This window comes from Pipra filicauda, unplaced genomic scaffold (assembly GCF_003945595.2).
Source record: "Pipra filicauda isolate LSUMZ 115617 unplaced genomic scaffold, ASM394559v2 scaffold199_size1391877_pilon, whole genome shotgun sequence".
In the NCBI taxonomy this organism is placed as follows: Eukaryota; Metazoa; Chordata; class Aves; order Passeriformes; family Pipridae; genus Pipra; species Pipra filicauda.
The window spans coordinates 1,324,588-1,391,675 of record NW_024104308.1 but is presented as its reverse complement, the minus strand read 5'-3'; the positions used below and the strand labels follow the sequence as shown (position 1 = coordinate 1,391,675).

General features: G+C 38.6%; 1 protein-coding gene across 1 annotated transcript; it reads left to right on the top strand.

Annotated features, from left to right (window-relative positions):
* Positions 1–14,540: 14,540 nt before the first annotated feature.
* COL4A4 (collagen type IV alpha 4 chain) lies at positions 14,541–52,948 on the top strand. Its single transcript, XM_039380563.1, has 36 exons — positions 14,541–14,638; positions 17,360–17,428; positions 17,654–17,689; positions 18,410–18,472; positions 18,952–18,987; positions 19,161–19,202; positions 20,145–20,225; positions 21,634–21,687; positions 22,899–22,958; positions 23,590–23,634; positions 24,693–24,746; positions 28,556–28,625; positions 30,040–30,144; positions 30,741–30,905; positions 31,459–31,551; positions 31,879–32,042; positions 33,999–34,071; positions 35,290–35,396; positions 35,760–35,943; positions 36,510–36,578; positions 37,467–37,571; positions 38,124–38,342; positions 39,254–39,415; positions 40,054–40,224; positions 41,407–41,550; positions 41,900–42,007; positions 42,292–42,470; positions 43,587–43,650; positions 44,152–44,226; positions 44,689–44,796; positions 45,090–45,197; positions 48,393–48,464; positions 49,254–49,382; positions 51,193–51,300; positions 51,794–51,949; positions 52,572–52,948. The coding sequence occupies exons 1-36, from the start codon at positions 14,618–14,620 to the stop codon at positions 52,820–52,822; spliced, it is 3,750 nt and encodes a 1,249-aa protein (XP_039236497.1). The 5' UTR covers positions 14,541–14,617; the 3' UTR covers positions 52,823–52,948.
* The last annotated feature ends 14,140 nt before the right edge of the window (positions 52,949–67,088 follow it).

The window sequence follows — 67,088 nt, the reverse complement described above, 5'->3', positions numbered from 1 at the left end:
TTTTTTTTTTTTTTTTAATTGCAGAAATTGTTTCAACTCTATAATCCATCACTAGCAATGGTTGGCAGGGAGCTGGGCTTCCCCAGCAGCTGCTCTGGAATCATATTTTGAGTGAGGCTTTGCTCTCTACCTTCTCTTGTTGTCTCTCTCCCAGCAAAAGAAAACAGTAGCAGCAAACTCATTTTGGGGCAGATGCAGATCACCTCCATCTCTGCTCAGTCTTCATCTCATGGTGTCCATGGAGAAATCTGTCTGGAATGGCTCCTCTCTGTCACCCTGTAATTATGGGGTTAGAAAGAGAGGTTACAAGAGGGAGTTACAAGGACTTTTACACAGCCTTATTCATGCCTGCCTGTCCTCAATCTCACAAAGATATGTACCATGTGCTGACCATCCCTTGATGGTGTGTACCCTTTATAAAAATACTATATAATCACCCCAAACAGTACTTAACCATGTGTACACACTTCTCACTTTCTAGAGGCTGAATTTTTGTGAAGGTTCGATGCTGCAAGTTTAGTTTTAATTTTGTTTTCTTCTTCTTTTAAATCAGGTGGCTGCTGATTGTTTTTGCAGCACAAGAAATCGCTGGGGTAAGTGACACTGATGTTTACTTTAGACAGGTGAGAGGTAGGATGGTGCAGTTCAAAGAAGTAACACTATATACACCAAAATGACTGTAGTTCTCTGGGAAAACTGTAATTTTCCTTTCAGTATTTCTGCAGTTCTAACTTTCCTTTCTGTGCCTGTTGCTCAGCTTAACTATTTTGTCATTTTCTCCTCTGGATTCTCCTAGATTCTAATTCTGGAATCTTTAGATGCTTTTGGAAAGCTGCATGTATAAAATCCTCTCTTGTGCACTGTCTGTCTCCTTCCTCATAAAGTCTCTTTGATGGCTCTGCATTATGGCACACGTCTCTCTAGCTTTCAAGCTCTGCTCTGTATGTTAGCCTAGATCTTAAACTGGCTTCCCTGGTAATTCCCATCTCTCTGAAGCCAAAATTTCACATACAATATATTTATTTTTCCTCTCTGTACTGGCCTTCATATTAACCTCATGTTTGTAATGCTATCACTGAAATTTCTTTCAAGTCCATTATATTTAACTCTTTCAAATATTTTAAAGTGCCTTTTTTAAAAATTTTTTTTAATTCTCAAAGTCATCCCTTTTTAGTTGAACTGTTGAAAGTGGAAATATTTTTTAAAAATAGATGTGTTCAATTAGAACAAAGGGTAACAGCTTACATGGGAAACTTGCATTCCATTGACATTCCAGGAGAGGCAAGTTTTTAATAACTAGGTGAGAGACTAGTGTGGAGTAGATTAGTAATTTCATGGGAAATCCAGTGTGTGAAAGAGAAGTAGTCTGTGAGAGAGACCATCATACCCTCTTGTTCTGAGGTTTGGGAGTTCCAGATATTCTAAAAATGTTTTAGATAGAAAGAACAGAATTTTTGCTCCTTATCTAATATTTGTCAGTGTTTTCTCCTTGAAATGTTGAAGTATGAACTTATAGTGTTCTGTCGGGTATTAAAACAAGTAACAAAACAATGTTGAGCTTGATAATAATGAAAATCCACACTGAGCAAATATTTTTGTTATCACTATTTATTTGTTTACCTACATTATTCTTAAGTCTTTTAACCCTTGTTATCCTTTTTGAAAAGTCTTTGATAATTTACACAGTTTTGCTGAAAAAATAATGTTATTTAGTGAACATTCCAACCACCTATGTGAGCTTATGAGTGCATATGGTGTCTGTAATTGGTATATGTTTGTTACTACATTTTGGGGAATAGAAAAGAATTATGAAATGGTGTTCACTTACCACACAATAAATCTATTGAATTTACATTTTATTGTGGTTTAGTTTATCCTTGAATATGCTTGCTTTCCTCGTTGCAATCTGATGAAACAAAGTAAGCACATCTTTGCTATTAAGAGGACAGTGACAGACACTTTTAATAAAAGAAATAAGTAATTTAATAGTTGGGGATCCATAGTTACACCATGCACATACTTCTTGTTTCATTTAATAGACAATAATTAAATACAAGGCTTTATTGCTGAGAGAGTTTCTTGCTCCTTCAGCTTGTTTTGCCTTTTGTAATTTCTTTATAGTTAAACAAACTCCTGACATAATGTGATGGGTTACAAATTTCACATTATTACAACTTAAATTCTGACTCTCTTAAAATTTCTTTCTAGGTGCAACCTGTCGCCTAAATTGTATTTGGTTGTAATATTTAGCTTTATGTAATATAACTAATAGTTAATTTCTTTCAGCTTCTACAGCAACAGTAATAAGCTTTTATTTATTGCTTCTACCTTGCCAGCATGCTTATGCTGATGAGAGGTCCAAGAAAGTTAGGAGGATTTTAAATATAATATTGATGTGTGCATTCTGTAAAGGAAGCATTAGATAAGTCTCATATGTGTCAAGCTGAAGATCTACACAATATTCAGATGTTTGCTGCTATGCTGTTTCTACATCAGAAGGAAATTGCCCTGTGAGTACACAAGGATAGCCAAATTTTTTGTCTTGAAAATCATCTAATTAGCTAATATGTCCAGCTGACAATATTTGATGAAACAATTGTTTTCTGTTGTGTACTGATAAATCCATAAACTTTTAATTTTTAGGGAGGATATGCATATATTGACCCATGTGGGGGACAGGATTGTTCAGTTTGTCGGTGCTTTCCAGAAAAAGGATCAAGGGTAAGTGATGATTAGAGCTAGTGATAGTTACTGTTTTAAATACCATTCATTTTGTGCACATTGCTGTTCTTGAAAATCAATAGTTGACATAAATCAATATTCAGACATAGACACATCTGACTATAGCAAACTAGCATAATTCTCTGAATGGTATGAAGTACAGCTATCATCAAAGAAAGTTAAGATTGTTGTAAAGAAGTTTGTTTGTAATAATCATGATATCTTTTTATTCAGTTAAGGACTCTTTGAGATCAATCTAGTACTTAGACAGATGTAATTCCTAATATATGTTGTATAGAAAACTCTGCTTGTTTTCTACTAAGAGGTTGGTTAAAAGAGAATGTCTATGCCATTCACTAGTTTTATGAGAACTTAATTATTTCTTATTTGGGCTAGGTGACTCTGGAAAAGCTTGCAGACTTTTTATTTTACTCACTTAATATACTAAGTATAAAAAAAATCCAAACTGTCTTTGTCTTCTAAAGAATTATAAAACAATGAATGAAGCCAAGGCATTTCCATATTATACACTAAACTTAGTAACTGTGCATGCTTCTGATAGTTAATTGAAATGTGGTCCAGTGATGACTAGTTAATCTTGGCTGTTCTTTCTCAAAATACACATCTACATAGTGATAGCAAACAATTTAAACATTTTATGAGGAAAAAACTTATATATATACATGTCCTGATCAGTGAAAAATTGTCAGTGATGGAAATTGTTTTCTATCAAAGTACTAATGTTCAAGTTTAGGTTTAGAAAGCTTGAACATGGTGGATCAGTTTTAGAAGAGCTGCACACCCCATTTGTTTGTTGGCAACCTGTGTGGCCAGAAAAGCAAGACACACCTTTTCCTTCCTGTGCTTCTGCTGTTGGCTGCACACTTTGCTGTGTCATGATCACTGCCCTGGTGTCCTTGGATCCTATCCTAATCCTCCAGGATTATGTCTATATGAAAGTCCCCCATAGGGTAGGGTTTTAATAATAGAGGCCTACGGTGGGTATATCTCTGTAACATTGTGTTAACAAAAGGGCATCCCAGGAAAAGTGTTTTGACTACTGCCATTGCAGTGTCTCTCAGCACTGCTGTATAGACTATTCTGGATACCAAAAACCTGATCTGAAGTGCCATTAAAAAACAACTGACTTTGAAATTAGATGCAATTCCTTGATTCTGGTTCTCTCTCCGGAGCCTGGAAGTTCTGAATTACATGCCCATAATGAATCAATAATAAATACTCCCTGCAGTTGTTGTGGCTCTTTCCTAAGCTGTCCTCCCCATCACAGGTAAACTGGACTATGATTCATGCATTTGCAGTTAGTTTTCTAAATAATTCCAAGGATCTGGACCTCAGTGCCAAATAGCATTGTAATAAACATTTCAAAATAAACTCAATGTCATTATACAAATATAAGTCTGAGAATTGTACCCTTTTCTGAAACAGCTCTGAAATAATGTTGTACATGTACGCTGCTGGGTAATGGATAAAGCCTCTGCAATGTAACAAGAATTTATATTGTATGCAATAATTTCTATTAATGCATATGCAAGAAATAGAAGTATTTTTCAGACCCTACATGAAATATGGCTTAACTAAATACCACTTCAGATAGATTGTTGCACATATGCTAATCTATGGTGATGAACAATTTTCTATAGGATTACATAAGTTTTTTTTCAGCATACAATTCTTTTGATTTCTAAACTTTGCTGTGTTCTGCCTTTACACTCTGACACAGTAATTTTGCTTTCCTAGCTTTTGTGGAGACTACCCATTACAAAATAAAAGATTTTTTTTTTATCTTATTGTTAGCTTCCTAGAATGCAAAACATCTGCTTTATCTACTTTTCTGTCTGAATCCTGCTCCCAGGCTGGATCCTCCGAGTTTTGCACCTTCCTCAATCCTGCCTTCAAAGTGTAAGAAATAAATGATCACTGAAGACCTCTGACATTGTACAGCATATAAACCTAAAATTTTGGAACTTTTGGAATTAAGACTTTGCCTTCTAGTTGCCTATTTGAAAATATTTTAAATTTCAACACCAAAAGCCTCCTTCATTATAAGTGGACAAGATAATTGAGATTTTAGCTAGAGAAAGGATGACCATGGGAGTAAGAAAATGAAACTGCCATGGCCATACTTCAATGTATTGAAATTGGGCAAGTTGGAAGAAAAGTAGAAGCAAGTAACTGAACTTCCATTTAATATTTATATAAACCCAGTATAATTATGCATCGTTTGCTCTGTTGGTTTTGACGAGAGCTTGTGTACCTGTCATTTTTTTATTCTCTCAACTGAGATAACTCTGTGCTATAAACAGGTTTGCACTCCTACTCATTAGCAAGAAATCACTATCTGAAAACATTCTATTCACTACTGCTAGTAGCATATCATTACAGTTGTCCACATCACAATGAAATTTTGGTTTCTGTTTAACTGGGATTACAGTCTTGTTGGAGTTACTTTTACATTATACTATTTACCTTTTGATCTCATGTCACAACTCAAAAGGACTCTTTCTTCCATAGGACACCATTAAAATGTATTACTAAATTGCTTTGTGCATACTGTGTGCTATTATATCTATTCATTAAAGAACTGTAGAACAGATACATGAGAGCAAAACATCATTAGTGAAAGTATATCCACCAGTAAATGTTCTACATGATTTTGAGTGCCAGCCTGGGACAACTGGGATTCCTGCCTCTTTTTTTCCAGTCAAGATGTATGGTCTTCCAGTAGGCAGCAGCAGTCAATGTTTTTAATTGGAGGCAAACAGCAACTTCGTTGTTTTAGATTCTTTTTCTCGTCTTTCTTTTTGGTATACCATGAAGTTGTGATTTAATTTTTTGTTAAAGGTACAGTGAAACCTTTCCACTATTCTCTCCTCTTGGGAAGCTGTTTCCTAGATAACTCCTGCTGTGTTGTATCACAGGCTTCCAAAAATGCTGGCTGCTCTAACAGAATTTAGATAGTTAAAAAAATGTTTGCAGTTAGCGCTGACCAATTGTAAACGTGTCCTGTGCCGACCCCGGAGTTTGATCCCATTCAATTCCTTTGGCTTTGTTTATAGCGTTAAGTAGATTTAGAAAGTAAGCATCTATTCATGACCCAACCTGATCTGCCTTCTATGAGATCATGTGAAATGCCTGGATCAAAGTGAATAATAAATATAACTCAGCAGGACCAATGTTCGTTCTTTTGCAGATGAAGCGTGAGGGTTATTTTTGTCCTAGTGTAGGGGAGAACGTAGCAAACAAATCTAAGAGGGAGGTCTCACACTTTCTGGCCTTTCAGATATAAGGAGTAAGCACCCACAAGAGATGCTGAGTCAGTTGGCTGTCACAGGTAAGTTAGAAAGTCAGCTGCTTTCAGTCACTGCAGTCAGTGGGGTAAGAATGGGGAAATGCACCTGTGCAGTGGGTCAGTCCTCTGGCATCACTTCTCTGGGAACATCTCCCCACCAGATCTTGGGAGTGTCAAAGTTCCCTGGTAGGTCCTGTGGGCTCTCTGATTATTTAAAATGCACTAACTGGGAAACTGTGCAAATTCTGTCTGTTTTGGGGAGTAAGAGGCATTTATTAAATCACACTTTTTTTGCTTATCAGTATGCAGTGTCAGTCTGTAATTCACGTGGAATATCCAGTACTTGTATTTGAATTTTCAAGTTGTACACTCAGGAAATAATGATGTAAAATCCATCTATTTGATCTCAAATGCGTGCTCTTAATTGAATCCACTATCAGAGATGTATAGACACTAGCATATAAGGAAATCCAGGTTTCTCCCACTATTTGCCTCATACTTGATCTTTTTTTCCCCAGTATGTTACCTATGGTAAGTTTTAAAATAGAAGATTCCTGAGACCAGTTATACATTTCTGTAGTATTTCTATTGCATTTCACTTACATTGACTGAGAACCATAGAAAACAAACCAAGAGAAATGAGACCCCTAAATCTGTACCTGAAGCAGAGCACACAGTTTTGTTACTAGACAGAGCAGTAGGCAGTTCTCTGGTTCCAGAAGTCAGGATTTGATTTGAACTGGTAGGCAATGGAGCCCACTTACCAGAATGTGGAATAGGAACACAGTCACTCCAGTCCCCTCACTGTAAGATTCCTTTGAGGTTGTTCTGTGTCCAGCTACAGCATCTGTAAATTAGCATTTTTCATATTAGACATTTTTCCAAGTTTCTCAAAAGTTTTGATCTTGTTATATTATCTCTCCTTTTATTCTTGAGCATCTTTCTTTCCTTAATACTTTTGGTTCCCCTGTCCCACCATACTAAGAATAGTGTTTTTCTCAATTGCTGCAGATTGCCAAGATTTTCCACATCAGGCAAGATAAAACTCTACAAAATCATTCCTTTTTTTACAGACTGGAATCAATCAAAATTTGCCAATCGGTGTCTTGTTTCAATAAAATTGTTCAGAGCAAAACTCCATTTTATTTTATTAGCTAATCTGATGTTAATTATTCGTGGTCTACAGTGCTCTATTTGTAGCTCTCTGCTTTCAACTATGAACAGAGTTTCAGTGCCAAATTATCATTTGTTCAGAGTTTATTTAACACAATAGTGACACCCACTGGCTTATTGGATAGTTTTTCTTTTCATAGTCTCACAGTATTAAAACACAAAACAAAGTACACTGTGAAGAATGTTTTCAGCACTTCACAGTGATTTGTTGTGCTTTTGTGAAGTATCACTGTGAATACTATGCTGCATCATCAGTTATTATGTTCCTGTAGCATATTAGACCATGGAAAGGTATGATAAAAAGTCACCAAAATTTCCAGTAGTTTGCAGCATAGTTCACATGCTTTTACAAGAAAGATGGAGAGAGACAATTTACAAGAGCATGTAGTGACAGGACAAGGGGGAATGGCTTCAAATTGAAAGAGGGTAGGTTTAGATTAGATATTGGGAAGAAATTCTTTACTGTGAGGGGTGGTGAATGCCCCACCCTTGAAAATGTTCAAGGCCAGGCCAGATGGGGCTTTGAGAAACCTGTGCTAGTGAAAGGTGTCCCTCCCGTAGGGGGGTTGGATCAAGATCTTTATGGTCCCTTCCAACCCAAACCATTCTATGATTCTATGGAAAGTCAAGCTCTAAGAGTTACTATTCCATTTAATTGGCTCAAAATCTGACTATGAAAAATAAATGATCTATTTTGCTCTATTAAGGACAAGAGAGTGGATTTAATGTCAAGTTGTGTGATTTCTCAGGTTTATCTCATCTTTATCAGGTTCATATTTAGAAGAGGGTTTTTTTTAATGGAGCCTTGACTTACAACAAGAATGGGTTTGGTCCCAGTCCTACGCAGTTACAGTGAGGAGTGAAATCTTCCCAGAATAGATGCCCCTCCAAGCCCTGGAAGCTGTGGCTTTGCCTTGTTGTAGATACACTCTTTGGAAAGGGGAGAGGACATGGGTGGAGCTTAGAGGAGCAGCAGATGCCCCCCCCTCACTAAGCAAACCACAAAAGAAAACATCTGTCTGCAAACACCGTTGTGAGCTCTCCTCTCTTGCCCACAGCCTGCTTTACTTTGCTCCCTTTCTCTGTCCTGCTACTGCTGGAATGAGAAAGACTGGCTACAAGCCAGAGTCCCATGCACAATGAAAAGGGGGGTTGTATTATTTGTCTACAATCTGACTGTGTGGAGTTGATGGGCATTTTCATTTTTGTCCTTATGAACAGAGGTAAGTGCATTTCCCATATCACTGGTACGTCTCCATAGCCTGTAACATAGGGTACCATCCTAACTGAAGGAGAAAACAGGGCTTCTTTTGACTGTATTGATAATGAGAAGCAAGAGACAATTCACTCTAAATAGCATGAACCATTTTTTTTTAATTTCCAATTAAGACTCCTTTAAAACATTGTGCTTTCAGACAGTTAAGTGTCAGGGCACTTTAAAAATCAGGTGCTCTTCAGTCTTAGGCATCCAAAAAAAGTAATTCCAGATAACCTTGGCCACTGCCTTTTCCAAACAGCATTAAATGTTTCATTGCATGATTCTGAAGTATTTGCAGTCTTAGTTTTAGGAAGCATACTTAATTAAAAAAAAATATAGCCTTGTTTTGCCAAAAGTCAATTTCTTACTGCAGGTCAAGCCCAGGATATGCTAAAATAACAGACCGTAGTCTTGGCATGGGTAGTTCCTGACCTAGACAATTAACAAGGCATTGAAATCCTAAAGGAATTTATTGGCATCAGATGGCAGAGCAGGCATAATATTCTGTTCATTTTAACTGAGCTAATTTGTCATTTCCACATGAGCATGACTACCTTCATCCTCTTTATTTGTACAGCTGTCCTGAGACTGTAATGCTGTGTAGTCACATTGGATGGGCACAAATAATAGATGTGATAATAGATGTTATGACATGGTATCAGTTTGGTCTTAACAAAGCTCCCAGTCATTATTAGTCTTTGAGCTGAAAGAAAGAGAGACAATCCACCAGCTTCACATGGCATGCTAAAGTTGTATCAGCTGCCAAACCTATTGTGAATTCGGGATTCAGTGCCTCTGTTTTATGACTTCACTGCCTTCTACTGAAGACATAATGGAGTCAATTAAATTCACAGGGCAGCAACAAACGAAGACATTTTATCAATCTAAAGGACTACATGTCCTGGAAGTGGTTGTTGGTTAATTATGATAGATAATTACCATAGAATGCATATAGTGTCTCAGTTTTTATCTGAGTGCAATGAAAATCATTTTTCTTTAACTACCCGAAGGATAAAACATGATTTAAAAATTTTCAACACTTGATTGCAGAGCATGTACACTATACATTGAAAATATTGAAGTTGCTGCCAAAAACTGTTGTTAATAAAATGCAATAAGACAAAGGTATTAGAACATTACTGATAAACATCTTATGCTTTTTTTCCTGCTGTTGAGTGTTGCATTGTGCATGGTAGTAGCTACTTCAGAGTACTAAAAAAACTGTACCACTTCAGGTAGAGTTAGGGCTTCAAACAGTTGTATTTTATTATATTATTAGGGTCATTCATTTCACTTATACTGAAAATTATTCTTTACTTAAAATGGTTGTCAAGTCTTTTTTTTAATCAAATATTTAAAGGGCGTAATAGCTGCTTTAAAAGTACTTCAATGAGTAAATTCAGTTTTCTGACAGAGGATGTGCAAGGCACTGCCAGTAGACAGGCTGCAACTGTTCATGCAAGCAAATGCTCAAATTAAACACCCAGAATCCTGACTGTCCATTCACTGTTAACAAGGATGCAGAATCACGAGCTTTTAATACGAGTAGCCCCTAATTTGCATAATATTTGACACTCCTCAAATTATGGTATCAAGAAAACTGTAACTGTTAGTGAAGACAACATGCCAAGTCTGCCCTGGAGTTTTTGCCAGTGACTTCACTGGAAGCAGGATCAAGGTTGACATGAGATGATACAGTAAAGATAAATGGAACCTGAGTTGTATGAGGATACTTTTTTCAGGAAGTCCTTCTTTCTAAGTGTAGGACTTCTTTTTCCAGCCTCTGGACTAAGTTCCTATTCATAGCTTAAGGGCCAGTGGTCACCTAGTCTTGCTTCCACTATGGTATAAACCTATAGTATGTTCCTGTGCAAACATGTAGTAAATTACCTCCTCTCTTTCTTTGCTGATTTGATTGAGTGATGGATGCCATACATCTCTTCATTTCCAAGTGTCAAATCACACTGATTTTAAAAGACAAATAGAAAATAAATAAAAAGAAAAAGAAGTGTAGGTCCCTGCTTGCAATTCACAAGGTAAGATTTTGTTCAGACAGATTCAGTCTGCTGAAATGTTTACACTGAAAAACGAGCATTCAGTTCTTTTGCTTCCTGAAGTTACATATCTGCTTAAAATCATCTTTCATTTCTGTCATTTTTTTTTGGTTCAATCCATTTATAGAAATAAACATATGGTCTGTTATTTCTGTGGATACTGAAATATCTTTTACTGCCCTCAAGTGGTCCTAAAACCTTATAGTTTTCTCAAGAATGCATGGATCCCATTTTATTCTCATTTTTAATAATATGATATCACTGATTGATGAATTCTGAAATTGAAGCACTTCAGTTTGAAAACAGAACAAGTTATAGGTAAACAAAGATAATGATACAGAATGAAAAAGATGAGTAAGAGAAATAAAGACCTATAAATATTTAGATTTTGTAGGGTGGAAATGTAGACAACTCACATGTAAAGTCTGATTAGAAAGCTTGCTTTATTCAGCACTTTGAATCTATGATTGTGTAGCTTTTTAGTAGCACAGAACAAAACCTGCAACAAATCTGAAACAACTCCACACCAATGCTATAGACCAAAAAATTCAGTTGGCACGGGAAGTAAAGAATAAATAAAGAACATATATATTACCTTGGAAAAGTTAATATACCAACTTATTCCAATTACCTTGGAATTCCATGGAGATAGTCTGTATGGTAATATAGGTACAGATACACAATTTAGAGCCATTTATAGATAAATGGAATTCTGCAACCTCCAAAACCATTTTATCACAATCTATTAAAACTGATACTTTCTATAAATATGTTGGGTAATAACTTATTATTTTTTCCTACAGGAAACTTGAGAACTTTTAAATAAGGCATTAAGATCTGAGAGTGATGATGGAAGACATGAGCTAGGAAAACTTATTGTCATAACTTAAAGAAAGAGAGAACTCCCTTGATTTGCTCTAATTGGGTATAAAGTCCCTTTGTGTAAAATTTCTCATTTCTCTGGTGGGAAAATACAACACCCAGTGGAGTCTTAGGCTTGCAAAAGGTGATACTTACATTGGTAGAGCCAGGAAGACTTGCAGTTTATCCCAGGCATCTCAGCCAGGTGGTCTTGGAGACCTGATGAAGGTGAAAAGAAATGATCACCTTGAATAAGTTGTTAAATTTGAAGGTCATGTTCCTGGGGCATGTAATGCATGGCACAGTTCTGCAGGCTGTACAGCAACCTGTTCTGAATCATAAGTGTTTATACATTGTAAGCCTTGTTTTAGCCATAGTCATCTCTGAATTGCTGCCTGCTGCGAGGTTTACAGCATATTCATTCACTTCTTTGGGCTCTTTTCAGGGTCAACCTGGTGAGCTGGGAGCTCAAGGGCCAATTGGGTCCTTGGGATCCACAGGACCAGCTGGTCTGCCAGGGGAAAAAGGACAGAGAGGTGAGAATGGGCAGCCTGGGCCAGCTGGAGAAAAAGGTGATAAGGTAGGAAACACCACAGACTGCTCTTTAAGGTGTAATGTTGACCAGTGATAGAGAATTCTCACTGAAATTAATTACAGCATTCTTGAAAAAATATTTCAGGAGTTTTTTGCTGTGGATTGCAAAATTAGAATTGTCAGAAGACATAAAATAAGATTAAACAGACTCAGTCTCTGATTGTTACTTACCATGTCATTCTCCTTAATGTCAAATAGGTTTGTGGAAGAATTGTGGAGCTGGAGGGAGCTTTTGGTGCTTTTTAAAGTGCTGCACTAAACAGAATTTTATTACCACTTAAGGGTATAAATTGTAGTCCAGATTCATATCTTTCACAGTTGTACAATCCCTGCGCTCTTGGTACTTTATATGTGTTTTAATGGCCTAATTCCACTGATCTCAGAGGATGACTGAAGTCACTAATGTCAGTAACTGACACACCTGAAAAGGTAGGTGCTATAAATAAAAATCGTGCTGCTGGTAATATCAGAACAGGAGCAGGATTGTGAAATTATGTATAGATTTAGTTTATAAGTTACAGGCAACTTCCCCTTCTCTGTGATTTTATAATCTTAGGAGAATGAATGAGTATGAGTGTTAGACATTTGTCCTGTACTGCACCATCTGTCACATGTTTAGCTATTGGCACTAGTCCTCTGCTAAGCCCATATAAGTTTTTTGGAGATCTTTATTTCTGACAGTTACAGCTTTTGATTCATATTTCAAACATGAATGTTTTTTGTTTCTTGCTATATAGTATCACATATTCTTGGTTTTCCTTATTTTCAAGATTTAATGACCTCAGCAACTCTGTTTTTTCATATCATCTGTTTTTAGGGCCCAACTGGAGTCCCAGGATTTCCTGGTTTAGATGGTGTTCCTGTACGTATTAAATAAATATTTCTTTATAAAAATTGCAGTTCCTGTAAAGTCATAGCAAGTCCTCTAATAGAACAATACACTCAATAAATTGTTTGGCTTTATATCTATTGATGTCATGTCACCTGCAAAATTACATGTTTTGCAAAAACGCAAAATAACCAGGTTAACTTCAACTGTGTTTACTATTGATAACAAATTCCACAAAACCCCAATGAGATAAGTATATAATTTTCATGCAGGAGTGGGGCAATGAAGGCAGAGGCTGCCCATGCCCATTTAGCATGTGCCAGTGCTAGGATTAAAAGCAACGAGTTTATTTTCTCAGGCTCTATAGCAGGCTGTAGTCTCCTTGATGCATTCTTAACATCTCTGGAAATACCTCAAATGTACTCAATATCTCAAGTGATGTATCTCAAATGATGTTTCTGTTTTCTATTCAAAGGTTCTGATTTTTCCATGTAGTCCTTTTGCAGGAAAAAACAGCCACCGAGCCCATTAATTTTAGCCTGAATAGAGACTGAATAAGCAAAGTGGCTCCTAAATATATCTTTATAAGCATGTGATTATATATTTTGCAGAATGTCTTCCTCAGTGTGAAAATGGGTGTGGTAAAAGAGATAACATCTTACATACAGCATTTTTCAAAATACTGTATCTATTAGAACTGAATTCCTATGTCCTTACTAGTTTCATATGAATCAAAGTTAAAATGTTGAATTTTGAAAGTGAAAACAGAACCAAAAACTGAGTGGGTGTTGTAGCATCTGCTTGTCAGCTGTCCATACTTGACAGTGGGGCTGTTGCCAGAATGTCTGTATAATGTGGAGGCACCAAAAAAAAAAAAAAAAAAAAGTGTTCCCAAAAAATGCATATACTTTTTATGAAAAATGTCAATTAAAAAACGGTGTCCACAAATTGGGATGAAGAACCTTAAAGACGGGAAGAAGTTAAAATTGACAAAAACATATCAGGCAAATGACCAGGATACTTTCCTGATGATTTTTCAGAACCCCCCCAAGAAATAATTTTGGGGTCAAAATTAGTATTTGTCCCTTACAAAAATGTTTAATTCTATGGAAATAATTTTTTTCTCCAGTGGCAGGATCATTCCAAGAAAATCTCACTGTTTGTATTGCCCAGTGCCTAATTTGCAGTAGAACTAATCCTTATCTGGACCCTGGTTAGCTCTTGCCAGGTTAGAAAAGTCACAATCTCTGATATTACTCTGTGCCTGAGCTGAGCTGTGTCCTGTTTTTCATTGTTTTATCCTATCAGTTAAAAATGTAAGGCTGTCTGAGATGACTTTTGGGGGCTTTTTCAGCTTTTCTTTACAGGCACAAAAAAGGTTATAGTTAGTTAGAGTGTGCATTCTCTGAGAAGACAGCACATTACTTTTTGACTCAAGTGAGAGTTCAGTCTGGTCCTCATAACCAGTGCTGTCCCTGCTATATTTGCTATGCATCAAAAAAACCCAAACAAACAAAAAACTTATATCATTTGTTCTACAGAAAAAAAAATCTGTTCAGAATATAAAACATTTCTAATGCAAAGAGTATGAAACTGGGAGCACTGTGACGTGTCCTTTGATTCTGATCTGAGGTATTTGTTTCTGAACTGTTCTGTTAACTTAAGAAACAATTCCCCATTGATCATGATGCATTTCTAATAAATATTAAACTGTCTTTCAGGGATTACCAGGAAGGGAAGGACCCAGAGGCAAGCATGGTTTAGATGGCTGCAATGGCTCAAGGGGAGATCCAGGATTTCCAGGCGAAAACGGTTACATGGGACCAAGAGGTCCTTATGTACGTGAGAGGCTTTCCTGCCGTCCATGAACACTGTCCATGTGCATTCCCCTCCCAGAGAACAGCTCTCAAAGTGAAAGGAGTTTCAGACTGTGGCACTAGCTTTGCACTGCACAGGGATTCCCAGGCATTCTTACTCAGCTTAATGGGAGTGAAAGACAATGCCTTAACAAATTAACTTTAAGCTTGAATGTGAAATAAGTTCCTATATCCTTGAAGTGTATATGGCTGCCTTGAGAGCTAAATTCTGCCTTGTTTCCCCAGTGTGTGACCACACCAGTGCCAATACTGGGCACTGAAGTACAGCTGAGGAGGAGTAGGTTGAAACCATCATACCATTCATCAGGACTTGAAATTTCTCAAAAACCTTAATAGTAGGGACATACATGGGATGAATTAGCAGAAGGTGGAAGCTTCAGCAAGTCTAAGTCCTGTTACATTCTAAGATTTTGTGCCACTTTTTACACATATCTATCTATGACTGCTCTGTGCACACCTAGTCTTGCCTGGGTGTTTATCTGTATATGTAGATCATTTCACAGTAAAAATCTTTAAAATGAGCTCTTTAATATTTGCTTACTTCTGCTGGTAAACTGGAAAGCATTATAAAATTGTTTAGGTAGCTCTGTTAGCAGTGCTATACTAATGATGATAAAAGAAATTCATGTCAGTAAGCAACATAAATTACTGAAGCTCCAAAGAAATTTTGCTGAGCTGGTTTAGTCCCCAGTCTTTGACTTTTCATGGAAACAAGTTTTAGTTCTGAAGGAATAATAGCTAATTAGTTGGTCTAAGAGCTTCCCTGAAATTTTCCAAGTAAAACAATTAAACTAACTGCAATTTACATGAAAAATCCAATGTGTTTTGTAGGAGCTAAATAAGATGCTGAAGTCAGACATTAAAAAAAATGTGCAGAGGGTGCCAGAGTGAAAAGATGTTATCCAAAAATATAGCAATTATAATAAAATACCATTTCAGTCTTGGACTTGTAATAAATGCTATAAAATACACAACATTATGAAAAACTTAATGATAACCTCATTTGTTATACCTCTGAAAGTAACTCATTAATCTTCCAAATGATAAAAAGGATTTCTGCTCAAACTCTAATTTTACCTGTATTTTCTTACTTATTATGGCCTTCAAAAGAGAGTTTTATTTTCTGTAATTAGCCAAATGACATAAAGGAAAAATGAGACATGGGACAAATTACAGTGTAAATCCTGCCAATTTCAGGAGCATGCTCTTTGACAGACCTAGAAAAATATTTGCAAAATACTTTTGCAAAAACTGAGAGACACAATAGGCATGTAGCCTTGGATATGCATACTAAAATTCCAGTGAAAATTAATTTAGCTACTCAGAAAGACAAGACATAGTAACCACATTTTCTTGTGTACAAGAATGCTATTCCAACCTCTCTGTGCACATTGCCTATTTTAAATCAATTTGTTGCACCAAGTACCAACCTGTCTGTACATGACAGCTAAGATTTTTAGGTTATTCTTATTTATAACATTGTCCTGTATAATTTAATTCAACACCATGTACATATTCATCAGCTTTACTTCTGTTAACTTGTTGGAAAAGAAAGTAGTTCCTATTTGTAAGCCCTTACTTAATTCACGTAGAAGATAAACTGAATCTAACAAAGATGTTTTACTACTCCAGAGAGCACATATAAAATAACCAAAGATAAATACAATTTTTTATTTGTGTAATGTGTTCCCTAGCAGCTGTTGTTTACCTGTAATCTGTATCCAGTCTAGTACAGCTATATCCAGCTGTAACTCTTCTTTTTATTGTACCATTCTAGGGATAAGTACCTTCCCTGTTTCATTCCAGCTGCGGGATTTGAGTAGCCAGTGTATAATATCAGAAAACCTGTACAGTCTTAAAGGCATTAACAGTATCCCATTTTATTGAAATCAATAGTTAAGTGGTTAGCTTAGTTAAATTATATCCACTGCATTTGGATTTCAAATGAGAAAACTCCAGAAACAATGTCTTTATAAATCTGTTCTTCAGATATGCACATATCATGGTCTTAACAGTAAATTGAGCACTACAGTTAAATTTTGCTGAAGAAATCACCTGTTCTTGCTAAGTCTGAGGTTTTGAAGGTGCCAAACTTAGCAAAGTTTTATAAAGGACCCCACAGCAAGTACCATGGGAATTTAGTTTAAAAAAACCCAGGACCTTTAGGCATCAGATTTTTTTAATAGACTGAAATGTGTTTCCTAATAGATGGAAATATTGAATATTATGCATCTAATACAGTCCATAGTTTTATTTTTCTAATTGTATGCAGAATCACTCTAAATTCTTCTAAATCACAACATGAACTTTGGAAGAAGGCAGACTACTGACACTTACAGTCACTGCCTCACTGAAAGAAAAGGTAGGCATAGGGATAGGCTTGATAAAGGCAAGATTTGTGAGTGTAGCATAATCAAGAGCCAAGAGCAAAGAAGCACCTAACAGGGCAGGAGTCCAGAAGCTGTGGGGAGCTGGTTTGCTCAAGTGTACAGAAGGTAATTTTACTTTTAAGGGTCTTGATAGATAAAAGAACTGCAAAATGATCATACATGATCCTAGTGGATCACCTTGTGATGTAGGGGCAGCAGAAAATCACAGCCTGAGAACTTATAATTCAGTCTCCATGGAAATGTAGAGTATCAGTAAGTGGATCATGTTTTAAGAGACTTTTTTTCTTTAAAGGGAAATCCAGGGCAAAAAGGAGAAAAAGGAAATTCAGTGTATGTTGCACATTTTGGAAAAGGACCTCCAGTAAGTATCTGATTTAAAGAAAAATCATAACTTGCAGGGAAACATATATGGTAAATGTAATTGTTCCATTACTCCTCACTATTTAATAAAGCTTGATGCAAAAAATAAGATTAAAACCACATATACAACTGAAACAGATAGCTTGTGATCTTAATATCTATAAAGATAGAAAACACCCACAACAAAGCTTGGGCTGACTCATTTGCTAAATGATTGTCATTACAGGGAGAGAGAGGTGATCCTGGCCCCCCTGGCATGCCTGTAAGTACAGTCAGTAGGTTCTGTACCTACTTTTTGGCTTGAAGATCTTTAAAATTTTCCTCTTTGGTATAGTAACAAACACTGGGGTTTCTCCCTGCCTGCCTTAAATAGCAGAATTCCAGAATAAAGTCTAAGAAGCACAAAGTCCCTCTACTCTGCCCCACAGCCAGTTCCTGCTGACTGAACAGGATGAGAAATAGGCTGTACCCATCTGCATTAGCTGTGTATGGAGCAGCTGATGCCCTGGTACTCACAGTTTGCAGAATATTTTCTTCATGATGCTCAAGATGAGTAGAGATGTGACACCTTCTTCTACACTATTCTGGCCATAAAAAACACAAAAAGAAGAGAGAGCTTAATTTTGTTGCAGAATCACGCTCTTAATGGCTTTGGGTTTCTCTTATGCTCTTCACAAGGGTATTCACTGATGAACTGTATCAGCTCACCACATTGTAGTACAATTGCTGACAAAGTACGCTTTCAAATCATTAATAACATATAACTGTCCAGTATCTTTCCAGTGTTACCCAGAAACTGGTGCTGAGCTGTTCTAGTCACAATGAGGTTTCAGGCGTGGTAAAAGCTTCTGGCCATGGGTGGAATCCACAGGCCAGCAGACTTGAGTCCATGTGATGTAGGCATTTTGGAGGGGCTGGTTTTGTGGAAAAAGGGTCAAGTTCTTGGTATTTTCACAAACAGACCTTTCACCATCTTTTCCAGGGACCTAGAGGGTCAAGAGGTACAACGGGCCCAGCTGGATACCCAGGCCATCCAGGCTTGCCTGTAAGATCAACACAGTTAAACAGCCTTATATTTTTTGGATATGCATGAATTCTGCAATTTTAGAACCTGCCTTAATGTGAATCAAGGCCTAGAAATAATTTTTGAGACAGGTGATAAAAAAAAAAATGGATTTTTTCTTTACCTTATGAGTTCAGAAGTTGAGGAATTGGAGCATATGTTGCTCCTTCCCATGTCTGCATGAACACATTTCATCCTGACAGTCCGTGGCCATGGTGGAATGCTGCTAGTGCTTTCTGCTTATTCCCTTTCCCCAAGACCACCTATGGGAGACAGGAAAGGGGGAAAACAGAGTTCAGCCATCCCGAAAGCAGTGACCAAGTGAAGTAAATAGCACTTTGGGATAGGTACATCCCAAGGGAAAATTCTGCTGCTAGGTCCTACCGGCAAGAGCAGGTAATTTTCAAAGCAAAGCTGTCTCTAAATCAGATATACTAACTTGTCTTCACTCTCTTTTAAAGGGTATTCCAGGTTACCCTGGTTTGCCAGGTCAACAGGTAGGCAATTACTTCTTCTGAAGTTTTTATGAAATAATGGAGTAATTTATACAATTATTTGAAGTGTTCCTTATGTTTATTGTTACCAAGATTTTCATGAGAGTTACTTGATTAAATTCTAATATCAGCATTTTCTGATCACGTGCAAACTGTGTACATTCTTTGTCAATTAGGGAAATCCAGGTATTGGAGTGGATGGACAAAAGGGGGAGCCGGTAAGAAACTAAATAATATTAAATATATTATTGCTGTAGAATTAGAAGTGTAATAGAGTCTTGTTGGCTTCCCTGGAACTCATTCATTTGTGGCTTTTGCTCCCGCTACTCATGTTAGAATGGAAGGAGGAGCAATACAAGTTATTGAATCAATTGATTCTGTGCAGAAGTGATTCCTTCAGTGAGCTGCATGCAGGAATCAAGCATATTCTGGAGATTTTGAAAAGCAACAATCAATATGTTAGTTAGCATTTGCATAGCAGTTACCTGCTGTACAGGCATTGCCTAAATAATCACACCAGTACCCTCCAGTGAGTGTGCCTGTACCAGAACTCACTGAATCTCATCTCTTGCTGTGTCCAGCAACAGATACAAAGGAAAGAGTGTAAGAAAAGGACAAACACATAATAATAGTTCCTCTACCAGTCTCCACCTATATTAGTATACTCAGGATTTATTGACCCAATGGGGAATATTTGATTTTTCTTCTATGAATTTGTCCAATCAGTTCTTAGAATTTGTGCAAGTGTCTAACATGCACAACTTTCCATGGCAAATCAATAATTTCATTTTACACTCACAAGGCCTTGTGCTCAAAGGCTTTGGTCTAGAATATGAAACTGTATATACACAAGAGATTTGACAGTCCTCTAACTATCTGCACAGCAGATTTGGAGCAGAAGCCATGAGTTCTCATTTATTTCCTTGGCCATAACATTATTTTTAATGAATGAGGAGAATAGGAAATTAGATTGTCAACCTTATCTTGGGAAGATGGTAAAGAGGTTTACAGATCTCAGTGCAAACCTTTATTTCTCTGCAGTTAATTAGTACATTTCCAAGGAGTACAGAAATATGTAGTGCTGTAGCACAACAGGAGAACTAGTTGAGTCTCACTGAAACAGTTCATGGCCCAGAATGTCTCTCCTTTGGCTTCCACAGGGCGACATTGGACTTCCTGGGCCACCTGGGTTACCACTGTTAGTTGGACCTCCTGGAGCTCAGCTGTTCAAAGGAGAAAAGGTGTTAATTTGTCATCGTATTTAACAGTGCTCAACTTGGCAAGTACAATCCTGCAATGTAATTTTTGCAAGGATGGGATAAGACAAATCTATGTTTCTGTAAGAAACCATCAGCTTCAGCAGAAATCCTGAAGGCTGTTCAGCACCCTTCCCACAAACTTTCAGGAGAGGAGACCCGAAGTGTACTTTAGCTCATGTGCTTGAGGGAAGACTGTCTTGATGCAGAAAGGAGATACTGCCTTTGCTTTAGTTTTCTTCACTTTTTGTCATTAGAAAATCATATTTCAGGCATTTCAGGTAAAGTTCATTACTGTGCTATTAAATCTCTCTTGTGGCTCTTCTCTAACACTTTTAATTTTGCACATCTTTGCTAAACTATACTCCAATGTACAGTTTTGATCTATCAACCCTAACCCTTTTAGGGCGCTCTTTTAATATAAAAAATATGTGGGATTTTGTTGTCAATTTTTATTGCAAGTTCCTGTTATTTACCACAGAATCATAGATTGGTTTGGGTTGGAAGATACTCTAGAGATCATCTAGTTCCAAACCCACCTGCCATGGGCAGTAATACCTTCCACTAGACCACATTGCTCAAAACCTCATCCAACCTGGCCTAGAACACCAAGGATGGTGCCCACAACTTTCCTGGGCAACTTGTACTTCTTCAATATCACACCTACTATAGCCACAGTTGTGTGGCTTAAAACATTAGAATATTCGTAACCCCTGTTGTTTAAAAAAACCCCATCTGCTTTACAGAGCCCTGTACTGGAGCCACTACGTCCTCAAGTCTGATTTGCCCAAATACACAAAGAAAAAGGTGAAGTTGGTATTGCCAGTTCCTGCAGCCTCAGCTCAGGGAACTGGTAGGCTTCACATATTGGATCTTAGGCTTTGATTATGCAAATGGCTGCTCTGTACAGGTGTGTGAGGAAGAGGGAAAGGACCAAAAGAACCTACATAAACTCCCCACGTTGCTGGGAAGTGTGACATATGCTGCTGTGCAACACATTACATGGCCATGACCATGAAACCAGCCCTGCATCCCAGTCAGATTGGGGCTGTGCACAAAAGTGTAGATTTATATTTGTGAATACCTATATCCAACCAGGAAGAGCAGCAAACAATAAAGAACTACTGTCATGCATGACTGTAGGAGCAAAGCCCTGATTTGCAGGTTCTTGCAAGAGAAAACATACGTCTATCTCACCCCACAGTCATTATGCTGGTTTGACAGTGTTAACAGAAATAAAGATCAGTACATAAATGTTTTTCTTGTGCCTAGGGCACCTAGAGAAACAGACCCAATGCTTAACAAAATACTGTTTTTCAGACCAAGACTTAAAAGAAAATTAACCAGCACATAGGCATATTAATATACACAAAAACTCTCCTTTTATACGTAGGGCCAAAAAGGATTACCTGGGGTAACAGGATACAGAGGGCCACGTGGACCCAAAGTAAGTAATGGGAGGTTTTTTTCCCCGTGGTACTGGCAAAGTCCTTCTCTGGTTATTATGTTAATCTTTTAAAGCACAGCATTTTTGCTGTGAAATTTAATCACCACCTAAATCGATGTGAGAGCAAAAAATCTGTTGGAAAATCTTTCTGAGCCTGTTTTATACCTACCTATTGAATGTTGCCTGGTAGCAAAAGGTCAGCCTTGTTTCCAGTTGGGCTGTTGACACATAGTGGATTGGAACTGTGAAAAAAATAAAAGCACAGATTATTTTTCCTCAAGAAGAGACACAGACATGATCTAAATGTGTTCTTAATGGAGCATGATGTATGTTTACCTCAGTATGTTATGGAAACAATTGAACTTCACATTATGGATATCCTCAAGGGTAGAAAAGGCAGAGCCACCTGTTTGGAGAGAGTTGCTCTTTACTGTCTATTGTACATTTTCTTTTCTTTCTGTCAGCATGAGTAATTTAAACATTGATGGGCCAGTTCCTGGATGCAGAACAGAAGCAGCCACAAAAAATTCTAGAGTCTTCATTGCTGATAGATTTGGAGGAGGAAAATCCACAGGCAGGAAACTACCATATCTCAGAAAAATGGAGGATAAATGGGGACAAAAGAATGAGTGTACTTTATGTTAAAATCTTGTTTAGCTTTGTAAGCAGAAGAAATGAGAAGCCTGAACATCACATATCTGAGTTGTAAGTCTGGCACTCGTTTTTGGAAGTTCATTTTCGTCATAAAAAGACCACTGTTAATTAGCACTGGAAAAGAGGATAAAGCTGCTCTTTTTATATCAGATTTACATTGAAAAAGATGGACTTTATATGCTTGCTGCAGTACTACTGGTCCATGTAGGTGATAATACACTTGTTAGTCATAAGCAGGAGGTGAGAAATCAACTGATGCAGCTCAAAAGATGCACAGAACTGAAATTAAAAAAAAAAAATAAAAAAAATTCAGCAGCTGAAAGCACCTGAAGCTTGGAGAAGAGGCCAGAGCAGGTTCCTCAAATAGCTGGGGTTACTGAGGCACTGCTTAGTGATGCTGCATGAAGTAACCTCCTGTGACTGAGCCTGGCAAGGGAGACAGGATCCATCAACCATATATATCCATATATATCATTTAATAAACATGCACAACTATTAAAATTTATGGCACACTTCGCTGAGCATCTTGTTTAAATAAACTATTTTGAATGCTCCAGGGTATACTTGGGAGAGGAGAAAAGGGTGAAAAAGGCCTTCCTGGATTCCCTGGATTGCGGGTAAGGAAGTCACAGAATAAATTACATCACAAATTCACTATAATTACAGTCATAATATATTTGGCAATTTGAGTTTGCATTCTTAAGAAAGATTTTAAGGATTTTTTTTTTTAACTAGTCTGTCATGCTTCCTCTATAGAATATTTAGGAGTCTTGCCCTGGCACGCACCCTGTCTCAGACAAACATAAGCTCATACAGACTTTCTGTCCTTGGAAAGAAAGTAAATCTCCAGGGTTATCCTCTAAATATTTAGAGCTGCACAAAGCTGCTCTGGAGTAGCACAGTACTAACACAGTAATTTTAGTGTTTTCCATACGTATCAATGGCACTTTTTTACAGCAGCTTGTGCTTGATTTGCCTGACGGTGCTCACATGGAGCAACACCTCAACTGCTGTGCTTGGTGCAACAGGATAAAAAAATTAAGTGAAGACCTGACTGATTTGCTTTGATCTATAGTTCAGATTTGTGTCCATTTCTCATAGCAACTATTTGAAAAATCTTTGCAAAGTTTTTGGAAATATCCCAAGTAATATTTATCTAAGTTACGTTAACTGCTCAGCAGTTCTGAATAGGTTTAATTTTGAATAAGTTTTTAAGGTTTTAGCTCACATTCTACTTGCTTTTATCAGGGTCATCCTGGTGCTTATGGACCTGCAGGTTTTCCTGGAATGAAGGTACGAAGCATAAAGTATAAGCAGCTCCCTGAACAGTGGGATCAGTGAGGTTTGGTTTTCTGTGGATTTGTGCAGATTTGGAATTTCCACATACTTCATAGCTCACATTGCATTCCTTCCTTTCTCTTCTGCTACCTGTTGCCACAGAATTTGTATGATCTCTGTGGCTTTGAATTTCTGCCATTCTCTTGATATTTGGCTGAAATTTGCTTATGGAATCTGAAGTTGCAAGGAGAAGGGAAAGTTAGTGGGACAGACATACAGCATGACAGAAAAGTTACGCAGCATGTTAACTTCGTTTGCCATGGTGACATTATGTAATTTTGTGTTATCTGCATGTTTTATTCATCTTTCTGGCTCAAGAAATTCCAGTTGTGATGTTAAGTCTGCTAAATTTTACTTGTGAACTTAAAACATCTTACTGGGGTAAAGAACAATAGATGTATGTATATAGATCTATATCTTTCCCTTTTTCCTATCTTCTCTCCCCAGCTTATTTTCAAATCTAGTTGAGGTAATGATCATGCCATTCATAAATCACTCGAATGTACAGATATTCACCTCTAGAATTATGTTCCAGGTGACTGTTTTATCTGCAAAATTAGGTTTTACTACGGTCTTTACTTTTGCCTACCTAAAGAGTTTGACTACTGGATGGATGAGTGTATTAGTAAATCATAAAAAGAGAAGCTGATATGCAGCTGCTTTCCATGCAGTAATAGTTTAAGAGGATCATTCAGCAGGCAGCAAACCAATTTCAGCTGTATTAAGCAGACAGTCTATTAGAGCCTGCTGGTATGTGTTCGAGCTAGTTCTGTGCCCCAGCTAAGCTGAATCTGCTGACCACTGTCTAAATTACCTGGTAATACATGTTGTGGGTTTTTTAACACAGGAGAGTCTATAAAACATACCATCTCTTGTACAAACCCAGGGAATTTTCTGAAACAAACTGTGGGTGCAATTAGATTGTGACAGTATTGTTTGACTGCCTTACAGGGTTTTAATTATTTTAATGTCTTAACAGGTTAATCAAATTATATTTATGTGATCCTTTCCAGGGTGAAACAGGATTTGCTGGTTTTCCTGGACAACCTGGCTATCCAGGCATACAGGTAAAAAACCACCACACAAGCACACAACCCTATATAGATGCTCCTCCAGTTCCTCCAAAATGTACCCAATTATCAGACCATTTCCTTTTATACAATCATCATGTCTTTTAAAAATTTACTGTTTTCCTGATGGTCATAGTTACTCAACATCACAGTAGTAAATAACAGTGTAAGTAAACATTCCTACCTGGTGCATATGAGAGTGGGAATTCTATCTTGCATGCCACAGGAATTGTTAATCCTGATTGCCAGTAGTTACCTTTACCAGTATAGCTGTCTGACCCATGAACTCTGCAAGGTATTCATGGTTGTCATGAATGACACAAGGCATTCCCCAGAGAGGTATGTGAGGTAAAGGAACCTGCTACTTAGGTAATAGTACAATCCTATAAACTAGGATGAAAACTGGTTCCAAATGAGGTGACAAAATTCCATTCAAACAGCTGAGTGATTTACCAGAATCTCTTGCATGCACTCAACCTGTTCACACAAGTAGCTGTTCCAAGATGCTTACCAGAATGGAAGTTGGACTCCACACCACCTGTGGTTAAACATTCCCTACTTTTGCTCACTTAGATGACACTAACTATTTTTTTATTTTACAATACATGCTGCTTTCCATTTGTCTTCTGCAGGCTGCAGAACCTATGATACTGTAATTCTGACTGCTGGATCATATTGTAACACTGGGTAACAACAAACACTTGAATGAAGGGAATTATTGTATTTTCTATGGAATCTACAATGCTAAAGCACACTTAGAAGGAAAAAGCAGTTCTGGATGCTCCTCTAGAGGGAACAAAGGAGCAATAAGTCCAGCCAGAGGGGAAGGGCTAGGGAGTGGCTGGGATAGGGTCCAAGTGGTCAGCATATACGAGCAAGAGGAGAAGTAAAATGCTGCAAACCAGAAGGTGGATGAAAGAATCATCACTAGAGACAGCAAGGCTGAAAAAGGTAATCACCAATAAAAAGGTAATCACCACAGTACAGAGGACAAAAACAGTATTGCAGAAATTTTGACACTAATGAACTTGGCTCTAAATATTCTGGAATACCAAAGTCAAGGAGTGTTTATTTCCCTCTGAAATAATCTTTTTGGAAAGCTGCATATAAAACAGTAAATTTCCTGAAAGAGATTTGGGCAAGAATCACCTCTGTTATAAACCGAATTTTAAGACTGGAACACACTGTACATAATCTGTGATGACACAAGGAAGTAAACTGAGGCTGGTCCAAACTTGTCATAAGCAACAAACAGCTTTTCAAGAAGCATGTTTACAAATGAGAAATGACAAACACATGACGTAAATAAGTAAAAGTACAATAAAAACATCTGGTTTAGTCACAGACTTACTTGTTTCAAAGTTAGGCCTGCCAAGAGAATGTTAAATCAACTTTTTCAGCCAAGATTTCATTTATGAGGTCATACTTGGGGGGAAGAAATTGCCCACATATGTCACTTTTTCTCCCATTTGCCCATTATCAGCTTCACAACAATGGGGGATCATTTAGATGCTAATTAGACAGAAACATTGCATGCTTAAACAGAAGATTCATTGCAGTCCATTACTCCTAAAAAGTAGAATCGAACCTTAAGTGTTTTGTTGTTAAAAATTCTCACCCTGATGTACATATTGTTTTAGTTTGGGGCATCATTAACAGACTTGAGACAAGTAATTTTATAGACAGAATAGGACATTCTTCAGACTCCACTGATTAGCCCACAGTCTGAGTAGCCATAAATCAACACAACAAACAGTAACCAAAAAATAATTAATTGTTGGTAGATTATTCTAGGGAAAAGTGTGAAGCCCTGCAGTGATGAATCACAAAGATGAAATTACAATTGCTAATCCAAGGAGCAAACAAATCAAATATAGACACAACTTAATAAAAAACAGGTGTACTCAGACAGATATGCAAAATTCTGAGCGATTGCACAGATGCTTTAGTTTTGCTTGGGAAACAATTGGAGAAATCTGATTGTTCCTGAAAGGAGCGGATCTATCTAGACTTCATCAACTATTCATCTGGCCTCACCAGCTGTTGCTTATGATCTGCTGAAAATTACATAGACTGGAGGAACAAGATTATGATTAAAAACACACCTGGGAATAGCCTGTCCTCACATAGATTTTTCTGAAACAAACATGCTCAGAGAGAATCTAAGATGGATTCAGATTTAAGATATAGAGACTCAGAAAAAAAACCTCAGTCGCTTTCTAAGTAGATCTCATCTTAAAAAAATATTAACTGTTGCTAAAAGCAAAGAATGGTCTTCAAGGAATTGTTGCCATACCTTTTGGTCCCCAAGTCTGGACACTGGCAACACTATTTTTTTTCAATAAGATGTTGGTAAATTGAGTCTCCTAAACTTTTTATGGGAAAACAGTATCAGTCAACAAAATAATCCAAACATTTTCAGGCCATTATATAGGAGTGTATCAACAGTGAAAACAGAGGCAAAATGAAGCTGCCATCCAGAAGGGGTCATTAGACCTGACAGCCTAAAAACAGACCACAATCAGAATTTGTCACTTAAGGAGATCCCAAGAACAGAAATGTTTGACCTTGGCTCATTGACTCCTCAGTATGTTCTTGTGTTCTGGTTGTGTCATTTTAAAATCACTATGAAAATCATATAAGACTTGGGCCAAATACATCTATAGTACAAATCTTTCATACTTTTATCATCATTAAATTAGTTTTAAATCTCAAAATCCTTCGTAAATTTATCAGCAGAGGGAAAATGCTAGGTTTGCTTTTTTGCCACACAGAAGGCTCTTCTATGTCGTTAGGGAAGACAAATTTATGTTCCTGTTTAAAAGAGCCAAAGATGACACAAGGATATTTTTTCATTTTGCAAGATACAGTCAAAGGAAAAAAACAGAGGTCAAGAGGACAGCAGCCAGTGACAGCTCCAGAACAGTTTAATTATTGGAAAGATATTATTTTTTAAAAAAAAAAAGCCCAGAAAGAGGGATGGACTCCTTGTTTTAACTTATGTAAGAATGGATATCCAGTTGTGCAGTCCCAGTCCTCCTTGTCTGTGTCCTAAAAGGACCTGAACTCCAGTCCCAGGAATGCAGCCTCACTACGCAATTCCCACATTGACATTCTTATTTTCATTTGCTGAAAGAGCAGGGCTGAATCCTAATCTACAAAGCAAAAAGTCTTAATACAATTTGCCACATAAAAGACCTCCCCTAAAGTCCACTTCACTTGCAATTCTAAGTATCAAAATCCAAGCTAATGTAGAAATCCTCCAAGCAGAAGTGATTTTCCTCTCCATTAGGAGCCGCTTTTATGTTTCCCTAATGCAGATGTTTTAAACTTATAAAAGCTTTGAGTATCTCTTACCATTGATATCTGTTAGAGTGTGAAACCATTTTTCTTAAAGCTTATCAGTCATCATAGAAGTAATTTCTTAATTCTGATATAGAATTTTAAGGCAAATAATTATAGCTTGGTTGTTAAATCAGAGTCTCTCAATTAAATGGGTACTGATTTACTGTAACTGAGTCATCTTCACAATAAATGAATGAAATCAAATACAGCAGTCACATGTTCAGGAGAGTCAAATAGATATGTGTGATAGGTATATTGCTGTTTAGTCACTGGTATCATGAAAGATAATGATTATTTTAAATCTTTTTGCTTGGTTTTAAGTGCTATAAAGTGTCAAAGTCAAGTTTCCCAGGTGATGCGTGTCACATCCTTACACACCTTACAATTGTTGAAATTTTCAGTTACATGCTGGTGCATTTTATGTTTGTATCTATCAATAAAATTTATTGTTGGACTTACAGGGGGATCCAGGAGAAAAAGGGCCCCCAGGTCCTCCTGGAGCTGTTGGAACTCCACCGCTTCCTATAAAAGGTTATATCTAGTTTTAACCAGTCTTTCTGCTGTATAAAGTGTGGGACCCGTTTTGCTGAGGTGTGTCAAAGTGGTCACTTGGTCACTTCCAAGGGATTCGGGAACAGGATCCTAAACCATTCAGTTCCTGGTGGCCACAGGCCGTACTTGTTTGTCGCACTGATCTCACTGGAACCAAGTTAAACATACGAATTCCAGATTAAATGTTTGTCTGAAAGATCTTTGTGCACACAGTCACAACTGTCTCTAGTTATTGGACCTAGGCATATTTAAGAAAAAACTATGAAAAGTAAGCAGATGGATGGCAGATAAGAAAACCTGTCTACTCATTGTAATTTAGGATTCCTATTTTCAGAATTGCCACAACACGCAGACTTTTAGATTATAATTAAGCTTCCTATTGCATAGTAGGGGCAAAATCTTGGAATTAGAACCCCCATGAGAATACCTGTCAGTCTTATTACCTGCCTACCTAAACCTCAGGCTGGGTTTTTATGTCCCAGCTCCCTCTATCTCCGTCTTTATCATCTAATCAGTGAAAAGATGTGTGGAAATTTTATTTCATAGCAGGAAACAATGGGAAACAACCAAGTTTGCTGCCTTTTGCATGTAACACTTGGGGAATCTTTATTGTGAGAATGTTTCAACAGACAAGTCACCATAAATTGTATTCCTACTGCAGCAAAAGCTGATTGTGAACAGAAGTAAATTACAACAAAACCTTATTTCAGCAGAACTCCCCAAAAATTAATTACATTTTTTCCCATTGACTTTCCAGCCCATGCAATAAAAGACTTAACCCCATGCTTAATATCTCAAGTAACATTTAATCATGTGCATGGTGTATGACTGGATATGATCTTCAGAGAAAGAGGCCCTTAGCAGAACTGAGAACACAACTAGTACCAATATTTTGTTTCTCCAATTTCATGAAGCTGTTTATATCTGATTCAGGTTTTCTTTATCAGTATGTAATTGCAATTTTAAATTTTATTAATTGTAGCAATTTTGAAAATATACTTTTAAAAATTTGCATAATTTCAACCAAGACAATCCTGAAATGACCTCCCCGTGTGCACTTCCAAATGGGGATAACATGAGATGCATATTTATTTTAAATGCCAAGTGTTTTTTATTTTGGGCAAACATTTCTCTCAGCATTTTGAAATATGTAGCACAAAGATACTACTACAGAGTGATGAAAAGTTAAAAATGTGCCCACAAAATGGGCTGGAATCCGTAGAAAAGTAACCAAATCCTCCCACCTTAAAATTAAATTGTTACAGATTTAAAAGTGTTTCATAAATTGTTTTACTCTTATGTAGTTTCCCAATTATAATTTTGGCTTCAGTTTTATTTAGATTTAAGCTGTCAATAAGGTGTTTGACTCACATGTTTTTATAATTCCCTGTAGGCCCACGAGGAGATCCCGGATTTCCCGGTCCTGTTGGTGATGTGGGGTCAGCTGGACCAATGGGTCCTGCAGGCCTGCTAGGAAGACCAGGACTTGATGGAACAAGTAAGAGAAGTAGGGGATAAAATATGAACTATATAGCAGTAGTAGAGAAAGCAACTAAAAGAACATTACTTTGTTCTTGCATGATGAAAGCCACCAACAGTAAGGATTTGAGCTCTACAGATTGTTCATTAAAAATATTAACTGGGCACTTAGTGGCCAAAGAAAAGAATGAAAATTATCCAAGCAGAACATTAGGAGATACTAGAAAAGGAACAAAAGGCTAAGGAGAATATTACCATGCACTGTAAACCCACGGTATGCCTTTATCTGGAGTGCTGTGCTCCAAAATTCTGTTCTTCATCTCAAAAAGATATAAAGGCAAGTGATCAGGATGAGTTTGCTCTATATAAGGAATGAGAATAACTGGGATATCTGGAAAAGAGATAATGGAGGGGAGGAGGAAAAGAAGCATTTTAAAGTCTAAAGCAGAAGTCTCCTTTCCTGGGGATCCTGGAAAACCTGAAGATTTAGATTTAAGTCTTTGTTATATAGAAGCTCTTTTTCAGGGCAGTTCTGCATGGTCTGTGTTTCCTCCTTGATATCTCACAGTAATCACTTTGAAGCTGTATGGGCTTTACACCTTTCTTTTTTTATAGGTCTGCCTGGCCTGCCAGGAGTAAGTGGGGCACCAGGACCTCAAGGTTTTCAAGGTGACCCTGGTTTGCCTGGAACAGGTGAATTAATCCCAGGAAGACCTGGATTTCCTGGACCACCAGGCCTACCAGGACAGCCAGGAAGACAAGGCTTACCTGGACTACCCAGTAGGTTCAACAGCAATTGATGTATTAAGAATATAATTCTGCAGGTTAATAGATCCATTGCTTTTGTTGGTCCTACAAAAAAGATAGAGGTGAAAAGTTCATTTTGGCAGATATATCAGACTTTACATGGGATGTTGAAAACACGTTTTCCTATTAGCTGTTGATGAGTGAGATTTCAAGATTTTCATCGTTTTCTGGGTGATTTAAGCCCACAAAAGTAACACATATAAAAAAATTCTCTAAAAATATGTCACCTGAAGTTAAAAATACAGCAAACTGAGGAGGAAACCCAAATCAGCATCCTTTAGAAGAGAAAAAATAAAGTTTTAAGTGGAAAACAGTAGCAGTGGCAATGAAAATCCACGTGTCAACATCGACTCGAGTCACAGTGACTCTTGTAGTATAATCTATAAGCAACAACTTGTAAAGCATTTAATAAGATCTCTAACCTTTCACGTGAGTATAACAAGATAAGGGAGAGGAGAACACACGACCTAAGCTGCGGAAACAGTCAACCTGATTTATACTTGCTGTACAATTTGTTTTTTCAAAGGTGTGATCTGTACTGACAGAGGTATCCCTGGAGAACCTGGAGCAAAAGGTCAGATAGGCCTTCCAGGAAGAAAAGGTGCAAAAGGAGAAAAGGGTAAGCATGCCTGGATAACAAAACATTTGAATATGAGACCTTTGCCAGTTATGTCAGATCTAAATGTGCAAGAAGTTTATGGTAACTTGGTGGATAAGGCCCATCAAAGTGCAGAGTTAAATGGCCAGTTGGAACTGGGACTTGTAAGTCAGTAGATGATGTCAGTGCAGCAGTTACTTAGTGCTGATAATGCTTCACCTCTTTGAAGGGAATCAAATGAGATAAAATGGTCCAGGCACTACTCACACAGAAAAGAGAAAGGGCAGCATTATTTTTTGTGTATTAATTCTGCAACTTTTTCATTGTAATTTTGACACATTCATATAGGAAGTCAAGGCCTCTGCTCGTGTCGTGCTGGTCCTCCTGGTCCCCGTGGTGTGCAAGGACCTCCAGGTGTTCAAGGAAAGAAAGGACAAATGGGATACCCTGGAAGATACGGAGAAAAGGGTGACCCAGGCTTATCTGGTGCAATGGGGTCACCAGGGCTCCCTGTGAGTAGTTTTCGTGAATTTTGGTAAATAAATAACATGAAGTTACCTCTCAGCTCAGGAGGCATTTAAGCAGAGTAGTGGAGAAAATGCCCTGGAAAACTATCTGAAACTTTCATCTACTTTTGCTTGTTACAGTCTAATGAAATGAGCTATTACTTTTGGAAACAGACTTATTTTCTTTAATGTGCTTCATATAGTTTATCTCATTCCCCACAGTAAGCAATAATTCAAAGCACCACTTAACCTAACTGCTTTAGAAACACTTTATAAGATAAATTATTGGACTTGATGTGATTTTGATCCACTTTTTCTGGTCTGACATGCAAAACGTACATCCAGAATGCTGCATACCAAAATAATGCCAAAGAGAGATTTTTTTAATATACTTTCTTGTGTGTGAGAGGAATTTCTTTGAAAATACAGGCAGATATGCCTTGCTTTATGACTGTTGCATTATGGTTGGGGTTTTTTTGTTTGTTTGTTTAGTGGGGTTTTTTTTGTTTGGGGGAGGTGTTTTGGAGGTTTTTGTGCTGTTTGGGGTTTTTTTGTTTTGTTTTGTTTGCTGTTTTTTTGTTATTGTTGGGGTTTTTTGAGGTTTTAATAGCAGAACCCTTTTTGCACATGAGGAATTGCTTAAAAGTTTCCAGAATGTTTTCTTTCAAAAGAAAAAAAAAAAGCAAACAAAACCATTGTGAGTCTGAAGGAAGGATGTGGAAGGGCTTCTAATTCTAGTGCCAATGGTTTCATTACAAGCTTTACATTTGCTCTTGTGGGTTTCTTGTTTGTTTGTTTGTTTTCTTCTTAAAACACTATTACCTGTGTGGATTATGTGAGATTTTGATCTTCTTGTTACTTTTGAGAGTATGATTTAGTCCCTGTGGTTTTGAAGCAAAGCTTGAAGCCTTGTCCTGAATATTTTCTGTTCTTAGGTTACTTAAGTGAGAAACAAGAACAAAATAATCACTTTGGATGGAAATAATTCACTTTGATACAGAAATGTTTGGTTTAATGGACCATTTGTCTCCATTTTTCTGCTCTCCTTTCTTCACAAATATCTAATTTTTCCTTTCAAACACTACTTACTGATCTCTGCCTACATAAAGATCTAAACATTGTCAGAAATAGCCACTGCTAGTTTCAGATACATGTTTTTCAGAAGTCTGTCTGATTTAAAAGTGTCCTGATTTACAATCACATTATATTCTCTCCACCTATTTTTAAGTGAAAAAATTTGAATAACAGAGGAAGCTGGCTAAATAATACCCCAGTTTTGCACCTTAGTGGCCTTTTACTTTTGTTTAAATTTCCTGCGGTAAAATATATTTACCCACATGCACTGCTGCAAGATCACCAATGATTACATGAAAACTGCACTCTGCTTGGAGAGCTGAGAACACAGATCAGCATAAGAATATAGAAAAGCACTTCTTTTCTCCTCTAAACCTGTCAAGTCATAGATTCTTCTCACCACACCTACCTAACTAGATGTAGATGAAATTTCTTATTGGCAGCTTTGTGGGTTTTCATTCAGAAAAAAAGCATCACTTACTTGCTGCTGTGTTCAGTTCTGGGAGGAAAACCTCATCCTGCAGTCACCACACTCCAGAGATTCCCTTCCTCAGTGGATTGTGGGTTGAAGTCTGCAGTGGGAACAGTTTGTGAGTCATTTGGATTTTAATATTGCATTTACAGCCGTGGACCCAAATCTTCAAGCTTTACAAATTATTTTAGTTGTGTATCCATACATTTGGCAGAGTCAGGCTGAGAAGGCCAGGTGCCACTCACACACCTCTTTATAATCATCAGAAAAGATAAGTGTTTCTTTTTGACATGTCACCTTAACTGGTTGGTTTTGGGAGACCATGCAAGAGATAGATATCTAATTTTCCCCTCAATTCCCACATTGATTCTGTGCTGGAGACAACTGACACCTTTTTTTTCCTTGTAAATGTTAAGGGGACCCCTGGTTCTGCTGGACAGCACGGTGAAAAAGGAGAGAAGGGTGATCCAGGAAGAGTTAGGATAAAAGGTAACCACACATTTTATCTTTAGCCTGTTTGTTTCCTATACAATGTCTAGGCAATAGTGTGAGAAAAACATATTCATCTACTCTTTAATAAATTCATTAGTTCAGTAAGTTACTGAAACCTAGAGTGCATGTATGTCCAAACTGCTTTCTTGGTACCATCTCTTCTTGCTAAACACAAGATCAACACAGCATTTTGTGGTTTTTATTCTATAGTTGAGCCATAAAACAGTTTTAACAGCGTGTTATTAATGCTAAGAAATGATTTTTCATGTCCTGTGATTGATAGTTGGGGTCTTAGAGAGGTTTGTATAGCAAAGACTCAACAGAATACAAATACTATTGTACAGAACCACCTCCTGAAGTGTCATATATCAATATCACAGCTGTTGCCTCAACTTAAGCCACCAACATCCTTCTTGGGAAAAACTCAAAGTTTCAATGACTATTCAGATTCCTGCTCCTATTTCTAAAAATTACTCTTGACCAGGCATTGAAGAGAAACAATAGGCCACTAGTTGCACAACTGAAATTCTTGTAATTAAATAGATCAAAACCTCTCCACAGTTATGGTTATGATTTGCAAAAGCAAAAGAAACAGAGAGCAATAAATTACAGCAATCTGAAGGCAAAGCTTAGTTAGAAATGCTAAACTAATTATTCAAACAAAAGATTGTCCATCTTATTGTTTATAAAAAGTTAGCTTAGCTTTGGATGCCTGTGGGTTTTTTACAGATGTTGGAGAGGGGAAAACATTTTCTTCTATTTGCAAAGGATTTCTTGACACAGCAAAAGTTACATTTTCATAAATATCAGTGCAAGAGAAATCTAGGGGGAAAATAAAACCTTTGGGAAATATTGATGCAAATATTCTGCATCATATGACACTGCTACAGCCTGATTTCACTGAAATTAAGAATAAAACAGACTGATTTCAATATTTTAACTCTCTGTATAGCACAAATAAAAGCCACATTCTTGTGGTGCCTCTAAACATGTCTTTTACAGAGAGACCAAGTTGTTCCATGAGGTGTCCAACTAAAGCCTTCCTAAGCCTAAAATACTTCACCAAGGAAATGTGAATTCGAGGACTGGGAATTATCATGCAGATATGATGAATGGTTATTCAGCATTTACCTAAGAAGAAATAACCTCCACCTCCCCCTCAAAAAATAATTACTGTAAATATTATACTTCTTTTTCTTTTCAAAATATTTTAAGGATTAAAAGGTGAAAGAGGACCTACTGGGGTTCCAGGATTTCCAGGCCAGAGAGGTCTTGATGGCAGAGACGGGGAACTAGGATTGCCTGGGGAAAAAGGAGTTGAGGTATGTTTGACTCTCCCAGATTTTTTTTTTCCATTTCAATTAATGTATTATCTTATGAAAGGTTATGAAAGTTTTTATCCACTGAAAAATTATTTTCTTGTAAATATCATTGCTTATTTTGGTATTCCTGGATATAATTTCTGCCTATAGTGTGTCCCAATATTATGGGATCAGGAAACAAAAAATCCACTAACCCCTTTGTTCCTATTGCCCTTAAATATTTAAAAATACTAATGTCATCCATGTAGTCTCTTAATTGTGGAAAGTGATTTCTCCAGATGATCCCCTAAACGTGCTTTTTCATAATCAAAGAGAGGAGAGAAATTAGCTCTTGTTACTTCTTACCAACAAGTTTTCTTTCAGGGCGATGCTGGAGTATCGCTTCCAGGTGATAAAGGATTCCCTGGGCTCCCAGGACCTCCTGGGGTAAAAGGACAGATGGGATTGCCTGGTTTGGGGTTTCCTGGCCCTCCAGGAGCCAGAGGTAGCCCTGGAGACTTTGGTGATACTGGTAATGTTGGGCCACCTGGTCCAAAAGGCCAGAAAGGTAATTTTGACTGTTTACATTAAGAATGAAATAGCAAAAATACATGTTTGGTGGCATCCATTACAGTTTCATATGTATTACATAAAGTGTTATTCATTTATAGTGAAGATGTTCTTAATTTATAGGAAAATATAACTTATATTTAAGGCTTGGTCTGGTTTTTGGTTATAAAAAGTGCTTAGCCAAACAAAAACATCTACACTGATAGTGATATGTATGAACCAGAACTATGCATAGAATTGAAATGAAAATATTATTTCTTTCTTGCACTAAAAACTGTTGTAAAGACAAATTTCCAAGACAAGTGAAATAAAACTAAACCTTTGTCTTTAAAAAATACAACTGTATTACAACAATTTGAAATATAACCAATATTATATAGAAAGGGTCAAGAAAAATATATTTTAATATTCTCCATCAAAACTTAAATAATATGGAAATAACAATGTGCATAATTTCACATTTGCACATCTAGTTGGTTAGTTCCACAGAAATATTACAGTAAGTGTTCAGACTCCATTTATTCTAAAACTAAATAGGCCAGTTTCTTCTCCCTCTTGCTTCAGGTGAAACTGTCTGCATCACATCACGATACCCTGGAAATCCAGGTCCCCCAGGTTTTAAAGGTGTTCAAGGTATGTTTATATATAGGAGAATTTTTGATTTTAATTGAAATTTAAGTTGCTAATTTAAAAGAAGAAGGTATCCTAAAAAGCTACTGTATTCCACTTTTTCAACAGATATATGTCTGAAAATGTAAAACTGCAAATACACAGGAGTATACTCATCTAATAGAATCAAGGGCCAGACAGCTGCAGTTTGCATGATCAAAAGGTGTGCAGGCTGCCTCCATAGAAATAATTAAGTGAAGGTAGTTTCAAACTCTGTCCTGCCTCAATTAAAATGCATGAGAGAGTCTGTAAAATATGCAGATGGCTGGAGTTAGATAAGACCTGGAGATGTGCAAGGCAAAAATATGCTGCAAGGCTGTAATTTCTAAAACTATATTGCTCATGGCAAGTTGAAATTGAGCCCTAAAATCTGAAAATTTATTACCATTATTTCAACTTTTTAAACTTAATTTAAATTCAAAGAACTCATCCAGGAACTGGCAAGACGTGTCTTGTGATCGCCTCCAAAGCATTTGAAATTCCTCTGAAAATCCTGATCAGAAGAATTGGAGATAGTGGATTTTCAAGCTCCTTATTATGGTATTACCCAGTTCCCTGACACCAGTATTGTGGGTGGGAGCAAACATTTATACAGACATGAAAGAACAGGGATTCGTGTATTGAGCTCATCTGCAGCATTCCAGAAGCAGGATATAGCACAGGAGAGTAGAAGAACTTGAGCTGACACCTGTCATTCACTGGGTTAATACCATTGATGTCCTGTAACATTAAAATGTTATAGGAAAGATTTTTTTTTTCTAATTGACTCTGGTGATCTGCAATCTGCTGTTTATGGAACAGGGAGCACATTTGAGCACTCTGTCAGTTTATGTACTTCTTTTTTATTTTCAGGACCAAAGGGTTTAAAAGGACTCCCAGGGCATCCTGGACCAAATGGCTTTGAAGGGCAAAAAGGCCGTCGAGGCAGGCCAGGAGCAGGAATCCCTGGGCCAGAAGGTGAATTGTGCTTCTCTTAATCCAGGAGACCTGCTGGTCAGATTGTAATATATAAATGCAAGGAAAGATAGCTACCATGGTAGAACACTGTAGGATAGAATATAGAATAAAACACAAACTTCAACAAAAGCTAGTGGAACAGAAATCTTTACCAGTATCCCTTTCTTTATTCCAGCTTTGCAGGTGCTACAATAACCTAAATTTCAGTGTCCAGAGAGGAAATATTCTCAGAAAACTGAGAACAATTAGTGAAATTTTAGGAAAGGGAGTAAACTGGACAAGAGTGACAGTAGTCAAGACAGATGCTGCTCCAAAGAAAACCCCTGTCACTTCCCACAGGAATTACCTCCTTTAATCCTCATGTATCATTAGCTATAAATGGGAAACCTGAAATTTAATGTATGATGTTATTTTTCTGTGCAAAGTAATAATTTAAATCTGGTTACATTTGAATTATAATATAACAGCTTGAGGGGGAAAATGAACAAACAGACAAAAAAACAAACACCTCCTGAATTATGCTCTATTTGAATTTAAAAATCCTATCAACAGGCTTTCGAGGCATAGCTGGTGATCCTGGTGATCAAGGTGAAAGAGGATCTACAGTTGATGGTAAAAATGGCCCTCCAGGTCCACCTGGCATAGATGGTCAGAAAGGTCTTCCAGGTGACACCACATATGGCCCTCCGGGAATCCCAGGCAACAGGGGACTACCAGGGCCCCCTGGTGCACAAGGAGCAAGGGGTAATCCAGGCATTCCTGGGCTTCAAGGTATGGGCCAGTTTTTATGAAATAGTTTATGAAACATTTTGTTAAAGGACAAAATCTGAGCAAAGATGGTACTAATTCAGATAAAACTTCCTCTTACTGGATCCATCGTGGTGACTGTGAACAGTACACCCTGATTTTACATTTACATTTTCACAGTTCAGGTTGACCAGCCACTGAGGGGATCTGCACTGCAGGAAGAAAAAGATGCCTTTACCCAGTTCATGGAGTAGCAGTGCAGCTTCCTATTCTTACTATTACTTGCTGCCTGGTGCCCATCTGGGCTTGGGGCTTCCTGCTCTGCCACACAGATAGTCCTTGCCTCAGATTGTTTAGTCAAACCTGAACAGACTAGAAAAGGGCAGGAGAACACTCAGGGAGAGAGGGGTGAATTTCTTTGCCCAGAGTTATGCAATAAAATCCTCTATGTCTTGTGCACTACACTCCTTGCTTCTGCAGGGGAGTTTTGCTGGTTGCTGCAAAGAGATCTCCACAGTGCATTTCCTTCCCACTTTACAGAGGATATTGCTGTTTCCTTTTACAGGTCTTCCTTTTGCCCAGCCCTAAGCATTTCCACACATCCTTCTGTGCAGGGAACACCTGTAGAACTGACCCCAGAGCTGTGTGTCTGGTGCAGGCCAGTGAGCTCCTCCCACTCTGCTCCTACTCATCAGAAGCTCTCATCCTTACCTAGACATGAGGGCTGAATTCATATTTGTTCCTTAAAGAAAGGAGCTTTCCACAACAGCCAATTCTAAATTGCAGGAAAGCACCAGTTTTCACAAACTGCAAAAACTAGAGGACAATTAAGACACTACAGTAACTGAACATGTAAATTTCAAAATTAAAATTAGGAATTCTGAAGGATGGTGAGGAGTGGAACTAAAACATTTTATAATGCTGTTTTTTCCCAGGACAACCTGGCACCCCGGGATTTCCAGGTGCCAAGGGTTTTAGAGGCCCAGAAGGTGATATAGGAGCACCAGGCTGTCCAGGCTTCCCTGGTCCACCATGTGTTGCAGGCTTACCAGGGCCACCAGGACTCAGAGGTGCCATGGGCCTACCAGGACCTCAAGGTATACCACACCCATGGGGTTGCCTCACAGCACTAAGCTTTGCACATATTTTCTGGCAGATTTCATCACGTGATTTTTGTAGCTGACATGACAAATATTTCCATGGGGCCTGCCCATTTCTGGGGGTGTACATTATGTTTTGCGGATTTCTTTAAACTCAAGGAATGTAGAGTGTGCATCCCAGATATTTCCCAACTTTTCTTTCTTTCCCATGGTGTTCTTTAACTGGCCAAATCACAGTGTGTTCACTATCAAGTAACAAATGGAAGAGTTAACTCTTATTCTGTTGTCCTCAGTAGCTTAACTGAGCTCCTGACACTACTGTGATACTTTTATCTTCCTTATTCTTAACTGGAATTGTTATTTAGGAAGAGCTAGGAGACATATATATCAAATGTATTTGCAAGTTAGTAAGTGCTCTTCTACTGATATGTCTGTCACTAAAGAAATACAAGAAAACAAACATTCCAAGTGATAAATCTAGGCAGGGCCAGGATTCCAACATGGTAATAAAGCTTCCAAGCAATTTTGCCACGTTTGCTGATATTTAAATTTATACCAAAACTTTCTACTTTTTAGATACAATTGCTGAACCTTTTCCTGCATTTACATACATAGATTAAAGCTCTTTTTCTCAGGTTTACCAGGCTTTAAAGGTCAGAGGGGAGACAGGGGCCTAGCTGGGCCACCTGGAATCAAAGGTCTGAAAGGTTCTCCAGGCTCACAAGGTCCCCCAGGTCCTCCAGGCTCACAAGGACTTCCAGGACTTCCAGGCAATAGAGGACCTCCTGGTTTCCCAGGAGAAACAGGTGTGTCAAACATCCTGCAAACCACCTCATCTGTCACATCTCTTGTAAAGGAAACTATTTCTGCTGCTGTTAACACTAGGAAGTACTTTGCACCCTCCTTTCTTTTCAGCTTCAAGAATAAGACCCTGCAGCAGGGTAGAGTCAATTAACCATAGCATCCCTTGTTCTTTCTCTTATGATAAAATCAAAGGGATGGAAATAGTTCAATGCATGTTGGTGCATCCTGGTGCTTTAGCTGTTTTACAGCACTGACCTATTTCCATGTATTACTTCCTGACTGTAATAGGTTGTAATATGCTATAATAACAACAATATGTTTAGACATTGGCCCATTTAGGAGACTGGTTAACAGTGCCTTAGGAGGCAATCCTGAAGGGCAAAGAAGTCCAGGAAGGCTGAATATTCATCAAGAAGGAAATCTGAAAGACACAGGAACAGGCCATCCCCATGTGCTGAAAGACGAGCAACAGGAAAGATGACCAGCATGGCTGAACAGAGAGCTTTGGCTGGAACTCAGGAAGAAAGGGAGAGTTTATGAAATTTGGAAAAATGGCCAGTCAACTCAGGAGGATAAGGGTATCATGAGGATACGCAGGGAGAAAATTAGAGGGGCCAAAGCGCAACTAAGACCTTGATCTGGCTACTGCTGTAAAAGACAACGAAAACGTTTCTATAAATACATTGGCAGCAAAAGGAGGGCTAAGGAGAATCTCCATCCTTTATTGCATGGGAGAGGGGAAACATAGTGACAAAGGATGAGGAAAAGGCTGAGGTACTTAATGCCTTCTTTGTCTCATTCTTATGTAAGACCAATAGGTCTCTGGGTACCAGGCCCCTGAGCTGGAAGACAGGGACAGGGAGCAGAATGAAGCCCCCATAATCCAGTAGCCACATGCAAGATCTGCTGGCATGTTGGGGATAACAGTTTGGGTAGTAAGTGTAGCCTAAATCTCCAGAAGGTGGCAGCAGGTAGGGGGAGAATGTTTGTTTCAAGGGAATCTGGGTTTCAAGAGATGTTTAATCTTGGCATGAAGCCAAGCTCCAACTATTGGTTCTCTACCTTTGCTGATTTCCTAAGGAGTCCTTCTGAACTTCCTGCTTTTGCTTTATACTCTTCCTTAGAATATGACAGTAACAGTATAAGCAGACTGAACATGTAAATAAAGCATTTCATATTACCAGGAAGCAAAGGGATTCAGGGACCCCAAGGATTCCCAGGACTCCCAGGAATACAAGGCACAGTGGGAATCTCCGGAGTAAAAGGCGAAGAAGGAGAAATGGGTCTGCCTGGGCCTAGTGGAGAATGTGGGGATATAGGAATAAAAGGTTTGTAAAAATCCACTTCACTCTGTAGTCATGTTGATGCTGTGTTAGAATATATTTACTTTTTATAGGAAAGAGAATAACCATCTCCAAGCTGCAATCACAGGCAGTACACAATTGCCCTCTTTTGTAATCTTTCATTATTCTGATTTAATATCACCTGGGTTACTACTGAATTAACTAAAAAGCAAGAGAAGTAGGATAAATTTTGTTAGCAGTGAGCCTAGTGTAACAACTGAGAACCACAATTAGTATTTGAAGGCTTTCTCTATTAGTGAAGTCATTACTAAAATTAATTTTCAGGACATGTCATTCATGATATATACTTACATTCCATATTTTTGGCTCAAAGGTGAAAGAGGGTCTCCAGGAGACAGTGGCTACATTAACATCCGTTTAGAGAAAGGACAAACGGGAGACCCAGGGTTTCCTGGTGAGAATGGATTTAGAGGTGAAAGAGGTAAGTTCATAAAATAAAGCCCTGGATTCATAAAATAAAGCCTGGACACACATTCATCTGCTATAAATCGCTGGTTTTCACAGGTGGGGACTCATGGCTGCAGAAACACCCAGCAACCTTATCATGTTTATGGATTCTTAAAGTAGCAGGATAGTTTCTTTGGACAATTACACAATACACAGAGTGTGGCAATACACAGTGTGAAAGCGTTGCCATAATCAAAATAAGTGTCAAATAATGGCTTGGCTTTATTGGTCATTATCTTGATCTGCAATTAACTTCAGGTGAAAAAGGCAATACTGGTTTCAGAGGCACCCGAGGATTTCCAGGGAAGAATGGTGTTCCAGGACTGCCAGGTGACCAAGGTGACACTGGAGTGATGGGGTTTCCAGGATCATTGGGTTTCCCAGGACCAAAAGGCTTTAAAGGAATTACAGGTTTTCAAGGAGAACCAGGTGACCAGGTAAACAGAGTGGTAGTGAAATGTCCTGGACTTTGCAGTTATCTCCTGCCTCTAAGAAATAGGATGAAGGGTACATATATTGTACTCACCCATTAGATCTTCCCCCTCAGAAGAGACTGTCAGTGTAGTAGGAAATGTAAATTGCCTAATACCTAAATGCTTTGATTACCTTTTAGCAGGAACTGTAGTTGGAGTCAGCAAAGGGCCTCTCCCAGCTGCATGTTCTGAGTTTGTTCTCTTGCCACTTGGTGGAAGTCCAGGCTACACTACACTAATTAGGGGGAAAAAAACAGATGCACCATCAAGTTTTTACCATTATTCCTATGAACAGATTGACAGATCACTTACCACAGAGATCATAACACAGCAGCAGCACAATTAGGAGATTAATGTGTAGCTGCTCCTTCTTATCTCACTGTGGCCAAGCCAAGAGACACAGCAAACCAAGTCACCTCTGGCTGTAGTGCCAGTTTGCCCCAGGCAGATCCCAGGCAAGCAGTACTGCTCAGGAACAAATATACAAACTCACACATACGTATATATACGGATATAAGGTACAATTCTTCACTTCTTGTGTGCTAGGTAGACAGACAGTGAGATTACATGAAGCAGAAAGCACAGGTTTTTTGGTAAAATGGACATATTTTTGCTTGATTTGTACTGTATGGAATTTCTTTGAAGAGATAAGGTGTGATTTGCTGATTATAGGTCATTATTCAAAAGGAAAAATAGGGAAATCTTTACATTTTTATTGTTACAATACAACATATTGCTGATTAATGTTTATAGTAAATTTTGGGTAACATACAACAATATTTGGTATATTTTTATGGTACCTTTTAAATCAAATTACTCAGGCCATCTGTGAGTAATTTAAGCTGTTTGAGCCAAGAGTTAGAATAAAGTATAAAAGCACAAATTCAAAATTATTAGCAAGTCTAATCTACAGTTTCTTGGAAGTGTTAGTGGTCAGTGTTAGACATGTAACAAAGACAACATGCTTTTCTGTTGATCTTAAGATACAGTTTTTCTAAGAGCACCAAATGCTCTTATAGATTATTCCTGCTACACATACCATATGTCAAACATTTTTATTTTGTTTTTTAAAAAAATCAGGGTGATGTTGGCTTACCAGGAATCCCTGGAAATCCAGGACTGACTGGCCCAAAAGGATGCAAAGGTAATGAGTTTATACAGATAGGCTTTGAAAAGAGCAATATTGTTATGATGTGTGTGCAATAGATGGCAAGGACTCAGTAGAAAATATAATTTCACTTCTGTCCTGTTTTCCCTTAAAACATGAGTGTAATTAGAAACAAGTCTGACTTACCCGAAAGCAAAAACTGCATTTCAGTATACCCTGTGACAGTTTTTTCCTTTAAAAGATGATCTTACTAATTTAGAAGATAAATTCGTGTCCAGTTTCACATAGTTTAAAAATTCCATAAAAAAACCATGTACAAATCCATTCTTATGGATATGGAAAATTAGTCAATATCCATAAGAGAAAATGCAATCAAGGTGAACTGTGCCAAAGCAATTTTCATTCTGTGTTCTCTCAGTCTCTTTTGTAGCTGTTAATATCTATTAGTAAATTTTCTGATCTTACAAAATTGTCCAGCTTTGCTTTTGTGGATGAAAAGGATATTTGTATAAAATGGAAGTCATTGTACCTCCACAGGTGAGAGAGGTGACCCAAGTCCTCTGCTTGGTGCACGTGGTCGGAAAGGGGCTCCCGGAGATCCAGGATTTCCAGGTACCTGTGTCTGACTGACAAAAGAATCAGATTTAAGAGCTTGTTTTCTCTCAGTTTTGTTAGCAGAGAGGGAGCTCTGCTTCCTGTGCATACTGAGTGGTTCTGTAGTGAACCACAGGGACTAAAGAGACATCCCAGTGTGCAACAAGCGTGGCATGAGCATAGGAGGTGGAGTCTGCTGCGGTCCAGTACAGCACTGATGGACATAGCAACACCTACTGGAATCAAACCTGGCCTGGCTCTCTCGTGCTGGCCATTTCTGCTCTGTCAGGTATCACCAGTGAGCTCTGTACAACTCACTGCTAATAGGCAGATGTAAAGATCTGAAATATTTGAATAAGATTCTCTTTCTAGTCAAGAAACCCTTTACTGAATTTTATGTTTTTTAACTTATCATGAGACAAAAAATGGGCAACTTTTAACAAATAAATGCTAGATTACTCTTTTTTTTTTTTTTTTAAGGACTCTGTGGATTCCCAGGGGAGAAGGGTTCACCAGGAATCCAAGGACAACCTGGAGGACCAGGATCCAAGGGTGACCCTGGATATCCAGGAATACCTGGATTACCAGGTAACACCAAAATTTAAAAAGTAGTGTGATAGCACTGTTGAGGAGGCCCCTCTGTGAAGGAGTCTATAGAAATCAGAGATGTGAAGGGGTGTATTGAAAGCTATTTCTGTGTCTATAGACAGCAGAAATTGTCTGCTCAGTCTCAGAGAACAAGATCCATCAGTTCTTCATTCATCCCCAAACACTTTAAGGTACCACTGATTAACACAGTGTGTTGCATAGCATGGGGGGAAAAAAAAAATCAACAATTTAAGAGGTTTGCATAATCACAGATTATTTTTTTCCGCTCTCAGGAGCTACAGGTCCTCAGGGATTACCAGGTGAACCTGGAGAAAGAGGGAAACATGGAATTTTGGGGCCTCCAGGATTGCAAGGGTTACCTGGATCCCAAGGTAGAAAAGGTAAACAGTATACAGTGCCATTCTAGTGGTAATGTAACAGTATCAAACATAAATACCCTTTTAGGAGGGAAAATGGAAAAGGCCTAACTGTGACCATGATTTGGACTCTGTGATCTCTTAAAGTACCAGAAGAATTAAGCCAGTTCCCATCACCTCTGAAAAGTAACATAAATGCTACCTCAGAAAACTGGGATACAATTTAAAAGGAGAAAGGTAGAAACAGTCTGGCTCAGCTGATGTAACTAATAGCAGAACTGAAGAAAAAGGAGTTCACAGTAATTCAGTTGTTTCACTTAAGTTATGCTGTGTTCTACATTTTCACCATGGAGTGCCACTGTTACTCTACAAACCCAGCAGACTGCTACGGACAGATTTGTCTTTACAAACTTGTTTTAAGAAATTATGATAACTTAAGTTGGTTTTTGTTGTTGGTTTTCTTGTTGCATTGTTTTCTCCCAAAAAAATTTTGAGGGATTTAATGTAGAATTGTTTCCTCCAAATCCTAATTCACACTTCTCACAGTGATTATTGTGTTTAGATTGAACAGTAGTTCATTTATACGGTTGTTTTTGTTGGAGAACATGATTAACTTTTTCTGTGCTCAGAATTGAAATTTTAAGTTACAGTAATAGTTCATGAATAAAGTTATCAACTCTGTATCCTCTCTCTGTTATACTGTGCTTCATAACCAGTTCCTGAACAGGAAAAATATTAGTGATCCATATACAGAAACCACAGTAAAGTAACACTTGGAGCTGTGATAAATGGTTAGAGAGAACAACAGATCCACTTTTTTAAATTCAGCCCAAGGAAAAATCAAGAAGGTTTCTTATAAACTACTGAAAATGTAAATGAAAAATGGAAACCATTTATGATTGTCTGCAGTAAATAAGTGGTGCTGATTTAAACTGTCACGACAGATTCCCTGCTGGTGCATAATGTGCAAGAGAACATTTTAGTGTTGCAAACAATATTTGCTGTAACAAAGGCAAAGATCTGCAGTGGCAGGGATATCTGAATCGAGAAGGGTCAAAAAACCCGCAAAACATTCTTCTGCTGAAAACTTCTTCACAGCAGATGGACTCTTTACTTCCTGTCATAAGTGATAAGACACTTCTTCTCTATATTGTGCAGAAGTTATTCCAAGTCCTGCACAGGAACATAACAAATTAACACATGTGCTGCAGAGGGAAAAGTTCAGTTCCAAATAGTGGTTCATTAGACACCGAGTTGCCTGCTAAGCCTGAGGATTCTATATATTGCCAGCATAGTTGAGAAGAAGGGTAACAACTTTGAAAATATACCCAGTAATGAAAACAAAATGGTATTTGTATTCTAATTCAATCGGAGAATATAGATCTTAGAGCTGTTTTCAACAAGTGTTGTTGCCAGCATTAAAAATGAAATTAGCTGTGCATAGCTAAGTACAGAGCCTTGTCCGTCCCACTGGTTCTCATTTACATGAAAGGCCTTGCGCCTAAAGAACTTGAGGATTTTTAAAAAATTAGTTAAACAGCATCTACCAAAGCATAATCCCATTTTCTTTATTACAGTAGTTTTACTAGTTAAGGGCTTAGTCTGGCAAGCCTTACTTGTGTGAGTAATCTTTGATGAAGAAAGTAATATTAAGAACATCAGCAGAATGACTTGTAGAAGTAGAAGCTGAATTGGGCTGTACAGTACAGAAACAGTAGTTCATGCACAGGTCAGCCAATTCAGCTGTACCTAGAAATATGGGACTACAGCAATCCAAAAATCTAGAATTACAAGTGCTGATATTATAATGGATTGTTGGCAAATGTGTCAGAAATTCCCTGGAAAGCAAGTAAACCAAGCCATCAATCTTGCCTGAATGAGTCAAAGATCAAAAAAGTTTTAAATGGTGACCTGGGGACCAAAATTAGTTAGGAGTTGGTAATAATTTTAAAATACCACTGTTAAATTCCCCAAATGCAACTCTTACATAAATTTGAAAATGGGAACATGTCCAAAGTACAAGGAGGCTACAGAAAGCAGGACTTAAACTTAGAATGTCCTGAAAAGGTAAAGAACAGTTAATTAAGGGCAAGAAGATATTACAGGTTGGATTACTAGTACCCCACATTATAAAGTGGATTACACAGAGAGTATATTATAAATGTCTTTCAGGTTTTCAAACAATCTTCTGGATTTAAATATTTTCCAGTCAGGTGTTTGCTACAGGCTGGAATTTTTTTTCCTTTTCAATTCATCCATTGTTAAATTTTAACTAAAATAATTCAACAGTTCCTGAGGGCAGAGCTATATGATTATAATTTTTGGTGTGCCTGTTAGAGAACTCTAGTGCCTTTTTATTTTTCCTTTCTCATATGACCTATCTGTGAACTAGGGACCTTTAAATCTGGCAGATGAAGTAGTTGATGAATGGCATTTGTGTTGCTGTTCCTACAGCAATTTGTCTCTGCCAGATTTCACCAGTTCATAAACTTAAAAAAATATGTCCATTCATATGTGCTTAAGTAGAGCAATAAGATTCATTCTCTGGATAAATGGCAGATTGTTGTGCTACAGGACATGCTGGGCTCGAGCACAGGAACCAAGACACAGAACTTACATATCTTCTGTGCCAGGAAGGAGCTAGACAGGGAAAAATTTTGTAATAGTGTGGTGCAAAAAAGCAGAGTTTTCTGTGTGAAAGCTGCAGGACCAGAGAAAAGAAACCAGATGAAAATTTAGCCTCTTTTTTAGTGTAGATAGATTAAATTGCACTTACATTTTTAAGGTACTTTAGGTGGTGTCTGCAACCCAGTCATGAGGTCATGAAGGGACAATGCAACTAACTTTGGACAGGTTAACCACATGTAGCAGTAGCAGCCTAAACACAGACACAAGTTCACTATAAATTAGCCCATACCAAGCTTCCTACTGCTGACTGCACTATGGAAATACCTATAGGATTGAAAGGTATGTTTTCTGCTTTGAAGTAAAACTGTATTCTCATTGCTATTTTCAATTTGATCGCATTTTCCTTTCCAAAAAGGCTGCACTCAGGTGCAGTGTGATCTCATCTTCAGTTGTCAATAAGAATCAAATTCAGCAAATACCCCATCTTGATCCAGAATGTGTTGTCAGATAAAAAAAAAAAAAAGGTATAGCTTTTAATTGTGATTTTAAAGGATTACTGTGGCACCCAGTCATGCCTGTAATACCTTTCAGGTCTTCCTGGACTTCCTGGACTGGATGGCTTGGATGGACTAAAAGGTCAAAAAGGTTCTGCAGGAGCTCCAGGTAAAGAAAGGAAATAGCTATGTGCAACAGAAAATCTTCTCTTAAATGACTGAAGGTGCAAGGAGAGGAGCATGTTATTTTGATGTTTGCCTCGCCCAGAAAATATCATTAAAGCTCAGACTAAACTTTCAAACAGAATCTAGAATATGCCTAATGACACACCTGCAGTTATTTGTGGGGAAAACCTTCAAACTTCCCTTACTCACATAGTTTTGTTGGAATGGTTCAAGGCTGTTTATAAAATTAAGATGTTCAGTGCAGATGATTCAAAGGAGAGCCAAGTCTCCTTTTTTTAATATGTAAAAGATGAAACTAACAAATTAAAGGGAGACTTGTCAAATCCCAGCCCCATTCTTTAATGGAGTTGTGCCACAAACTTAAGAAGAACCTGGATTTCACTCACACTGATGTATTTGCAACTTTCAAAATGTGCTTTTGAAGCATCATTTCAAAAAACAATGCTTACCATCTATCTACAGTTTACAAATATATGCTGATAGGTAATTAAATTTAGAACCATGTAAGCAGTTTACATTTCAAGTTACAGACAACTGACACAATATAAAATAACCCCTGAAGAAGAGCATTAAAGCAAAGAGATTGCTTTCTTTGAAAGAGATGAATTAGGGCCAGATTCAACAAAACTCTATCCAGCTTCCAAGAGAGAACCAGAAAAACAGCACTAGGCAACCCTTGCAAGGAAGAACATCTGCAGCTGGTATTTCTATTCTGCACATCTGTATTTGTACTCACTGTAAGCTTTATGTACATAATTGTTTTCTTATAAAGGTCAAAGTGAAACAGGGCCTCCAGGATACTCAGGAGAAATTGGACCAAAAGGAGACAGAGGTGAACCTGGATGGCCTGGTATTTCTATTCCAGGCCCCCCTGGAGAAAGGGGATTCCCAGGATTCCCAGGTGAGAAAGGGTTTTCTCCTTAGTGCTGCTTTGCAGAATTGAAATTAAGCTCATACAGGTTCTTACCCTGCTTAAGATGAACATTATACACACCCAGAATATTCCTTCCCTAAAAACATTGCTGTTGTAATAACACACTGATGTTTCCTGAGTAGAGATACAGAGACCCTGGGATTTCTTGTTTGTTATGTTACAGGAGAGAAAAGAATAGAAAATGATGGACTTGGACAGACTCAGGGAACTGCTAGGTAGGGTTGCCTCTTGGGAAAAAATTCCTGAAGAAAAAGAATGGAGAAGACTTGGTAGTCACAGAACTACAGGAAATCCATCAACTATTATGATGTAAATGCAAGATGGAACTGCATCACAAGATTGCAATGATTATTTAAAGAGATTGGTGATATAAGAATTACACAGAAATAGGAAAGAGCAAGTGTTTGAGGAAGGGCCATTGAGAAAGTTAAGAGGTTTGAGCATCTGTCCTATGAGGAGAGGCTGAGGGAGGGGGAATTGCTCAGCCTGCAGAAGAGAAGGCTCGGGGGAATTTATCCACGTGTGTCAGTACCTGATGGGAAGGACACGGAGACAGTTTCTTCATAGTGGTGTCCAGTGACTGGACAAGAGGTAATGGGCACAAACTGACATACAGGAGATTCTACTTAAATATAAGGAAAAGTTTAATTTACCTATGAAGGTAATTAAATATGGGAACAGCTTGCTTGGAGAAATTACCAAAGTGTCTGTCATTGGAGATACTCAAACCCCAACTGGACAGAGTCTTGAGGCAACCTGCTCTAGCTGATCCTGCTTTGAGGAGAGGGTTAGACTCAAGCCTCAGCAATTCTGTGATTAGAAGTGACATTAGCTTTATGCTGCCAAACCTTGCCACAGTGTCACATAACGCACAGAGGAAAAATAGCAGGAGGAAAATTCTGGTGAGGTGAATTATTCTAAAATGAAGACACAATTTTTCTCAGTTTGGTTACTAATTTGTGATCTGGAGGAATCTACAGAATGGTGTTTTTGAGGAAAAAAGAGAAAGTTTAATTCTGAGATGTATTAATGCTGCTTGACATAGGATAGGCAAGGCCTCCCATGGTGTATTGTGATCAGCTTTGGCAAATTAGGGAGTACTCACTAGAGAGTAAATGAAAGGGTGGGGTCAAAAGCAAGACTGAAGAAACTAGATTTGTTTTTTTGTAGAAAAGAGAAGGCAACAGAACGTAACATGCATGTTAACAGGCTGTGATTGTTCAAAAGTGTTATGCAGAGGATAGTAACCTGTAACTCTTTCTGCCTGTAACATATAAGGGCATTAATGTCTTATTTTCCAGAAGTCCAGATTACAAATTAGGAAAAAAAATGCATTTAAGGTTAGTAAATTCATTTTGTTCTGAGGTTTTTAGGGATCAGCTGAACTCCCTTATGCTGGGAACAATCTGTGAATGCTTATCCCGTTCCAAGCAGAATGACTTCACAGTCCCCACTCACCTTATATTGTTGCCATTTCTCCCATTGCTGGAACTCAATAGAACATATTTATTTGTGGCAACATGCCAAAGAGCGAGGATGCATTCCTAAGGTTACATAGATTTTATGGGAAGAATTAAAAATTTCCAAAGATAAATATTTTCACTTTGACAAGATGGCTTCATTAGCCTGATCACTGGTATGTTTGATATACAAGTGAGAGCATACATCACCTCCATGACTTCACATGTCAGCATTCTTTTACTTAGCAGCTTCTGTCTGTGATCTAAAAAAACTCAGATAATTACTTTCTTTTCAAAAAAACCCCATGATCCTTTAGGTAGAAGAGGACCTGTTGGACCCACTGGACCTATGGGAAGATGTCCTGATAGTGCTTCTCCTGGTCCTCCAGGTGATCAAGGACCACCTGGCTTAGATGGCATCAGAGGTATTAAAACTAAAAATACCAATTTTTATCATGTAAAAAAACCCCTGAGGCTACTAGGAATTACAGGGTTACTGTCTGTGGAACAATGTATAAAAGTGCATAGGGAACAAAGAAACCCGTCAATACCTCAGTGCATGCACAGAGAAGGGAACACTGGATAGATCACCAGAGCAAGGACAAAATACAGATCTCCAGACAAAGCAATATGGTAATAAATCTATAATATAAAATATAAATATAGAGAAACAGTGTTTCAATGCATGTACCACTAACTTGCTGCCTTTTGCTTGCACAGAATCTAAACAGCTTTGGGAAATATTCCTATTATTTTCTTCCTTATAAAGGCTTATGTTAGCGTTTCCAAAAACATGCAAGGGCTGTCCTACATCTTAAGGGAAAAAAAAACCCAACAAAACAAAAACCAGTGGAACAATGCTATTTTTAGATGTTTAAACTTTGTGCATACATTAAGGATAAAGTTCTATTACCACAGGTCATCCTGGGAATCCTGGTCCTCCTGGAGAGACCATCTTTGTGCGAGGGGATCCAGGCGATATCGGCGTTCGAGGGGCACCAGGTAATCCTGGGCAGCGAGGACAACAAGGAGCCAGAGGTCTTCCAGGGAACCAAGGAAGAGAAGGCCCAAAGGGTATGATCTGAGATGTTTTTAAATACAGTATGCACTTATGCCCAGCCCCAAGCAACCGAGCCTTGTGCCCAGGGGATTGCCATTGGAGACCGGGCCAGGCAGGAGGGGCAGAGGCTGGACATTTCCTAGCTCTGCCTGGTTACCTACAGATAAGATAGGGTTGGGGTAGAAGGTGAGAGCAGAGACAGATTCACATGCACTGCTTCCAACAGCTTGTTGGAAGACTCCCCTATCAATCTGAGGATAAGGCAGTAAAATGTTTGAGTTTGCCAAATAGGCAAACCTTGATGCCTCTTTAGGGGTCTTGAGAAACTATGGAAAATGCAGATGTGTTTGAATTAACAGAGTCTCACATCTGCCCCATATCAATAGCTTTGGACTTTCAACAGATCCTTTAGTTTGAAAATAGGAATCTAGATATTCTGTTTCTTCCACACACTGTACAGAAATCCCATCTACACCAATCACTTCCAATCTCTACAAACAGAAAAGTCATAAATTTTAATTCAGCTCAGGACCAGGGAAGAGAGGAGGAAGCGAGCATTTCTTTCTGGGACACTACAGAGCTGAAGTGTCCTAAGCAGCCAGACTTCATTTTATTTATGTTTGGTTTTATTTCCAGGTCCTATGGGGATCCCTGGCCCACAGGGTCCACCTGGTGCTACAGGACAACCAGGAGACCAAGGTTTTCAAGGAAGACCTGGTCCCAGAGGTCCCACAGGTAGTTATGAACCTGTCGTTCACTGTCACTCAACTGTAGCTGTGATCCTTCTATTCACATATAATCATACTAATGTTTACCTGCATACAGACAATTTAAACAAGCTCAGAAAAAAACCCCACAACTGCCAACTTGATTTCTCATTTGAGTAGCGTAAAAATTTCTGAACTAAGTATTTGTTTCTAATGTCACCTCATGTAAGTGATTTCACTTCTCATTCCATTCTTTACTCTAATTTACATGCCTGAAACTTGCTTCCACCTGCACCACAACGGCCACAATCTGCTTTCCATTTTTCAAATCCTTCAGGTTTCATTGGTAAGTTCACAACTATTGATTATTGTTCTTTTTGTGGGACCTCCCTTATGTTCAGATACATTCAACTCTTATTAGAAGGCATTCTTGGTGTAGCTGCCAGGAATAGTAGATACTGCTACAAGGACATAGTTCTAATACCTGCTTCACAAATAGCTCTAGTACCAATATCATGATAGTGCTGTTGAGAAGTCCCATGCTATAATGTCAATTAGAATTGTGAAATCTCTTGTTTCTAGTTAGAATTGGTTTTTTGGTTTTCACTCAAGATGCTCTTCAAACCAAAGGCTTAGCAAAAGCTTGAATTCTAACACTGGATTACTACAGATGCTAAAATCTTCTTCTGACTAAATTATGTCCCAAAATGCAAACAGGCAATAGCTCCCAGTAACTTTCACTATATAAAATGTGGCTATCCTTTATTTTTTTATATTATAATTATTTTAAATGGCTTTTAAGGGCTAGCTTTTTCGGCCTGATTGTTGATGGTCCTGCAGCAACAAAATAGGCAAAATACTATAAAATGTTACATGTGCTAAGGTGCTTGCACCGAAGTTGGGTAGATTTTAGGCTGTAAGTCAAATTAGTTTGGGGCATATTACGACCAGAACTGTACACCAAATATTTGAAACATAAAATTGTTTAGCTTGGAAAAGGCCTTCAAGGTCATTGAATCCAACCATTAACCCAGCACTGCCAAGTCCAGCACTAAACAACATCCCTAAAGGACCACACCAAAGTCAGCTCACGTTTATGTTGACTTTTCGCATGGGAGCCATTAACCAGCCTTCCAATTCACTTTCCTGTTACACATTCCAGGTGACCCTGGTGAACCAGGAAAAGTAGATGATTCATGCCCTAAAATCCCAGGCCCTCCTGGGGAAGCAGGGCAAAGAGGAGAGGATGGCTCTGCAGGATTACCAGGGCCAATAGGCCACCCTGGACCCCATGGTAAGCTCATGTTTTGAAACTGCCTGCACTATATTCCCTTTTCCTAGGCCAGGGAGGGCAAAAGCATGAGGCACTGTTGAGAAAAGAGTTCTTCAAATAGTATTTTTCCTTTTTCCCAACAAATGATAAAGCAATGCCTCAAACCACTTCCATGGTTTAGACATATTTGAAGGATGTTAAAAGTATACATGCTTTAAAATTTAGCAGTAATGAACCCCAAAGCTCTGCTAACCAAAGTCCTAAAAAGACACTGAAGTCAAAGAGGTAGCTACAATAGTGCTCTTTATCTGTTAGGACATGAAAAAGTTACCAGAAAAGAAAACTGACCAAAGAGATCTTAAAAAGAAATTATGAAAAACTGAAACATTCTTCTGACAGATAAAAAGAAAACAAGGGTGATGCTGGTACTGATGATTCCAATAGATAGACATCTTCATGGAAATAAAGCACAGCCTGTCTGCATAGTGTCTTCAGTTTAGATAGTGGAATCCCTCGTGTGGTTTTAGGTATTTCCTACTTGGGAAACTGAAGTTTGTTGTAGTGGCTGCTCTGGACATCCAGTATCTCCGGAGGGAAAATCCATTATATTCTCCCAGGAGATTCCATGCAAGAGTTTCTGTAAAACCAGGTGATATAATGACACATATTTGTACTGGTTTTATGAAAGAAATAAAGAAATACTTAGTAATGCTTCTCCTTTCATTAAGATAGGAGAAGTCCAATTTTCTTCTGGCTTGGAAGGCAAACTGGAAGTTTTACTGGCAAAAGCAATGTGCTTTACTAGAACTTCAGTGTGCTTAAGCTTTGGCAGAATAACTGTGCAATCAACATAGAAATGCTGTTAATTGTTTTGACTGGTTTAGGTTTTCTTAATGAATCTAGTAAAAAATAACATGGGGAAATTTTGACTGTTGTGAGACAACCTTGAATTACTCAGTCTACAGGTTAAATAGCAAAATCTGCAAGGAGTGAAACACACCATTACTGAGAAACAACCGTGGTGGGTGCTGGAGACACACCCTCATCTGAAAACTGGTTTTTATCAAAAGAGGAAAACCACTGCTAAGTGCAATAATACCTGACAAGTGTAAATATTGAATTCAGATTATGTTTTAAGTAGCCAGTGAACAGGCCTATCACTATCTGTGCCCTGCAAATGAGACACAGCTTTTACTGTCACGGCCACACCTCATCTGCTAATGTGTAAAAATATATGGACACATAAGAAATACAGAAAAGTGAGGACAGCAGAAATGTCTTTACCCTTCCCCACTGGATATAGTCCAGTTCTACAGTCCCTCCCTGTTCTGTAAGTACTCCAATAGATCCCTTACTTCAAGGAGAGTTCACTGTGTGTTCTAAGACTTTGGTGAATTGGGTTCTAAGGGATGAGTTATAGATCATGACACAGTACAGATCCTGATGGCAATTCCACAAGAGGCTTGCCTGATAATGTTTGGTAGGGAGTGCTTTAATATCAACTGTAAATGACAAAGCTTCTGGAGAGAGGATGTAAAACCTTATCAGGAGCTGCTGTTACTAAAGTCATGCCTCTGAGCTACTACTGTGGTCACAGAGTGGGTAAATTGTGAAGAGAATTCCCAGCAGAAAGGGGTTCTGCACCTCCCTGGCCTGGTGTCTGTTCTGTGACTGGCCCTTTGTGTTTGGACAATGTATAACCTTAAATGCAGCCATATGAAGGAAAAGCACATCCTTTGTATTTATCTAGGAGGAAAAGGTGAAGAAGGGTCATATGGCCTGCCAGGTCAAGATGGCTTACCAGGGGCACCTGGACCACCAGGTGACCAAGGGAGCAGAGGAGAGCAAGGATATGCTGGGCCACAAGGTAAGAATGGAACATGACTCTGGGGGAGAGATGTGTGAGATGATGGATAGACCTACTCCCCCAGTTCACACATGGATGCATCCACCTCTAGCCTGAGATCCCATGACGCTTTTCCCCCCTCTCAGTTCAAACACTGATATAGAGACATTTGTGAATGATTTCATAACAAGACTTGTTGGAAGAAAATTTATCTCAGCATCCATTATTAAGCAGAAAGGCAATTAACCACAGAGGCTCAGACAGCACATATCAATAGGCATGCATCTCTGAGTCAGGGCTAATGGGGCAACTGTCTGGGAGTAATTAAAATTGTATTTTAACTGTGACTGCTCCTGAATAAATGAAGGGTTTAATACATATGTGAGGAAGGGGCATCGACTGTTACCGCAAAGATTCAAATTCAGTCCAGAAAAGTCATCCTACTGAGTTAGTCTGGGAAATCATTGCCCACCTCCGTTCATTTCTTAATCCATACAGCACAAGACAGAGGCACAATAGAAAACCCAACTGCCAAGCATTCAGTGGCAATGCAGTTCATTTCTCTCCCATAAGAAGGATAACGTAAGTCCACTGGTGTCTCTATTGCCCATGGCAGCCCGTGGAGTTGTATTATATTGAGTCAGGAACTCCTTAGTGAACACTTAACATATAGCTAGTGTGAACTTTTGCTATATTTTATACAAGTAAATTTCTTTTACCTTTCTTCTATGGGTAAGGTCCACCTGGCCAGACTGGTATCCCAGGACCACCAGGCCCCCACACGAGATCTGCAAGTGGATTCTTGCTCGTCCTTCACAGTCAGTCAGACAGAGAACCCCTCTGCCCACAGGGGATGCCAAAATTATGGACTGGCTATAGTTTGCTGTACCTGGAAGGACAAGAGAAAGCCCATAATCAAGATCTTGGTATGTATTGTAGTGATAATTGCTCTCCAGCTAAGGTCTAATATGGTGTGATCTATACAATGAACAATAAGACACGACAAGAATCTTATTTACTACAGTCTCAAAACTAATTTACACTGATGATAATGAACTTGGTTATGCTGCCCTATTATGTGACCCACTAAAAATGGCTTTCTGCTGCAATGCAATTGAATGAAAAACTATTTCTATCTCTAAGTAGTTTTGACTAGAAGTTGGAGAGATGAGTGGTTTATTTCACTTATCCCAGGGAGTAATTCTGTGTTGTCTTTGAAGTGTCTGGAGAGATTTTCCTAGGTCAGAAATCTCATTTGGCCACACTCAAATAGCTCCCTTTTTTACAGTAGAGACAGCTTGGGCAAAAAAGCTGGTTAAGTTGGGTAGTTACAGTTGGACCCTGTAAGTAAGCTTTACAAGTAGATTATGTGTCATGTGTACAGCAGAATTCTGTGCTTTTAAGAGTCAGAAGCTAATATTTTCTGGAAAAGCCAAAGTGAAATTTCTCCCAGAGACAGCTCCTTTTGGTGTCCTGGGTCATTTCTTCTACATCCTCTACAGTTCTGACTAAAATCAGTTGTCTAAATAAACTGCCTGATTTGCAGTCTGAGAAACTGATTGGTGGCAGTTTGCACAGAAAAAGTTGCCTAAATTCTTGTTGACTTGTTATACAAGTCAAAGAAGTCTCAGAGGAGAAAAGATCAAGGACCTAATAAGCTGAACAAAACAGAAGTGTTTAAAAGAGCAATAAAGAGAGATATTTTTAGAATAGCAGTGATGTTTTAAAGTGTTTTCATTGTGTGTTTGGCATTCCCCAGGAGAGCCAGTTGCTAACAGAATGTCTCCTAATAGCAGTGAAAATAAAATTCAAAGAGAACAGAGTCCCCGTCTCCTGTGATTTTGCAGGCATTTTCCCTCCTCAGGCTGCTCCAGATCCTTTATTAGTACTGGAATGGAAAATTATCAGTGATAAACAAAACTGGCTTCTGTACAGAAATGTCACATGTCTTTAATGAAGGTGTTCGGGTTTGGGGGCATTACAGAAATAACACTTCACACACAAAATTCAAGGCAGAACTTTGTGCAGTCATTAGTGTTAACTAAATAGGTCATCATGAAACTGTTCTAAATTCAGTTCTGGAAGAACTTCACCTCTGAAGTATGCTGAAGTATGCACTAGTCACTTCTTAGTTCCCACTGATGTCTGCCTGATGAGAATTTTGCAGGATTGGCTCTGCAAAATCCCTCAATCCTTTTATTTCACTTTGAGATTCGGTGAAACCTTTCTGGAAGGCAATAGAACAGCTGCTGAAATTTCAGCTTAATGCACTGGTAGCAACGGCTTGTCACACTTTACAGAAATTTTCTATTTATCAGCACTGGCATTTGGTTTCTCACTGCTCCTAATGAGTTTGTAAATAGCTAATCTCCTTTTAAACCAGCCACCACCTCTTGCTTAATTTATTTTTCAGCGTTGGCACAGCTAAGAATTTGTTATCATAACTGTTTCCCATGGTGACAAACTACATCATCTTTAAATACTGGATTGTGACACAGTTAAATATTATTGGTCAAAGGAAGACACTTACTGGTAAAAAAGTCTCTGTTTTCCATATAACCAGCTGTTTTGGTAAAGGTCTGGGAGGTTTAAGATCTGTGAATTACCTAACTGCTGTTAAGATACACAGTTTTGCAGCAACATTGGCCAGGATGCTATTTTCAACTTACCTAGAAGTGGAGTAATTTGCATCATTTGTTATTATTTTCAGGTCTGGCAGGATCTTGTCTCCCTGTGTTTAGTACCATGCCCTTTGCTTACTGTAACATCAACCAAGTGTGTTACTATGCCAGCCGAAACGACAAGTCCTACTGGTTATCCAGCGCTGCTCCTTTGCCGATGGCGCCGCTCTCCGAAGAGGAAATCCAGCCATACATCAGCAGATGTGCTGTGTGTGAGGCCCCAGCCCAGGCAGTGGCAGTTCACAGCCAAGATGAGTCAATTCCTCCCTGCCCAGTGAACTGGAGGAGCCTCTGGATAGGATATTCCTTTCTGATGGTGAGACTCTGGGCGCGCCATCGTATAGAAAAGTTTCTTTCGCACGGCTTTTGTGTTCTGAACGTTCAAAGATTTTTTAGGTAAATTATCTGATGCCTACTGGACATTAAAAAGGAAAATTCACAACAAGAAACAAGATGAGGGTTAGTTCCAAATTGCAGAACCTGGCTGTAGCTGCATTTCTGTACTCACAGCCTTAAAACACACATTTCTTAAAATTACAAAGGCTTTGCCTGCTTGTCTGGAATAAACAATGGGATTTTCAGGTACAAAGACACAGTTTTCAGAACTAGAGCTCCAGGTCTGTTTAATGCCATCCTCAAGTTACATTTGCAGCAGTTTGGATAACAGAATTGTTCAGAATCAACCCAGACTTCTTCTTTCTTCAGTTTGATAAATACCTGAAAAATAAGTGAGCTGGCTCTAGACTTTTGAAATTAACTCATTACAGAGCAAATTAAGATTTTCTCCAGCAAAAAAAGCTTACTCTAATTTAAGATTACCAAACCAGTACAATTAAAAGCAAATAAAGTAAGAAAAAAGACAGATTAACATAATTTACCTATTTTTCATGCACAGTTGTCAAGTTCTCTCATTGTTCTTTCCAGCACACTGGATCTGGTGATCAGGGTGGTGGACAGTCCCTTATGTCACCTGGAAGTTGCCTAGAAGACTTCAGATCAGCACCATTCATCGAATGCCAGGGCCAGCGGGGGACATGTCAATTTTTTGCTAATGAATACAGTTTCTGGCTGACAACTGTGATGCCTGAACTGCAGTTTGCATCAGCCCCTCTGTCAGGAACTCTTAAAGAAGGACAAGAGCAGAGGAAAAAAATCAGTAGATGCCAGGTATGCCTGAAGCATGGCTAACAAGCAAACTAGAAGTGGACAGCCAGACTTGCCTAAGGATAAACAACACGATAAAGGTTTAAACAGCATTTCATATTTGAATGTGTTTGAAAGTGTGCAGAACTCTTCTCTTTGTTGGAATGGATATATAAGACTGAAAGATGAAGGATCTGTTGAGCCACCCATCTACACACATCTACAGGTAGAAAAATCTAGTATAAATTAATTAATTTTAAAAAAAATAAACTCTGTCAACATTGGAGTCCACTACCATAAAGTACAGGGAACAGGGTGAGCTTGGAGGGTTGAGTCAAGTTGGGAATACCAAGGACACCATACCTGTTGTGCAAGACAGTGGATTTCTTGTTAGAAGTGGCATTTACAGCAGGAAGAGTATGTGCATTTATATGGTATATTACAAATATTTATCCATATCTATAGAAATGTGCAAATATATAAATGTCAAAGCCCTGTAGCTGAATTTCCCAAGCAAAAGAAACTCTGCACATCCTGTTTCTGAGGGAAGGGGGGAAATGTAATTGTTAAAAAAAATCTCATAATAAAAACAATGAAGATGAAAGCCTTTACCATTGCTGTACTGACCAAACTGTGAAAGAACTGTTAATTGGGCTTTCATAAGCGACAAAAAAGTTGCAAATCCATTTAATAGCAGATTATGTAAGAAAATGAAATTAGTTGAGATAACAAATCCTTAAAAAGCTATATCTATATTTACAATTAATTTCTAAGAGCAGTTACATTAAATGATTAAGCTCCAATCCAAGTAGCTGAAGAAACAAAGCAGTTTCTAGTATTAATTGAAAAGAAACAGTGGGATGTTGATAAAATGGGTGAACTTATATGAGTGATGAATATAAGAAGTGTTAGGAAAACAAATTTTGTTCATTTTTTGCTTCTTTGTTTGTAAATACACCACCAAAACAAGCATCATCACCTTTGAGATCCTTATAGAATGATAGCACTAGAGGTGCTCTTTATTTTTCAAAGCACTGGTTGTTAAAACATTCGTAAGCCAAAGCACTAATCACCTTTTGAAAAAGTTAAAACACATTTATACCTCCTTCATTCAGGTATAAAACCAGAACTATTCAATGCATATTTGAATCATGGGAAACATCTGAAAACACAGACTGCAAATGGAGAATCCATCATGTGCAGAAGGACCACAAATGCTCCTTTTACCACTTAAATAAGCTACATTTTACTAGAATGGAATCAAAAGCTTTTCCCAGCTCTCTTTATTTCAATTTGTGTTCACTGAGGTGCCCCCAGCAAAAGGATTTTCAAGGAAACCACGATCCTCGTCCAAGAGTCCTAATTCAAAGCAAACTCCCTCTGAAGCCATCACGAGTACAACAGGCTGATCAGCCAATTTAAAAGCTGGATACACAAACTCAAAGAGCAGGAAAGACAGACATTCCAGTCTCAGCCAGAGGAAAATAAAACAGTCAGAGGGTAAGTCCATTCAAGTGTAAATACACCTGACTGTGCAACTTCCTCCTGACAAACCAGCCAAACCTCTCTGATCGGCCAGGCTTACTTGGGCCCACTGACTCCCCTGCTCTGTCACCTGGGCAAGGGTCAGGAGTCCTCTTGGGGCATGTCCCATCCCCACCTGTCCCAGGGAACATTTCCATCTTGGTCCCAGTGCCTGCTGGGACAGGGGACACCTCGGTTCACTCCTTGGTGATCCTGGCTGGACACGGCAGATGTGACACAGCACACGTGACACACCACACAGTCTCCTGGGGAGGGACCAATCCCTGCTGTTGAACTCTATGAAGGAATTCACTCCCCTCCTGGCTTCAGACAGCACCCCACACCCAGGGGAGAGCAGCACTCCTGTTCGACATAAAATCCAGTGTCTCAACTCTTCAAGGTGCTGAGTAGCTCAGGAGCTTCCTGTGGGAAGAAAGCAGCATGTGGAGAGGAGACTGGGCTGCAGTCACCTGTTCTTCAAGGTGTGCAAACTGTATTTCCAAAAAGGCCACAGCTGAAGCCACAAGGGGCTGGTAGCTTCAGCTTATGTGAACAGTCACAGACAAACACCCAACTTCCTCAGGTAATGTCTCCCTTTCCTCGGTGGATTTAGGTAATTCCATGTTAGGATCTCATGAATGAGCTTTACCTGGCAGTACTCACCAGCTCCTCCATCACTCATTTGCAGCTTCCTTTCAGGTGAGAAACTCTCTGGAGAAAGGTTGTGGCTTTGCTGGAATGCAAAGTGAGGCTTTTGGTACAAACTGCACTGAGGTAAACAATAAATAAAACCTTATACATTATGTTATTGCAAACTTTGTCATTGAGACAAGTTGAAGACAACAGGGAATAAAATGGGACTTTGGAATCGGATCTGTGCCTAACTTGAACAAATATACAGAAAAATCTTAAAAACATCTGAAAGATTCAACAAAAAGACCAACAATAATTTAACTAAGCCATTTCACAGTATTTTACCATCTTGCTCTTTTGTTTTAAAAATATCACTCAAAACAGTCATATTTCTATATTATTTTGAGGCAGAGTTTTTGCACCTCTGCCAGTTACATTTTACTAGGGTCTATAAGAACATACAACCCTGAGATTAGCTCAGTTAGTTAGAGCATGGTGCTAATATAAGAGATGTATTTTTAAGCTACCACTGATGTATCAAATATTTCATAGGTGTGCAGATCCCTGTTTCATGCTCAGCTGACTCCATAAGGCATTTGTCAGAAATATTGTACTAATTCAAAATGAAATTGCAGATAAATGGCTTAGTATTCCACAGCAAGTAAGACAGACCAAAGTATAAAGCAGCAGATGCTTTAACTTTGCCATCATTTGTCCAGTGACTATAAGCAAAAAAATAGGTGGTAAATTATTCATAGGGAACCTAATTATGAAATTAAGTGTGAAAAGGCAGAGCTGAAACCGTTTATGAGAAAAACCCGTAAAAACTCCGAAAAGCCTTGTGCTAATCCTTAAAGTCCAATTTACCCTTCCTATTGCATTCCAGAGCTTTGGATCTTGTGTAGGCCCAGTGAAGAAGTGAATTTTATCCTAAACAGCAGGCAGGATATTAACAGCAACACAGAAAATTATGCTGGCTGCACTCGGAGGTCATTGGAATTACAGCCATTTGGGGTGAACTGCCCTGGAACTCAATTTAGAACCAGTAATTTGCAATGAGGTGACTTTCCCACCCCCTGGCAAACCATGGCCTCTGTGTGGCCAGGGAGCAGGGAAAGTGCCTGGCTCTGCCTCCTGGTAAATCCTCAGGGCAGGTGGCAGCTTTTTCTCCCTCACACCAGGATTTCTAGACCATAACTGGTGGAGTTAAAACACTGAATACCCTGAACCCTGTTCTGCTCTTAAGAAATACAGCTATTTTTGCTTCATTTGGTGTTCTTCATAAGACAAGGAAGGAGATACGCAAACCTAATACTGAAAATGTCACTTGAATGTCATCTTTTGGTGTATACAAAGTGTCAAAAGGGAGAGAGAGACAAAAGCAGAACTGACATCAGGCACCACTGATTTTATCACAGTGGTGCTGTACTGTAAAAATGGTATTTTCAAACTGTACTTCAAATTCATTTGTGTACAGCAGAACTTTCTGGATGTGTAGTCCACAATACACATGCAAAGAACAGGTATCAGAACGATATCATCAGAACGATGTTTTAGCTCCAGACAGAGAGGGTGCTTGGCTGGGCCTGTGAGCAGAGACAACCTGCAACTTCTTACAGAAGCTGTGCCCCAGCCCTGGCCAGGTCTGCTGCTCCAGGTCCCTGCTTGTCAAGTGCTGTCACATCAGCAACACTGTGTGCCTGAGAGTTGAACTCCCGTGGGGAGCTCGCCCTGGCTGGCAGCCACATCTGTCCAGCTGCTTCACCCCCCCATGCAGGACAGGAGAGAAAACAGGAGGAAAGAGAACAAGAAAACTCATTGGTCAGAATATAGACAAGGAAATCACTCACCAAGTACTGTTGGGGGCTAAGCACACTCAGCTCAGGGAATTTAATTTATTGTCAATTAGCATAAATTGACCGATTCAGGTTTCGGGGAAAAGGTTGACAAACCTTAACAGACCTTTCCTCCCAATTTCCCAGGCTCAACTGCACTCCTGACCCTGCTCTGCTCCCTTGTCACTGCTGTAGGTGACACTCAGTGCCTTCAGTGAGGCAAGAGGTAGTGAGGAACTTGTAGGAGGGTGGGAGTTGTTCCAGGCACAAAGTAGTTTCTCTGTGCTGCCCCCTCCTTCTCACTCTTTCTGTGCTCTGACATTATTCCTTCATGGGCTGCAGCCCTTTGTTGGGAGTACCTGCTCTGGCATGAGCCATTCCCAGAATCACATTATTATTTGCAACAAGTTTAAGCAAAATTGGTCCAGGAATTCTTCCAGGGTTAAACCCTTAACCAAAAAACTCTCTCCTACTTTGGCTGGTTCATAAGCACCAAAGAAAAACAAAAGTATCAATGCAGTCAAAACATGAATGCCTACAGTCCATACATTTTTTGCCTGTATTTAACACAAATAAAGCAGAGCTTTTATCCATCACCCCAAGCTGCTCACTTGTTAGAAAAAGATCCAGTGGGGCCATATACAGAAAAATGCTGTGCAGATGAGGACTTCTGTTCTAAGGCTTGACCTACATTAGAACTGGGCAAGAAAGAAAAAAACATTCAAGACCATGGGGAGGATCTGTAATGGGGAACAGTTATTTGCAAGAAAAAGGATCTTTCCAAAGCCAGCTGTGAAGAGCAGCAGTCAGGCAAGCAAAGAGCCCATCAGCCTTCACTCCAAAACAATAAGAATATTCTGACAACTCTGGTAAGATCTTTCCAGCAGGTGAGGCAATTGCTTCATCAAACTGGGGATCTGTTTCATGACTGGATCTGATTTCAGAAATCAGCATTTTAAACTGACCAAACAACAAAACCAGGCATTGAAATTCTGCCCACCCGAACCATCTGGAAAATTAGCCAGGTGGAGGAAAAAAATCACCATCAGCACTCCAACAGATGCTGCTCCATATTCATACTTAACAGCTTTCCCCTTTCCTAGCCACTTCATCCAGATGTTCCAGAAGGTACTGGAAGTTCAATTAGAGGTGATATTTTATAAGTGTAAAGTAAAAACAACTCCATATTTATCATTCCAGTGAGACTGCATTAAACAAACATGGTTCCTCAGTATGACACAGCCAGCCTTCAGCAGCTCACGGCACCTCACAGCAAAGCTCACCTTGTGCTTCACAAAAGGAGACAGGCTTGAGTTTCATGGGATTTGAAATTCCACATATTTTAATGTTTTCCACAGATCCAGGGAAGCAGAAACGCAGAAAATGTGAGACAAAATAATAACCAAGTCCTAAAGGAAGGGACACAGTAAGGAACCACCCTGATGAACTTCATGTGCAGGGTGAGCTGCCCAACAGAGATAAATCCCTGTGTGTTACTCCCAGTTTATAGAAAGATTTGGAATGAAGCACTCAAACTGACATCATGTTCAGCTTGGCAAAACAAAGTTTCGGTACACAGAAAAACAAGATCTTTTCCAGAATTTAGTCTTCCATGCACTGATGACAAATACCACTCCTATTGCAGACACATGTTCCTTCTTACACAGTTCAGCATGATGAAGACAGAGGTATTTTCATTAAAGTGGAGATTAAACTTTCTCAGAGGCAGAAATCAATTAAATTCTGATGGGAATTGAAGAAATTAAAAATGGCTACTCTGAGGCTGTTGCAGCTGTAATCTGTTAGACTCTGCATTTTGCATTTTAAAAACTACAAAGCAAGTTAGTATTTCAGAATGTTTTAATTTTATCGTGCTTGAACACTTAAGATGCATGTAAAAAGTGAAATAGATGCAATAAGTGGTACCAAATGTTATAAAACTTTTGGCCCCAGACAGGTTATATCTCTGCATAAATGATGGAACAACAGTCTTCTCAGCTGCAGAACTGCATACATAAATACTTCCTTTAAAATAAAATTTTTAAAAGTCAGCAAACAGATCATTCCATATTCATTAATATTGTATGGATTTGGGTGCTGTTCCTTTCCTTGTTACGTGGATAAGGAAAACAGGAATTCACAGAAGTGGCCACCCACCAACAGCTCTTAAATGGTCCCTGTAAGGAATGTTTTGGTGAAGGACCTAACCTAATCCAACATTCTCCACTAGGGAAAAGAACACTTACTATTGACCTACCCAACAGCCATGAGGAGATACTTCTGTTTAACAGGCTCCAAAAAGAGAGAAGAAGGAAATTCTGGAATATCCCCAGCCTATTAGGAAAGTGCACTATCTGCATGTTTAGAAATCCTTCATTTACACACATTTTGCAGCAAATGAGGCCAATTGCTGCTTGTAAATGGACAAGAGAGATGAGTTTACCACTGTTCTCGTGCAGCAGAAGACTGCTGTCGTATGTATCTTTGATCTTCTCTTTTACTAACCCAGTTGCTTTACCAATCTCAGCACATCATATAAACAAAAATACCCAAACCACATTAGATTTGTACGGAAAACTGTCTCCAGTTTTCACAGCTCCTGAAAAAGTAAATGGATATCAGTATTCACTGTAAGACCCTTTAGAAAGCTTGATACTCCTTTAGAAACAGCTCCTACAACTGAAAGCTCAGCAGTGTTAATATTTTCTTGCCCTCTGAAATCTGGTAACAAATAAGAAATAACTGGGTTTTTTTTTCATATGTAGGAAACAATGAGAAGCTTGTAATAAAACCATAAGATGATTCTGTCCTTCATGTCTGCACACTCAAGAAGCCACAGCACATAAACATGAGTCTCTGTTCGCCAGCTGTTGTGCGGAAGCGTGATTCACACTTAGTCATTCAGTGCTAAACAAAACTGGTTACAATTCACCAGCCCCAGAACCAGAAGTGAAAATGAACTGCAACACCCCTTCCCATCACCTCACAACAACAGCAAAGGCAGCTGTACCCAAACTGCTTCCCAAGTCACTCATTCACTGTTTCACTCAGACTTGCTGTGTGATCTTCAGACGCTCTCACCTATTGAGTGCCAGGTCCAGGCACAAGCAGCAGATTCAAAAGTTCAACAGTTCTTCATTTTTATATTAACAGTATATACACTTGTCACATATGAGGATCATAATTAAAGAGAGCAAAGGATGACCAAAGAAAGTTAGTTTTGTCCTGCAGGCATTGCCATTCATGTTGTCATCACAGAAGAGGCAAGTTGTTCTTCCCTCAGTGGTCCCGGTAACTGCCTTGGGCTGACAATGCTCACAGCTGCTTCATCAATCACTGGCAATTTAAGCTTCTTAATATACAGTTAAAAAACAAAGGCTTTACCTCTCTCAGGTATGCTCTCTTCCCTCTTTTCTGCCTTTTTTTTTTTTTAGCATAAAATCTAGTAAGGTCTACTTTAATAAAGAATTTTTTTCTCTACCCAGACACATCATCATTCCATCACTAATTT

Excerpts from the sequence above, each read along its gene's own strand:
- COL4A4 (XM_039380563.1), top strand. The coding sequence starts at position 14,618 with ATGGGACCAAGAGGTCCTTAT. Across the intron at positions 24,747-28,555 it reads CTGGCTATCCAGGCATACAG|GGGGATCCAGGAGAAAAAGG; the intron begins GTAAAAAACCAC and ends TTGGACTTACAG. Across the intron at positions 49,383-51,192 it reads GGGATTCCCAGGATTCCCAG|GTAGAAGAGGACCTGTTGGA; the intron begins GTGAGAAAGGGT and ends ATGATCCTTTAG.